This window comes from Pollicipes pollicipes, unplaced genomic scaffold (assembly GCF_011947565.3).
Source record: "Pollicipes pollicipes isolate AB1234 unplaced genomic scaffold, Ppol_2.1 Scaffold_4881;HRSCAF=5763_pilon_pilon_pilon, whole genome shotgun sequence".
Lineage (NCBI taxonomy): Eukaryota > Metazoa > Arthropoda > Thecostraca > Pollicipedomorpha > Pollicipedidae > Pollicipes > Pollicipes pollicipes.
The window spans coordinates 53,947,528-54,019,616 of NW_023596576.1; the positions used below are offsets into that span (position 1 = coordinate 53,947,528).

The following is a 72,089-nucleotide window of genomic DNA, read 5'->3' on the forward strand; positions in this document are numbered from 1 at the left end:
GTCTTGATCGCTGCATGGACAATAAAATGGCGTCATTTGAATGGCGTTATGATGGCTTTATGTATGCCTAGGTGACCTTGAAATAGTCTGCACGAAGCGATCTGAACATCTTCGCGGACGTGTAGCCCAGCGACTAGAGCAAGGTTTAGATCTTCAGAAAGGCAGGACTGTGAACTGCACCGGAAGATTTGCAAGACATCTATTTTGTTTCAAAGCTTCATACACATGTGGAGCACCTTTTTTATATATTATTAACATTGTCAGAAGAACATACACAATTGACAATTTGCCAGTGCTTACCCTAAGCATCAACACATAGTGGGTGATGACCTGTAGACAGGTAGAACAGAACCGAAAGAAAATTGCATTTTTTGACTTTAATATGTTTGAACTGTTATTATTGGCATGTAGGTGATCATATGCGTTGTGATCACGAGGTACCCACCAGAGACCCTCTGCACACCAGAGACGCTCTGCAAAATAAAAGTTCCAATTATGGTTAGACCTAAGGGCATCTAACGCTATTTGGGTTAGACACAATGCACAATTTATGGCAGCCAAGAAAGGGTGAAGCGGGGCACCTTAAATCAAAGAGTGTTGGCATACACATCAAACTCACCTGTGTAGAACTTCCAAGACAAAGTAGAATGCACAAATGGTGCAGAGTCTAAAAAAACAGTTTGTGCTGTTTGTGGGCAACTTTAGGACACAATTCGGGGAACATGATCACATTCACGTCAGGGTAGTGGGTACCTATACACATATATTCACCGGAAATGATGAACAATCAACGTGGTTAAATGCGTACGCTTGCCTGCATACTGCTTGCAGAGCCAGCGCAGTTTTTTATGTTGCCAGATCAGTTTTATGATGTTGCCAGAGCACCGGAACTGTAACATTACACCGCAGATGGCTCAGCGTGCTATTATGTGTCTATGAAATGTCACTTAAGTTGTGTTATTGCTGACATCATTAGTTGAAATTGACGCATAAGATCGCTATGCCGGTACCATTTTTAGATCTGATATGTTTTGGTACAATTCAACCACTCGACCTGAAGATATAGGGCGTTGTCGACCACACTGGACAATAACACAAAGTAGTGGAGGAAAGTGCGGCATCAAAAAACTGCACGCGAGCTCCATGCTCCTGGTCTGACAATGTAATCATTTTCAATATACTGCCCTTTAATATTCCTTTATTTACTCTGACACTGGTCAAACCTGTGGCGATGCTAGAAGGGGAATTTCATGGGCTGATATCGCTATTTCAGACCCGGTCTGGAACATTTCACACTGGACTAACATTTTGATTTGTTCATGAAGATGCAGTTGTCAATACTGGTAATTTTGCAAGCGTGTTCACAGAAAAAAGTGGCAAGAACTAACAACGGGCACATCTGGCTCGCTTTATCTGTTGCAATGTGTATCCCATGAAGCAACCAAAAAAGAGAAAATGGAAGACGCCTTAAATCAGAAACGGGCGAGTGAGAGCGTGTGCGTGCTCCGCGGGTTCAGCATGGCTCAGTTCTCACGGTCTGAGCTGATGGATCGACTCCGGCACGTTTCATGGCGGTGTGAGAGGATCAGTGCTGCCAACAGCCATAGCCGTGGGTGCTAATAGCCGGAGGCGGCCCTGGCGGTCACGCAGCGTCTGTCGAGCACCAGCGCCGAGCACTACCGTCACCGCCACTCGCACAGTATACAACAGCCCGCCACCCGTCTGTAGACATCGGTTCACAGGTCACAGCTCGTGTGCAACAGGGGGCCTCACCCACAGTCATGAGGTGTTTTCTGAGCGTCTGTACACTGCTGGCGACAGCGGCGTCCGCGCCCACCCCCAAGGCGAGTCGTACAGGGCTTAGCCGCCGCTGGACGCCGTCGATGTAGCTGGCCCGGGTCCGCTCGGCCCTCTGGGTGGCCGAGGTCAACTCGGCCTGGGCCGGGCTGGCTACGGCGGCCGTTTGGGCGGCCCTTTGGGAAGTCCTCTGGGAGGACGGCGAGGCGCATTCATCGGGAAGCTGGGCAACCCTCCGCAGCTTCGGCCGGAAGGTCCGCTGGACGGGCCGGGCATGCCCTACAGCTTCAGCTGGGCCGTGGACGAGCCCGACTACGGCAACAACTACGGCCACAGTGAGGAGAGCGACGGCATCGTGACGCAGGGCGAATACCGCGTGCTGCTGCCCGACAGCCGCACCCAGATCGTCACGTACGGGGTGGAGGGTGACAGCGGCTGCCAGGCGCAGGTCACGTACGAGGGCGTGGCGGTGTTCCCGCTGCCGGGCGAGCCGGGCGGATCTGCCGTCCGCCTGCCTGGCCCGCTCGTGCCCCGCCGTTCGCTGGGACGCCGACCTGACGTCCCCGTCTGGAGACGGCGTCCGTCCAGACTCCCCGCTGCCGGAGGTGGCTGACGACGTCCCTATCACCCCCAGCTCCAGCTACGGCTACTAGCATGGTGGTGCACGGCGCTGCCGCACCTGCAGACCGCAATTAATGAAAGCATCGGGTGACACGGCTCTGACCAACGAGCGTGTGTCCGCAGTGCCAAGTGAGTGGTCTGCAATGGTGATGTGTATTAGTTATGAGCTACAATGTTGCTTACTTGTTCATGGCAGAATGCCGGGGATGGTTTGTGTACCTTTTGCAAGTGTTGAAAATATGCTGAGAAACAAATGCATGCTGTTGGTGAGCATGATTTGTGAGGTTACTGCACTGGCATAACCACCAACGTAGGCGGTGCGTTACGGGCCTGGTTACTTTAAGCATGTTAGACTACGTTTTTATATTTGAACGATATGAACTGGCACCAAAACTGAAATAGGCCCTAGTGATATGAAAGCGCGATACACCCATGCATGTGAGCTGTGCGGAATATTCGAAGCAGTAACATGTCTTTCAACACCCGTCATCAGTGAGTCCTAACATTCTCCTGCCTGAAGTAAGACAAGGAATGGTGTTTCCCAAAATGTGCTGGGTGGTCCAGCAGGAAAAGGATAAGCTTGCCACGAAAATAGTCAAAAATTGCATTTCTCGTCATAGGGAAAGGGTGGGGCTGGGTGCGTGCTGGAGCCTATGGATTATTAGCAAGCTGCAGTTCTTCGTAAGACGGAAAAAATAAGAAAAACTAGAACATTTTAAGGGTTGAATACTGATTAAATAATCCGAACTAAACTGAACTTACTTCATCGAGTGCAACTCCTTGCACACTGCCGAATGGCAATCACATTGAACACTGAGCATGCAGTTAACACACCTTTGGTGTGTTATTACTTACTAACACATCCATTGTTGGGACCAAATTGGTGTGCTGTTGTGTTCTTACGCAAACTTGACTTGAAGAGCTCTTGCAAACTTTGCGGGGTTTGTAATAAGATTAAATTATCTTAATGAGCTGTGCCGAGATCCGGGTTTCTGTTGGCGTTGGCTTGCTGCAATTTGTCTTAAATTTGGAGTCCAATCCGACTAAGCTCTCGATCGCACTTGTGACCGAGTTGTACCTGTGCAGACTCTGATCAAAGGTCTCATAGCGTTCTGGGACCGTAAGCAATTATTGGAAAGATGTGCTCCAGGGTATTTGATGAGTTAGAGTGAATCATATCAACAGCGAGCATTTTGTTCGATATTGAAATACCAGCAAGATTTCATCTAATCATTCGCCTAAACTAAGAGGGGTATATCTAGAAAGCTAAAAAAAAGTCGAGGAACACATCTGGAAGCTCACTCTTAATGGTGCATCACTCAGGAGACGACAAGAGAGAGGATACCAACGACAGAGGCACACAGTAGGACACGAAGCACACAATATGGCTGAATAGAGTATGGAAAACAAACATAACAAATGCTGGTAAAAGTGTTGTTTGATATGTGCAACCGGTCGCGTGCAACCAGGGGCAAACGACGGGTATTGTTCATGAGTAAAACCAAAGCATTTTTGCAACGTCGTTAAGACTCTGGGCACCTCAAAGTTCGTCTGGCAACCCCACCGTGACGTCACTGCAGGGTGCCTGGGCTAATCACAACTTTGCAAGCCCATAGGAAATAGTCTTTTTCAGAACATCCTTTATTTTGTTCGGTTCTGCCTTTGGGCAGATTGGTAAGGTACAGACGGCTGAAGCGCTTTCAGTATGAGGCAAAACGGGTGCTTTATCGTATGCCAGATGTGCTTTCAAAGCTCAGTGCCTTAGCTTTGAATTGCGTCATTTTTCACTTTTTTTGTTGTTGCATATTATCTAGAAAAGACACCAGATTTGAATAACTCAGTATCATGTTAACTAGATCCATGTTGCATCAGGCTTTTAAGTGAGATGTCCCGACTATGCCCACCTAGGTACGACTAGCTTGGAACAAGTACGGTTCCACGTTATGACGCTGATAACTCGCTTAGCCCCGCTACGCTTTTTAACCCAACAGGCTTTTCCAAGCCCCGACATGATATGTTTTGTGCTACCTACCCTGTTGCCACATGCACCTCCACAGATACAAACGCACCTGCACCCTTAGTTACGTGCCCGAGCCAGATTGTTCTACTTGTAACCGTTTCTCCAGACAAGTGCATGACTTGTGCGAAGGTCGCATTGCAGTGTTGACGTAATCATCACAGGATGTTTGTTTCAGTGAAGTCGTGTAATGTTGTAGGTGCAAGCGGTGTTAGACGTAGCTTATTATCCACAGCATAGACCACTTTCATGTCGGCTTTGCGCATGCTGATTTTGCTAGCGGAGTAGGTTGTCATAATAGCTATGCATTTGCAGCACGTGCTTGTTATGCAATGCAACCAACAGTTTATGAGGGGCAGACTAGACGGCTTGAGAAATACGCATGGCATCTCAACCTGCAGACTTGCCAACACGGAGGCTGCGGGGCTGGCAGTGTGTACGGGCACGCCACGCCAGACTCCATGGCCGGTGAAGAATGCGGCGCTGCACGCGTGCCGACGCGTCACTCAGGGCGACGGCCGCTTGTAACACTGATTTGCACAGCTCAGCCTAAAACTTACATGAAGGTCACTTAGGCAGGGTAGCGTTCGGAATTCTGCACCCAGGTGGGCGTCTGCAGCGAACTGGTCGGACCATGTGCTGACTTAGTGTTATCAACTGTCACACTTTTCATCCATTTTACATATATACGACCAACGACCAAAGAAGACATATCTCCTTAACCCTCACCTTATAGGCGGCAGTGGGTTGGTGCGACCCCTTATGCTTTTTGAGGATACCTATCTGGCATGCCGTGAAATCACGCCCAGTTTTTTGTGGCTATGGGGCATCCATTGCGCGTATTTTGACACCAACACCGTGTGCCTAGCATTTCTAGTATCAGAGCAGGGGGTGATTTCTCCGGAACACTACAAGGGTGGGGAAAAGTGTAGCTTTTGTCGCAGACCGAATTTTTGCGGACAAAATTGTCGCCAGCAGCGTAACGCGATACCATATAATGTGAAATGGCAATGGTGTCCATACCCAGTAGCGTCATCAGGGATCGGCTTATCTAGGAAAGCCTCTTTCGTTACCGCAACTTGCAGCATCATGTACACAACCGAAACGTCCATTTATACAATGTTATTCAACTAATGTTGAATGACATTGACCAACTGGCCACCGCGGACCCGAACTGTCACGGTGGCCAGCTAAAGCCCGCTTATTCGTAGCAAGGGCCTCTGGGTGGCCAAACGCGACCTAGTGGGTAGGTAGAGGATGGGCTCTACTCATTCAGAACAGCCATTTTTCTTCGCGCTGCACGCAGCAAAAACAGCCCTGCGCACACCTCAGACTTCCAGGCTTTACGTTTTACGGAGTCAGAACAAATGAATGTCCCCTCCTCCCCTTTGCCCTCAAATCGACAGCCTCTGGGGCATTCATTGGGCGTATTTTGACACAGAAAAACGTGTTCTTAATATTTCTGGTTGATCAGACGGTGATAGGTCATCCTCACAGGTGCAAAGAAATTATGCCTATGAATGAGCACTGTAGAAGGCCTCACTTCCATAGCTTTCCTGTTACAATAGAGGTGCTATCATCAGAATGAGTAAGAGTTGTTCGAAATTCAATTTTTATTAAACTGCTTTGACAATAGAACCAAATCGCACAAAACCACATCCTATTTGAAGCTAACCTCTTGGTCAAGGGATAAATAGCAATAGAAACTTCTAACCCCCTCCTCATTTCCTACACTTCCTACGCCACCTTACTCATCACCCCTTGTTGCCTCGTAATAGCCTATATCATTCGCTATCATATCAGTTTCTAGCGGTCAAGATTAACATTGCGGAAATGGCTTACACTGAGAGTGACTGACATTTCAAAGCTAATGAAACAGTATTGAAGTGATGGAACTTTTACTAGAAGCATAGTTTTCAAAGATAACTTGCGTGGGAGGGGTTGGGCAATGAAAAAATGTACAATCTGTTCTCAAAAGCATGCCTTGCCTCCCCAGATATGACACAGTGCTTTACAAGCTTGGGGACTGGGGGAATTAACTGTATAGGAGTTAAGTACAAACAAACCCTATTGGACTGGCAACCGCGCTCAATCAGGAGCAAAGCAACAATCGCATCAGTTGGTACTTCAGAACCGATCTCACCTCCTGTCATTCCCTTCTGACCATCTGACCTTCTGAATCAGACCCCAGCACCGAGCCCACGGGCCTCTTCAAAGGGGATGAAGGCCCCGTGCTTGCGACTGCTACGGTGAGTGTCAACACCATTTTCCGTCGCCTTTCTGTGTCTTGAAAAGGTGATTTGAATATCACGGGTCAAGTTATACTTGTATTAAATAATTTCGCCGAATTCCCTTGAAATGTCAATCAGTGAAATCAACAAGGCCCACAAATTAAACCTAGATAGGCACTAAGGAAACTGCAATGCGAATAACGCTTGCAAAGCCGCAGTGCATTGAAAGTCGCCACCAACCTTAAAGGGAATGTTCGACATTTGAAGATATTGGGGTAGGCATCAAATATGATGGGAAAAGCTTGCTTGTAACTATGGGTAGGCTTTCAAGGTTCAAAAGCGCCGCTAAGTAGCAAAATTTCAAAGTTTGTAGAAATGAGCCCCATTACGTCATTGCTTGATGGCGTCATGGAATGGTTCTGTGACAACCTTGAATACCTTGAAACACGGAGTCCAGTGCCTTACAGGGTCTTCAGTGTCAATAAGGGGTCTGAAGTCGTTCAAGGTAGCATTTGCTGAAAAGAGACGGGGACGTGATCTTGAATGACAGAAGACCACTTACGTTTGGCCGAGGCCCTCTGAAAATTAAAGCAAACATAAGCACTAATGATGAGCGCTCGCATTGAGACAATGGGAGGATCCTGTGCCAGCGCCAAGCCAGGGCACCAAGTACCGAAAGCTGAGCCTTCCAGCCCAATTCCAGCATGGACCTGTTAAGCCCAACTAGAGTTTATGCGTCAATTATTGCGTCACTCACAGCAAACAGACATGTCGTTACATCAAAAGGGGTTTGCCCCGCGTCGCCAGCATGACAGCCGGAAGACGCCCTGCGGTGGAACAGAATGGCTCTTCAGCCCTTGACCGGGAACAACATGTGCCGACTAGTGTCCTACTCAACTGGGCCCCTCACACGGAAAGAAATGGGGGTCTCATTGGTGTTGAAGAGAGTAGGACGAAATGAGTTCAAAAACGAACAAGACCATCCCATGTTTGCCTGAAAGCGCTTATTCGTTTGTAGAGTCGATTAGTGAAGCAAATTAAAGCAAAATATTTGAGCCTGCGCCCGAGGTCTCGGGAGCAAGGACAGCGACGTTCTGAGTTGCAGTTTTGGTGAAACTGAACGGCGTTGGCCACTGCAAGTAACATCACGCGGAGGGTGCTGTGCGCGCGATAACTACCGTCGTGAAATAATGGTTTTGAATGTCTTTCTAAATTAAGTCGTACCGTTCAGAGATTCGACTGGATGTAACATTTTCACAATGTTGAGGTTTTCCTGTGGACAGATAAGCAGTTACAGCAACACAAAAGTGGAAATTTCAACTTTACTCTTCCAGTTGTATCATCAGATCCCAGCAACATCTCGCGGTGCTATAAATACCAGTCCGTCCTTTTCATTCGTCCGTTGGCCACAACTTGTTTTAGCCGCGGGGCCGATGCAGCGCGGTCTACGGAGACTGCAACGTCGGGTTCCGTTTTTCGAAATTTGCGAGTGCGCGTGTGCAAAATTGCGTTACATATTTTGTATCAATGATCGATTCTGACGAAATGCTGATCATTTTCAGAAAAACCACTGGTTTGGCCATATCAGTACATATTGTTGATCCATTTCGATCTTTCGTCTACATTCACAGGGTCCCTGATATCCCTGAAGAACCCAGATCAAAATTTTGTCGAAACGCTTGTGAGTTTTATGTGCTTAGAAGGGGTTCACTGGGTCGTTTTGAAATGGAGAGCCCAACGATTTAGTTTAGGAAAATAACCTGCTTTTTTGCTGTTCTTACTCAGCACGGTCATTTTCATTTATGCTGCACGAGCCGAGGAGAGCCCTCCCACGGAGCCCCTGAACTTCCCTCCCCTAAACACGCACTGCATCCTCGTACTCACACATGTTTGGTCTTCCGGGGATACGGCAATGTCTCGAATTTTGACCCCTGCGAAGCCGCATGTCACGATGTCGGTGGTGCAGAATAATGTGCAGATTTCGCTGTGGTGATACCAGTGCCACCGGTTCTTACCAACTGTTACGTGTGGTATGAACCGCAAGGTATGACACCGACTGCTGCGACAGGGCTTATGAAGTGCTTGCGCCCACGGAATGGAAGGTTTCGAACCTGGATATCCCTTTTCCAAATACATTGCGCTGCTAATTAAGCAACTCCAAGCGTACTGCAACGCGTATCGTGCCGCACACCGGAGAAAGGTAACGCGGTTTACAGGGAGTGTTCCACATTTGTATGGGATTTTGAAACTGTAATAGCTATCTTGAAGATCATTCTCTGCAATTCACAGCCCTGGCTTTCTTAAGATCGAAACCCCTCTAGCTTCTGAGCTCCATGCCCACGAAGGTGTGCAGATTTTTTCGGCGATGCTATTTCAAGGTCACCCAAGTATCATTGACGCCATTATAAAGCCATTAAAATCCTGTCATTCCATTAGCTATGCGGCGATCAAAGCCAAGAAAAACATGAACTGTCAATGTGTTCATATCTGGCGTCCGTGAGCACGATTTGATGTAACGGCCGTCAATTGGCTCTCAAGCCATGTTGTGTTAATTACGATGACGTAGTCAAACACTGGCGTATTGAGAAGCATGTTTACTAAACAGGGAAATTGTGTTGCTTTTAGCAGTCTTTTCCACTTAAAAGGATACCAAGAGTTATGGGTGAGCTAATTTTATCGTGCTTGATGCTAGATTTCATATCTCCAAATGCGGGGCATTCCCTTTGAATGGGGTGTAGTTCATCCAGAATGCGGAGAGCGTGAATGCCATGGCCACCTGGCACGCAATGGTGTTGTTCAGGTCCGGTGTCGGCGGCTGCCGAAGTAGCTCCACAGTACATCGGCTTCATCTGGGACACTGCCTCCTCCTTTGATAACACCACCGGCTGCCTGGTGCCTCTGGTCGCGGCCGCCATGACGCCGAATGTGAGCTGACGGGCCGGCCGCTCGCCCCGGCCGGTGGAAGCCTCTACCCAGCTGCCAGCGCCCGCATAGGACGCCGGAATGTGAGCTGACGGGCCAGCCGCTCACCCCGGGCGGTGGAAGCCTCTACCCAGCTGCCAGCGCCCGCATAGGACGCCGGAGTGGAACACAAAGACGAGGTCAGGTGCAGTGCTTGACTCTGGCATGGACGGCACGCAGACCGAATAACTCAGATCACCTGAATTCGAGAACCGCAAGGTCTTGTTAGTCACCATGGTTTAGAATCACAAAGGACGATCCATCCTGTCCGCATTATGACGATATCAATAACATGAAACGCCTTGCATTGCTACACACAACGACGCGGTATCCGCAGCCCTGAGTAATGTTTTGATACCAATGTTGGACGTGTTGACATTACACATAATACACTTGCCAAGTACGACAGTTATCGCACAATCTGCGGAGTGCCGTAAACTGTATTATTATTTAAAGGGAATGGTTAATTAAAAAACACGAAGGCAAGCATCAAATATGATGACATAAGCTCTCTTGTAGCTATTTGTATGCCAAGTGTAAAAGACCGCTGTAGACAACCAAATTTCACTATAAAGTAAACATGCTCCTCAATAGGTCATCATTTGATTGTGTCATGAAATGATTGTAAGACGTCCGAGTGACTGACGAAGTGGCCGTGCAAAATTGTCACCGTAGCAGACGGGCTGGCTCACTTGTAGTACTTAAACTAGTCAAGAGGTGACGTGCTAATCGGTGCGTTGTTTACGGAGCCCAAATATCATACCGCTATGCATGCGTGTTGGCCTTCCTTGTGATGGTCTTGCAAATTGGTCCAGTACTTCGCATTGCTTATTTGTGTTCACATACTCGCTTATGGCGCTTTTCTCAAGTTATTTGATTCTCAGTCTTCCTTCCGTCCAAACTGTGTCATTGGCCAATTACCTGTGTTATGTAGCACAAAACGAGATTCGTGTTCGAAACTTGCACAACGCACGCTGCATTGGTTGAGAGCCAATTGGAGTCCATTTGTGCCAGAAATCGTGCTGACGTACGGCAGACATACCTCGATAGCGATACAGGGCCAATGAGGTGGCAGCATTCGCGTGACATTTGTCTGGTGTCATCCTTTCCAAGATGGCAATGAAGCGGTCAGCACGAAAAATAGTCTGCACATTTCGCGGGCTCAAGCTCAGAAACCAGAGGTCTTAAAAAAGTCTGAAAAAGCAGGACTGTGAACTGCACTGAATGATCGGCACAAGCATCATCTCAGTTCAGAATACTATACACACAAGCACTCCTTTAAACATATTCAGTCTAAAACCCCTCCTTTATCTCATTTTATCCACATTTTGCAATGATATCCTGGATCAGTTCCCCATTTCTCGATATTGTTTTACCGACTGTCGCGTGCGAGCTTCCAGGTATACGAACTCCTACTTGTTTGGTTCATTTGGGCCCAGTGTCATCAAAAGACATGGACATTGGAACGTTCACAAATCGCGGCGGAACGTAACGTGCCGTGCGATTTGGGTACGTCGATGAACAACTCACAACGAATGCACCGAGTTCCTCCGCCGTATCAATTGTCAGCCGGCTCAGCGACGGCCATGCCGGATCACAGACAACGCGCGACGGCCGTGCCGGAATACAGACAACGCACCATGGCCACGATGACCGTACCAGATCACACACACAACGGAAGACGGCCGTGCCGGAATACAGACACAATGCACGATGGCCGTGCCGGAATACAGACACAATGCACGATGGCCGTGCCGGAATACAGACACAATGCACGATGGCCGTGCCGGAATACACACTGACTGCAAAATCCTAAAAGCAGTACCGTTAGACTCGCAACCAAGGTTGCAGCTTACTCTCAGGGGTAGGGAGGAGACCAACCATGATCTGGGCGACAGGAACAACAGTGCACACGGATCTCTGAATTACGTGCAGGGTACTCTGCAAGAGCGGTGCTTGTTTTTCGCCATGGCTATCGTCCAGATGGTTTTGCACAGCGTCCTCATAGGCTGTTTTTGGAGGTCGGACATACAGCCGTTCGCAAACAGGACAGCCTAAAAGACCTCGTGAAAAGTCAGCACCACCCCAGTACGGTCGTGGATTTGGAAGCGATGAAATAGCGTTGAAAAACATTTTCGAAGACCTTGGTGTTATGCATAATTCACGCAGTGTTATGCTGCTGCTGCTGAATGATAAAGGATCCAATTCTGCTGCTGAAATTACTTCTTCACCAGCATTGTATGTTCCATTCCACACAAGACAGAGACCCAAAGGAGTGTGATAATTTGGAACACAAACAACATGTCAATGGTAGCAAAGCATAAGAAGGTTGCCGTATTCACCTTATTCTTCAACACCATTTCTTTGCACCCCACTTCCCATAACGCCTCCTATTTCCGCACCGCACGAAGCTCCCGCAGTATGGCATCAACAAGCGCACTGGTTTGAAAGCAACATGACCAGTCATTACCAACAAGTGCGTGTTCAGACACCATCTGACGAGTGGCAGACTTCGCGGTCGCTGCTGAGGCCTGTCGGCACCGGTCAGGGGTCGGCCCTGCACCTATTCTGTACTTGAATCATGTCAATGGCTGCATGCAGACGGTACAGACACCGTGCAATGTGCTGACAACACCTGCTGGGAAATGCAGCGCATTGGCTCCCTTGTTAGCTCCACAAAGCACAACCTTTGTAACTCAGTAACTTTGCGAGGGAAAAACCGCGTGGAAGCAAACGTATGGAAAACTTTGCTCACAGTTCTCAGCTCTTGTCAAGATATTCCGCAGCTTTCCGCAGTCAGTATTCAATTCATGGATGCCACTGACGTCGGTTTTCCCACGCGTTGTATGGAATCTGGTTATCAGCGTTTGACCAGCGAGTAACATTTTCGGCGCACACAGACGACTTTGTGCGGCGACGTAACGGCGTACTCTGTGGTATCAACCACAGCAGGCATAGCCCTAGACAGTATATTGTACTCATGCTAGTGAAAAGAGACGGCCCGGATGCCGTATTATATCACAGTTTATGGAGCAGGGAACGGCCAGGGGCACCGCCAGAGTCTTGGTAAGCAGGGGGGGGGGGGGGGGGGGGGGGCAGGAGGCGGCAAGGCACCGGGAACAGCGATCGAACAGTTTTATCGAATGTACGTGGACGTGCACAATTACGTCCCTTCTCATGGTGACAGCCTTCTAAAAGAATACTTAAGATGAGTTAGGATGTCAGGCACAGGGCAAGTAATGCTGTTACGAGGGAGAAAACTGACGCCAACATTATGTGAAACATCAGTGCCGTCATTTTCTGGGATTTCAATAGGATCTTTATGCACAGGCGAAGGACAGCGATAAATGGCGGAGGGGGGGGGGGGGGGCATTATGGACAAAATGTCCTGGATTTGGACTGCAACGGGATTTCAGGAAGTATGATTAGCCTAGAAAGCATAAATCGAAGACTGTGAATCACAGCGAATGATAGTCCAACGATGCTCCGAATTCCGTGTAGGATTAATGGCAACATCGATAGCAGGCATTTTAACAGGAAAAACTACGTGAAATTTAGGAACACGAAACGAACAAAACATGGTAGGAGTAGGAAAAGCGAGTCCAGTACCAGGGGTGAAAAATGCTTCTGATTTGTTCCATATAATGGTCGACAAAAAACGGTTTTGAGAGCAATTTGGTAACAAAATTCGGAACAAAACACAAACAAATTATACCATCTCATCCCAGTTGGTATTGGACTGTACTCATCAATGCTCATAGTGTTAACTTATGCGGATCATGTGTTGAAACGTTAACATTTTATTGTGTGAGCAAGTTGAGCCCCGAAATGCTTCCAAAAAGACAATTTAAACCATAGCAAAAATGATTCCAAACACAGTTAATCAAGATAGCTGTTAGGTAGTGAAAAGTATACTACAAACTATACGATATCAGTGCTGACGTCACAGATCGAGGGTGGTATGGTGCGTTTCCGATGTCCGACAGATTAGTGCTTTTCACAGATTCCGTAGCCAAGATTCACTTCACATACTTTGCGGCATAAATTACCAAATCACTAGGCTTCTACTAGCAGTTAGATTTGTGACTGGCTTCAGCCATTTGCAACGAATGTGATAAGCCTGGTACGTGGCGTTGTCAACAACTCCCGTCTCGCAGTCACAAGAGAAATCTTGCACAACTCGCACTATGAAGATGTGCCATTCATTTAGTTTTTATTTAGTTGCATGCAAACTCCAATCATACAGCACATGAATTGCTACCATGCATACCACACAGATAAATAGCACAGCATCTTATCACTTACATTTAAGGCCATGAGAGAGCCGCTCACTTCAGCATCATGTGCACATGCTCGTTGATCAGAGCCGCGTCAAGCGATGCCTTCATTGACTGCAGTCTCCAGGTTCGGCTACGTGCTAGTAGCCGTAGCTGGAGCTGGGCGTGGCAGGGACGTCGACAGCCACCTCCGGCAGCGGGGAGCCCAGATGGACGGTGTCCACAGACGGGTACGTCAGGCCGGCGCCAAGCGGGCGGCCGGGCACTAGCGGGCCAGGCAGGCGGCCGGCCGCGCCGAGCGCCGCAGGGCCGCCCGGCTCGCCCGGCAGCGGGAACACCGCCTTGCCCTCGTACGTGACCTGCGCCTGGTAACCGCTGTCACCCTCCACCACGTACGTGACGATCTGGGTACGGCTGTCGGGCAGCAGCACGCGGTACTCGCCCTGCGTCACGATGCCGTCGCTCTCCTCGGCGTGGCCGTAGTTGTTGCCGTAGTCGGGCTCGTCCACGGTCCAGCTGAAGCTATAGGGCACGCCCGGCCCATCCAGCAGACCGTCCGGCCGGAGCTGGGACGGGTTGCCCAGGTTTCCGATGAAAGCGCCTCGCTGTCCTCCCAGCGGACCTCCCAGAGGGCTTCCAAGAAGACCACCCAGACGGCCACCGTAGCTAGGCCGGCCCGGGCCGAGTCGACCTCGACCGCGCAGAGGGCCGAGCGGACCCGGGCTAGCTGCATCAACGGCGTCCAGCGGCGGCGGAGCCCCGTACGAGTCGCCTTGGGGGGTGGGCGCGGACGCCGTTGTCGTCAGCAGTGTACAGACGCTCAGAAAACACCTCATGACTGTTGGTGAGGCCGCCTGTTGCACACGGGCTGTGACCTGTGAACTGATGTCTGCAGACGGGTGGCGGGCTGTTTTATACTATGCGAGCGGCGGTGACGGTGGTGCTCGCCGGCGGTGCCCGACAGGCGCTGCGTAACCGCCAGGGCCGCCTCCGGCTATCAGCGACGACGGTTATAGCTGATGGCAGCACCGATCCTCTCACACCGTTATAAAACGTGCCGGGGTCAATCCATCGGTTGAGACCGCGAGAATTGAGCCATTCTGACCCCGCGAGTCACGCATCCGTCCTGGCCCGTACCAAGTTGCAAGAGAGCTTCTGACTTTATTACATGTGCGTTCCCGTTTGCAGTCAAGCCACGCCCAATCCATGGGTTAAGTTTGGCTTTCGACATCTGTATTTTGTTTTTTTCGGATAGTTAATGTTTCCCAGGTATTTGCATGTCCGGATAAAGTTTTCTCCAAGGTAATCTATTGAGTTACACTCCCACGATATCTCAATCTCTGGACAGATGGCATCGACTCGGTTTCGGTGCTGATGTATCCAGACCCCTCACGTCTTTTATCTGTTGAGCGATAGGCCCGACATATCTCGATAAGCATCCAGACATTTAAAACATGCTCTAAAGGATTGATCGGAACCATCCATAATGCTAGCTGCATCATCGGCATACGGTGAAGTCTGTATTTCTGCGTCACCGATGGTAAGCCCGTTAATGTCGCTACAGCACCTGATTTTATGTGCCAGAGGTTCAGCTGAAATCAGGAATAGCAGGTAGCTGAGTGGACATCCTTGACGAAGGCCTTTGGCTATCACGCACGGCTTTGGCAGATGGCCGTTTATCTGCACGCGAGCACTGCTCTGGGTGACTCCAGCCTTATCATATATCAAGTTGATCCACTTCTGGACAGTTGATCCAAAACCTAGAGCCTATACGACACTTTTCAGACAACCCCAGTCCACTGAATCATGCGCCTTACTCCAATCGCAGAACGGTGTCCATCCAGGCGTATTGTGGATCTTTGCGTACCGCATTGTGTCAATAATTAGCCGCACATTTTCGCCTATCAACCTATACCGAAGAAACCGTGTTTGATCTTTGTTGATAATTTCATTCATTGCTGTGCGTAGTTTTCGTACCAAAGCTTTTGTTAATATTTTGTACGCAACGTTCAACAGCCTGATGGGCCGAAGGCCTTCCATTTGTCTCTGATTTTTGTTCTTTTCGGTATTAATACAGCTATGCTGTACTTAATGATATTGAAAATTGTTTCTACATTAAGTATTTCAATCACGGCGGAAGAAATCATGACAAAAAAGCCTTTTTAAGTAATGCCAAAACATTTTGTAAAACGATGCGGTAAATCCATCTGAACCCGGACTCGTTGAGGTATTTATCGAGAGAAGTGCTGCTTCTAATTCGTGCACAGTCAGCTGACCATCGCAGAGCGATGCTCTAAGGTCGTCCAGGTGTGTTGTGCCTTCTAAAAATTGTGCAGGTGCATTTAGGTTTTGGTCGGGGGAATATAGCGGCTCGAATTACGTACGTACGTGCATCACCTGATTCCTTTTCTTACGTGCATACGTGTTGACAAGTTGAATTCGGCCGTTTTTGACGGGTTTTTGCGTTTATCGTTATAGCTCGGCACGCAAAGCAGATAGAGGCCTGAAAATTGTTTCCCAACGTTCACAATGAAGCGGCTACATTTCCAGTGTGTCTTGCGAGTTTCTACAACACACCGTTGCGCTGCAAATTGCAGAACAAATTCCAACGGACCGAGTTATAAAAACCGAAGCTGAATACAAGCCGCTACCGTCATAAAGATGCGTGATCTAGCGTTGAAAACTACATCAGCGTGTTGGCCGACTCGTCCTGTCTCTGATGCACTCTTTTTTATCGTATTTTAAAAATGTTGCTCGCAAGTGAGCCTAGACTAAGGGGTCGCATCACGACTTTTTCGTCGCGACGGCGGTAAGTTGCTGCCCTGGCTTCAAGCGTACGCTCTAGGCGTTAAGGGTTCAAATGGATGTTCGCGTGACTGGCTTTCGACCTTGTTGACATTCTCTACCTTCATGTGCAAGATAATGTTTCACTTTTGTATGGCGTTTTCAACGGAAATATCCATCTTGAGGACATTTTGATGCAATTCACGGGTATGCCCTTTTAAGCCCCAAAACGCTCTGGTTCCTGAGTTACACGCCCGCAAAGCACGAAAAGGCTTACTTACAGCCAACTTCAAAATCGCCTTCTGATTAATGACCCTTTAGAAACGTCATTAGATCCCCGTGGTATTACAGGCTGGTTTTTGTTTGTGGTCAAAACAGCATGGCCGCTGATACATTCGCAAAGGCGACGATGCTGCATATGTGGTACAGTTCGCGTAAGATGATTGGCTGTCAGCGAGAACTTTCTGCTGAATGCGTGTCGCGAACACAAGCGTGAGCAATTACTGGTTGTGCGACACTCGTGGTGAACGGGTCATTTTTCCTTATTTCTAGGCCACAGGTCAATGCCATAAAAAAGAACGCAACTGTCTGCAAAAAAGCGAGGCACCCAAAAATGGGCACACTCCCGAAGTTATAAAAAAGGAGACTCGACGGCAAATCTGCCTTTTTTCTCCTGCTGGCGTTTTTTTTTTCTTCCACTAACGTATTTCTTACAGACAGCTCGATTGGCGCCCTGTGTACCGGAGCACAGAGCCATGCACGGGTTTATGGGTTAGCAAGGCATCATGAAACTAGGGGAACATTACAGTAATGTTAGATATATATTTCTCTAACTATTTCACGAATATGTTACGGCAAATTTAAAGCTTAAACATTAAGTTGTGTTTTACAAGAAGAACCTCGTGAGCCCCATTACCATGAACCCCCGTTGGGACTTTGTTTCGAGGGGTGTGTCACGGTGAAGTCCGGTGTTGTGACTGAAGATCTGTGCGGATGTGGTGAGAAGACCTGCGATTTGATAGTCCCGCGAGCTGTGCAAATGTGAGATCACACTAATCTGACAAAAGAGTGTGAATCGGGGGCTTGAAATGCGTGTGATCACTGGTGGTGTGTGCCAGTGGCTTGTATTGATATTGATGCAATGGGGAGTGCGCGTGCGAGCTTTGTTCTTCTGACAGAAAACGTTGTTGTGGTATTCTTCAGTCTGCTGACTCCAAATAAAACGTGATCTATTGATGCCTGATATATTGATGCCTTTTCATATTGATGCCTGCCTCTACCTTTGTGTTTGCGTTTGAACATGACAAAGGAATGCTAGCAAACTGAGGGAAGCACTACCACTTATGTTGCAGGGGTGTACAAAGGCAAGTACTGGTACTGGTATTTCGTTATGATCTTGCCAACATTTCGAACCTATTGAGGCATTACAGCATGTAATTAATCCATTGCATGTCATTATATCAGCAATTCATTTCGGCGGTAGGGGCTGGCGTGTGCAGTTAATGAATGGACATGCTCAGCATAGGGTCCCATTATATGGCTTTGCAACATTTTCTTTCCCTAAAAAATTCTGAAAATATAGAGCTTTATTATTACTTATGCACATTGTACTGTCTTCACAAATCTTGTATTCAGACGAGCATTACTCCTGAATAATCAGTGTCATAGTCACTGCAATTTGAGTGAGATGCTGGGTGCTGATAAAGGTGGAAAAGTATTGCTGTTGGTGTCTTGAACAGCATTTAATAATATGTTCAGCATGAACCTGGTGTGCACTGGCATCTCAATCACTTCCTTGCATTTTGCCCATCCAACCATAACATCATGCACTCGTCATGTCTCCAGCCTTGCATGTTTGCAGCGTCATTTCACCACATATACAAATTTTCCTCTTGTTTTTGTTTTTATTAAAGCAGCCTGATGGCTGCAGTATGTTGCATGGCCATGGAAGTGAAAGATATGTTTGCATGTTTCTCACCTGTGTTTTCTGGATTGCCGAAGCAGGCTGACCAAGTGATGCCACTTATTGGTTGTCTGCTTTGCTGAAAGTGATTTGTATATTGTGTCATGTGTTTTTGGTTAGTCATATGTCAGATGGAAAGTCAATGCAAGAGTGCATGCTTGACCCATCTTTTCATGCTGGAATTTATTATGAAAGCGGCATGGATTGCAGTCGAAAAGCCGTATTGTTGTTCATTATGTCATGCTACAGTACAGCACCAAGATAATGTCGAAATGAAACTATTGGCCAGTGCTATTACACAATGTACCACATTGGTTGAGTACTCTTTGTCAAGCCTATGAGATAGCAGCTTATAATTTATAAATGACTGGTAAAAATGTATTTAACCATGTCGAAGGACTGTCTACGGCGAGAATGTCGTTGCACCACAATGGTTATATCAGGGTTAACTATTAATTGCATGAACAATCGTAGGCAAAAAAAAGCATTATTGGTAGCCTATCCTTACTATCTTTACCATAGCAATAGCAATGCTTTGACAATCAATGCATTGCAACGTTAGAAATGGATTAATTTCGCATGACGTCACACTTCCAGTTACAAGCAATAAAGAAAATATCACAATTTTTTTCAATTTTGGCACCACATCCCATTTCTAGCTACAAACAAAAAGGACAGTGACTACTGTTCACATGACATTGTATCAATGTCAAGACTACAGCACTGCGCGCAACGATGGGTCGTTAATAACGTACTGACAGAATCAACAGCAAAGCCGCAAGGGCAGCTGCACAGCATATCGTGCTTTGATATTAATAATCTGCCATAGAAGCTGGCGATCGCTACGTTGCGCATGTCAAACAGTTCACGAAACCTTTTCTTGTGGCCGGCACCCAGACAAAAAATCCACAAATAACCCAGCCACCAACGCCTCCCCCCCCCCCCCCCTCCCGCACCCCGACACGGCCCCCGCGACGCGAATGGCCGGTTGGCGTCAGCTTTCGTGTGTTTCGAGGCATTCTTTAGGTCTGGCTGCCAGATGCTGCCAGGCTTTGCTGTCATCACAAACCCATTTCATGACGCCATGAAACAATGACGTTATGAGGCTCATTTTTATCAACTTTGAAATTTTGCTACTTAGCATCTTTTTTGAACTTTGAAAGCTCACCAACAGTTACAAGGAAACATGTCCCATCATATCTGACGCCTATCTCAATATCTTCAAATGTGAAACATTCCCTTTAAGGGTTGCGTCATTCACATGGCATGTCTGGTTCCCCTTCGTTCGCATCTGGGACTGGTTGACCCGACAACGTGATTAGGATATGGGACAAATGTGACATGGAGAATGAAACTTTGAGTGTGTGGCAAATTGTACGAGGCACAGGATGTTAATGCTAGTGGCAGTTCAGACCATAACAAGTATCCACATGACATCAACATACATAACAACATACAAAACAAACATACAAACATAACATACAAACATAACATAATATACATACATACATACATACATACATACACACGCACATACATAATACAACATAACATACATGCATGCATACAAAATACAACATAGCATGCATAACATATCACACAAACATACATAACATGTTTAACAAGTAAGGTTGACACAAACAATTGCTAAATGGCTTAAGGTGAAAGCAGTTCCAGAATTGTTCAAGTACCAAATAACGGGCACAACAACCTGAAAAACAGAAACACGCATAGTCTATGAACGCCTAAAAAGGCGAGTGAGCGGCCTTGCCGGCTAGGGCGCCCTCTGTGATCTCCCTTGGGTGGTGACCCGGGGCAGCCTGCGTCGCCGCTCGGCGGCCGGGCAGTCAGCACTTCCGGCCGCAGGTACGCATACAACGGCACGTGCGCGACCGCCGGGGCGGTGCGCCCGCCAGGCGCACGCGGTCCGCCGTACCCAGCCGCACGGGCGAGCCCAGGCGCCAGACCAACACCCTGCCTAGTACAATACCACACACATTCGCTATGATGGCAACAAGCGATTCATCGGCCCGAGGGGTTCTACACAATTGGCGAGTCAGAAGAGAATATGCAAACTGATAAACAGAACAATGCTTCTCATAACTAAACCCAAGTTCACAACTATGGTTACATGCAGCTGGATGCCGTCCAATTCAGTGCAGTTACATACGTGCACACGAAAAAGATAACGTTGATCACAAAAGTCTCCTCAAATAAGGACGAAGTCGAAGATATTTATTTTGGCCTGCTAGTTACATATCAACAGTCATCGGCTCACGCGGAGCGTCGCCTGCATGAAGAAAATATTCACACATCTTCCAAAACATTTGTATCAATGGTTGTTACGAAAAGGACCTTTGATCTCATCGATGTCGCTGATCAGGACTTTCTGAGCCATCGCACTTGTTTTGTGCCACCGCACTTATTTTGCAGTACACGGACCCGTTGCGGCTAAATACACAGTATAGCCGACCTTCCTTCTTGTGCACCAAAAGTTTGTTGAAAACGTCCCATTTACTCTGTGTCAGACTTTCTTATAAACAGCCCACTGTCCTCCCGCTTACCGTTTGGAAACATTCTGTTCTCATAGAGGTAATGTCTTAGAGAGCCAGGACCTGTGCGGACGAACCCGCAGAGCAGCGCCCTGGAGCCGACACGGCGAACGTCCGCCAGTTCTCCCGGGTCTGCCTCCGCCGGTGGGAACGCGCGCCGCGTGACGTCACAGGCCGCCCGCCTCAGGTCCTCGGGGCGGCCGTCAGTGGCGGAGCCAGGGCGAGGCGCCAGGGGAACCGGCTCCCCTGACAAGATGGGTTCGGGCGACTTCCACTGCATTGCTCTGAGCTATGTTTCAGCTTGCATGCTCCTGGTGACTTGCTCTGGGGCGTTCACTTGGTCGTTGAGTTTTTCCACCAGGTCTTCTCGTTCGGATACGTGCGCTTCTAGGTCCGCTACATTCTGTTCTGGTCTGGGTTTGACAGCTTCTAGCTTCCTTTCCATATTTGTTTATGGCCAGAGAGAATTATTTCCTTATCTCGGTCAGAACTGCTTCGTGACGTGTGTCATTTTCCTGCCGGATTAGGTTTATAACTTCGTCAAATTTAGAGACGAGCAGACTCCCACTGGATGAGCCGTGCGAGTCTCTCGACTTATTCTGGCGCTGTCTCATCTCGCTGGCGTCAGTCTTTATTTGGCATGTCTTAACTGTCTTGTCAGATTGACTTGTCTCATGAGTCGCCTCGTCAAGGTCAACAAACACATCGCTATCTCCATCCTCCGCCATGGTTTGACCCCGCGAGCGACTCACCAGTTGAAGCACTTGGAAAATTCACCGGCTTCTTGCGCCTCGGGCCACAGTCGGCTGATGGGAGTGTGATGAAATCCCTTCGAATCACCACATTATGCTGTTGCAGCCTCTAGCCGGCATAGACCCAGGCTAAGGCACGCGTTACCATCGCGCTCACGTCACTCGAAGAGAAGCCGATCAGAACCGTGCGGCGGAGCGTGCGAGCCAAGTCACGGGCCAAGGTCACGGCCGGAATCATGTCTTGTCTTGCATGCAGACGGTACAGATACCGTGCAATATGCTGACGACACTTGCTGGGAAATACAGCACATTGGCTCCCTTGTTAGCTTTACGAAGCAAAATTATTTATAACATGGTAATTTTGCAAGGACAGCGTGAAAATAAACGTAAGAAAACCTACCTCATAGTCGTCAGTTCTAATCAAGATAATCGGCAGCTAACCACAGTCAGTATTCACTTCAGGCATGCCACTGACATCAGGATTCCCACGCGTTGTCCGGAATCTGGTTATGGCGTTTGACCAGCGCGTGACATTTTCGGCGCACACTGACGACTTTGTGCGGCGATGACACGGCAAACTCTGAGGCATCAACCACAGCAGGCTCGGCCATAGGTAGTCTACTATACTCGCGCTAGTGGGAAGTGTCTTGATAGCCCCGACGCCGTACTACATCACAGTTTATGGAGAAAAGAACAGCCAGGGACACTGCCGAAGACTTGGTAAGACGGGGGAAGGGGGGGGGGGGGGCGGGGTCAATGATGCAGCACTTTGATCGAATGTGAGTGGGCGTGCACAGTTACGTCCATTTTCATCGTAAGAGACTTCTAAAAGAAGACTTAAGATAAGTTAAGATGTCAGGCACAGGACAAGAAAAATTGTTACGAGAAAGAAGACTGACGCTATCATAAAGCGAAACATCAGTGCTGTCATTTCCTGGGATTTCAATAGGATCTTGAATGCACAGGCGAAAAACTGTGATAAACGGGGGGGGGGGACATTATGAATAAAACATTCTGGATTGGGACAGCAACGGGACGTAAAGAAATATGATCGACCTAGAGAGCATAAATCGAAGGCAGTGAATCACGGCAAATGATAGATTGGCAATGCTCCGAATTCCGTGTTGGATTAAGGGCAACATCAACAGCAAGCATTTGAACAGCAAAAACAATGCGAAATTTAAGACCAGGAAATGTATAAGACGTGGTTGAAGTGATGAAAGCAGCTACAGTGCCAAGGATGAAGAAACTCCCGGTTTCTCTCATATAATCGTTGAAAAGACTGAACAGATTATGACTAATTCGGTAAAAGAAATAGAATCAAAACGCAGACAAATTACACCAAACCGTCCCAGTTCGTACTAGTCTGTACTCATTGACGCGTGCAGTGTAAATTTATGCAGATCATGCGTTGAAACGTTGAGTTTGTTGTGTAGGGAAGTTGAAACCCGAAATGCCTTCTACCATAGAAGCTAAAACATAGCAAAACATGGCTATTAACATGGTTTATCAGGAACGTTTTTAGCTGATGAAAAAACATGCTACATCCTATACGATACCAGTGCTGAGGTCACCGATAAAGGGTGGTACGGTGCGTTTCCGATGACCCACACATTATCGCTTTTTAACAGATTGCTTAGCCAAGATTCACGTCACATACTCAGCAGCATAAATCACCAAATCACTGGGCTATTAATGGTAGTAGAATTCGTGGCTGGCTCCAGCCCTTTTGAGACAATCGTGATTGCCCTAGTATGCGGCGTTGCCACTAGATGCCCGCTTCGCAGTTGCAAGAGAAACCTTGTCACAGCTCGCAATATGAAGATATGCGATTCATTTAGTTTTATTTTGCTGCATGCGAACTGCAAACATACCGTACAAGAATTACTACCATGCATAACACACGGATAAATAGCACAGCATCCAATCACTTACATTTCAGGCCATGAAAGGGCCACTGACTTCGGCATCAGGTGTACGCGCTCGTTGATCAGAGCCGCATCACGCGATGCCTTCATTGACTGCAGTCTCCAGGTGCGGCTACGTGCTAGTAGCCGTAGCTGGAGCTAGGTGTGACAGGGGCATCGCCAGCCACCTCCGGCAGCGGGGAGCCCAGATGGACGGTGTCCACAGACGGGTACGTCAGGCTGGCGCCAAGCGGGCGGCCGGGCACGAGCGGGCCAGGCAGGCGGCCGGCCGCGCCGAGCGCCGCAGGGCCGCCCGGCTCGCCCGGCAGCGGGAACACCGCCTCGCCCTCGTACGTGACCTGCGCCTGGTAGCCGCTGTCACCCTCCACCACGTACGTGACGATCTGGGTACGGCTGTCGGGCAGCAGCACGCGGTACTCGCCCTGCGTCACGATGCCGTCGCTCTCCTCACTGTGGCCGTAGTTGTTGCCGTAGTCGGGCTCGTCCACGGTCCAGCTGAAGCTATAGGGCACGCCCGGCCCGTCCAGCAGACCGTCCGGCCGAAGCTGGGGCGGGTTGCCCAGGTTTCCGATGAAAGCGCCTCGCTGTCCTCCCAGCGGACCTCCCAGAGGGCTTCCAAGAAGACCACCCAGACGGCCACCGTAGCTAGGCCGGCCCAGGCCGAGTCGACCTCGACCGCCCAGAGGGCCGAGCGGACCCGGACCCGCTGCATCAACGGCGTCCAGCGGCGACGGAGCCCCGTACGAGTCGCCTTGGGGGGTGGGCGCGGACGCCGCTGTCGCCAGCAGTGTACAGATGCTCAGAAAACACCTCATAACTGTTGGTGAGGCCGCCTGTTGCACACGGGCTGTGACCTGCGAACTGATGTCTACAGACGGGTGGCGGGCTGTTTTATACTGTGCGAGTGGCGGTGACGGTGGCGCCCGCTGGCGGTGCTCGACAGGCGCTGCGTGACCGCCAGGGCGCCTCCGGCTATCAGCGGCGACGGATAGAGCTGCTGGCAGCACCGATCCTCTCACACAGTCAGGAAAGGTCCCGGGGTGAAGCCATCGGTTGGGACCGCGAGAATTGAGCCATTCTGACCCTGCGGGTCACGTGTTTGTTCTGCCCCGAACTAGCAAGACAGTGGGAAAAACGTATACTTCAGCGGTTTAGTTAATTTTATGACAATCAGCTTAGAATTCCGTTTGTCAAAAACTTTAAGTGACTACACGGACTACGGTTACAAGACCTTGGCTAAAAACGTGGCAAACAAGCATGCTGTAAAACTTATCTGGACATCTCTCTGGAGTTTCATCCAACGCTGTGGAAATTTATGGTGTGGAACGTTCCGGTAGATGCGAATATGGAGACTATGGCTTTGGAATGAGCCGTGAATTTTAGCATATTCGTGTTTTACCCCACCTCCGATTCCTTCAGAACGTTGACTGTCAAGGGATCAATGCAGCTCCCTCCCCACCCCTGTGTTTAAAAACAAAAAATATAAAGCTTTGCAGAAATACGTGCGAATTGGTCTCAATGAGATCTTACGATTGGTAATAGCTTTTATCACGGGTATCAATTTACGTTCTTTTGTGAGTGCCCTGCCGCCCATTGCTAAGTTGCTACCCTCTCCCCCCCCCCCCCCACCTCCCACTCCCCACCCCCCCCCCCCCCCAATGTTGGCTTGGATCACCCAGTGTTTTTGGCTGGAATTCTACTAAAAACGTAGGTAAAAGATAGCCATCACACAACTACTCTTCTTTTGATCGTTTTGCTTATTGGCGTCGCCATGGAGGATACAGAGGGGCAACTTGGTTTTCGCAGCCCCAAAATTTCGGCCTCGAGTGATCGGTAACCCCAGATAGCGGGATATAAACCCTTTTACATAGGGCATGTTTTGTCGTCAAAAATAACCGCAGGCACTTATTTCCGTAACCTTAACATGATATTGACGCCACTCGTTCGCTGGTCTCGTGGAGACTTTTACGCCGCGCATCACTTTGTCTGCCACCAAAAAGACGGCTACGGACCTAGCATTCTTTTAGTTGATATTAGTTGGTGCATGACTACATGAGAAAATACAATCGTGTAACAGGATGCTGTTTTGGTGCGGTATCGTTAGGTCAAAATATTGCTTCATCTATGGAATGGAATACACATTACACAGAACAGAAAACAGCAATGGTGCTGGGGCAGATTCGGATCGGATTCCGTGCTGAACAGCGTAACTTCAGCTGGCCTCAGCTCTACTAAAGATGGGCTTCGACAACAACGACTGTGTGTCTTCATGGCAGTATGGTTTTTTGCGAACGTTTTGCGCGTTGCAGCGAACAGGTTTGTAGAAAGGCAATGCCTGTGAACTGCCACGTCACTGTTTTTTCTCTAAATACATTCCATGTGACCTAGAAATCAACCATGAATAAATGAATTCGGATAAATGTGTCCACGATGGCTGTGCCGGAATACAGACACAAATGTACGATGGTCGTACAGGAATACAGATTGACTGCACAGTCCAAAAAACAATATCATAGGACTCGCAATCAAGGTTGCAGCTTTCTTCCGGGAGTAGGGAGGGGACAAACCATTACCTGGGCGACAGAAACAGCAGTAAACACGGAATTCAGAACTGTGTGCATGGCACTCTCCAAGAGTGGTGTTGGTTCTTCGCCATAGCTTTCGGCCAGATGGTCCTACCCACCATCCTCATAGGCTGTCTTTGGATGTCGGACATACAGCCATTCGCCCAACAGGACAGCCTGAAGGACCGCGGGAAAAGTCAACGCCACGCCAATACGGTCGTGGCTTTGGAAGAGATGGCATAGCGGAGTTGTTGCGCGTTGTGTTTGAAAGTATTGCTGCTATATCGCAATCTGAATATATTCTGAAAGATTATCTGGAATACCTTGTTCTTATCCCTAACTGGCGTAGTGTTATGCCGCTACTGCTAAATGATAAGTTATCCAGTTTTGCTGCTGAAATTGCTTCGTCAGCAGCACTGCATTTTCCATACCGCGCAGGACAGAGACCCAAAAGATTGTGACAATTTGGAACACCAACAGCATACCAAAGGTAGCAAAACATAGGAATGTTACCGTAGTGATCTCAGTCTTCAACTTTTTTCTTGCACCCCACTTTCCATAACGTTGTTCTATTTCCACACCGCACGAAGACTCTGCAGTATGGTATGAGCGGGCGCGTTGGTTTGAAAGCTACAGCCATTACCAACAAGTGCGTGTTCAGACACCATCTGGCGACTGGCAGACTTCGCGGTCGCTGCTGAGGCCTATCGACACCCGTCAAGGGTCGGCCCTGCACTGGTGACCTAATTGTAACCCGGTAGTTTTGGAAAAAAATCGGCGTGGAAATAAACGGGCAGAAAATTTAGCTCCTAGCTGTCAAGACGTTCAGCAGCTTTCCACAGTCAGTGTTCCACTGACGTTGAATGCATGCCACTGGCGCCGGTTTTCCCGCGCGTTGTATTGATTCTGGTTATCGTGTACGTGCCGGAGTCAATGATGCAACAGTTTGGTGGAATATGATTGGGCATGCAGAATTACGTCCATTTTCATCGTAAGAGAGCTCTAAGAGACGATTTGAGTTAAAATATCAGACAATGGCAAGTAGCCCTGTTACGGGGGAGAACACTGACGCTATCATCAGGAGAAACATCAGCAATGATTTTTTTCTGGGATATCGCTATAATCTGGAATCCACAGGCAAATGACTGTGATGGAGGGGGGAAACGGCGGACAACATTGCCTGGATTTGAGCAGCAACGGGATTTAGGAAATAATGTTAGCCTAGAGAACATTAATCGAACGCGGTGAATCACGGAAAATGATAGCTTGATGATGCCCCAAATTCGGAACAAGATTAAGGGCGATACCGACAGCAGACATTTAAGCAGCAAATATGAAGTGAAATGTAAGAACACGAAACGAATAAAACATGGTAGGAATAGGAAATGGAGCTGTAGAGCCAGGAGTGAAAAATACTTTTGATTTGTCCCATGTAAGCGTTGACAACAATGACTGCTTTTAGGACTAATTTGGTAACAAAGATAAGAACAAATACGAACAAAAACACCAAACCGTCCCAGTTAGTACTGGCCTGCGCTCATTAACGCTAGTAGTGTGAACTTATGCAGGTCACGTGTTGAAATGTTGACGTTTTGTCGTGTGAGCAAGTTGAGCTCCGAAATGTTTCCAAACATACAAGTTAAAACATAGCAGAACATGGTTCCAAACAGTGAAAAATTATTTGCTTTTAGATAGAATTGGTTTAGCTAGTGGAAAATCATAGCACAAAATATGCGGTATCCGTGCTGACGTCACAGGTTAAGGGTGGTGAGGTGTGTTTCCGATGCCCTACAGATGAGTACTTTTCACAGATTGTTTGGCGAAGATTCACTTCACATACTTTGCAGAATAAATTGCCAAATCATCATGCTATTTATATTACTAAGATTCGTTGCTGGCTTCAACCCTTCGCGACGAATGTGATTAGCCTGGTACGCGGCGTTGTCACTAGGCTCCCGCTTCGCAGCCACAAGGAAAATCCTGTTTTACAACTCGAACTATGAAGATACGCGCTTCATTTGGTTTGTATTTAGCCGCATGCGAACAGTGAGCATACAGGGTATGAATTACTACCATACATAACACACAGATGAATAGCACAGCATCTCATCACTTGTATTTCAGGCCATGAGAGAGCCACTCACTTCGGCACCAGGTGTCACGCGATGCCTTCATTGACTGCAGTCTCCAGATGCGGCTACGTGCTAGTAGCCGTAGCTGGAGCTGGGCGTGACAGGGACGTCGGCAGCCAGTGGCACGAGCGGGCCAGGCAGGCGGCCGGCCGAGCCGGGCGCCGCAGGGCCGCCCGGTTCGCCCGGCAGCGGGAACACCGATTCGCCCTCGTACGTGACCTGCGCCTGGTAGCCGCTGTCACCCTCCACCACGTACGTGACGATCTGGGTACGGCTGTCGGGCAGCAGCACGCGGTACTCGCCCTGCGTCACGATGCCGTCGCTCTCCTCACTGTGGCCGTAGTTGTTGCCGTAGTCGGGCTCGTCCACGGCCCAGCTGAAGCTGTAGGGCATGCCCGGCCCGTCCAGCAGACCATCCGGTCGAAGCTGGGGCGGGTTGCCCAGGTTCCCGATGAATATGATTCGCCGTCCTCCCAGCGGGCCTCCCAGAGGGCTTCCCAGAAGACCACCCAGACGGCTGCCGTAGCTAGCCCGGCCAAGGCCGTGTCGACCTCGGCCACCCAGATGGCCGAGCGGACCCGGACCCACTGCATCGACGGCGTCCAGCGGCGGCGGAGCCCCGTACGAGTCGCCTTGAGGGGTGGGCGAGGACGCCGCTGTCGCCAATAGTGTACAAACGCTCAGAAAACACCTCATGGCTGTTGGTGAGGCCGCCTGTCGCACACAGGCTGGGATCTGTGAACTGATGTCTACAGACGGGTGGCGGGCTGTTTTATACTGTGCGAGTGGCGGTGACGGTGGCGCTCACCGGCGGTGCCCGGCAGACGCTGCGTGACCGTCAGGGCCGCATCCGGCTATCAGCGGCGATGGTTATAGCTGCTGGCAGACCAACCCTCTCACACCGTCAGAAAGTGTACCGGGGTGAAGCCATCAGTTGAGACCGCGACAATTAAGCCATCTTGACCCCGCCAATCACGCATCCGTTCTTGCCCGAGCAAACAAGGCAGTTGGCAAAAAACGTACACTTCAGGGGTCTAGTTCATTTTATGACAAGTGGCTTGGAGTTCCGTTCGTTAGAAACTTGAACGGAAAAATCATCTGAACATCTGTCTGAGGTTTTGTCCAAGGCACTGGAAACAATAATGTAAAACGTTTGGTTATCCGTGAATTTGCGGCCTATGGCTTCGGAAGCAGCCGCAAATTCTGGCATGTTTGTGCTTTGCCCCCCCCCCCCTTTCTCTGATTCCATGTTTTTTTTAGAACGCTGACTGTCAGGGGTTAAACGTAACACCCTTTCCTGGGAGGTGTTCCCAAACAAATAAAGATGAAGCTTAGCGTAAAATAGCTGTGAATTGGTCTTAACGAGACCTCGCGAATGGTGCTAGTTTTATCGCGGGTGTCAATTTGTATTTTTTCTTTGTGAGCGTCTTGTCGTCCAATGTTGAGTCCCCCCCCCCCCCGTCCATCCCCTCAATGTTGGCTTGAGTCATGCAGTGTTTTTGGCTGGAATCCTACAAAAGGCGTAGATAAAGGATGGCCGTCTCACAAAGACTCTTCTTTGATATTTTTGCGCACTGGCGGCGCCATGGAGGTTACAGCAGAGCGACTTGGTTTCCGCAGCCTTAAGATTATTTTCTCGAATGATCGCTAACGTTAGATAACGAGGTTAACCCTTTTATATATGATGTGTTTTTCTGTCAAATATAAGCCCAGGCACTTAGATCGGCGACCTAGACATGATTTTGACGCCACTTATTCGTTGGTCTGGTGTAGACTTGTATGCCAAGCGTAATGTTGTCTGCCACCACAGAAGGCTACGGACCCAGCATTGTTTTGTTTCAAACCCGACATACCTTTTTGTTTGAATTGATGAGGAAATACAATTGGCTAACAGGACGCTATTTTTGATGCGGCGTCCTTACTTCAATATATTGTTTCAGATATGAGATGGAGGATACAGTACACAGAACAGAAAACAGCAATGGTGCTGGGGCAGACATTGGATCGGATTCTGTGCTGAACAGCGCCACTTCAGTTGGCTTCAGCTCTACCAAAGAAATATGTCGGCAAAGAAGACTGTATTCGCGGCAGTTTGTTTTTTACGAGTGTTTCTCGCGTTGCAGTCAACGGGTTTGTGAAAAGACAATGCCTTATAACTGTTATACCGCTATTTTGTCTCCAAAGATATCATCTGTGACCTAGAAATCAGCCATGAATTATTGAACTCGGATAAATGTGTGCAAGATAGCTGTGCCAGAACACAGGCACAATCTACGATGGCCGTGCCGGAATATCGATTGACTGCACAATGCTAAAAATAGTGCTATAGGACACGCAAACAAGACTGAAGCTTAGTCCCAGGAGTAGGGAGAGGAGCAACCATGATCTGGGCGACATGACCGGCAGTAAACACGGAGCTTTGAGTTATGTGCAGGGCACCGCGCAAGGGTGGCGTTGGTTCTTCGCCATCGCTATCGTCTAGATGGTTCTGTTCAGCGTCTTCATAGGCTGTTTTTGGAGGTCGGACATACAACCGTTCGCCCAACAGGACGGTCTGAAGGACCACGTGAAAAGTCAACGCCACAGCAATATGGTCGTGGCTTTGGACGCCGTCGCATAGCGGCCTTTTTACGCGTTGTGTTTGAAAGTATTGCTGTTACATCGCAATCTGAATATATTCTGAAAGATAATCTGGAATACCTTGTCCTTATCCCTACCTGGCGTAGTGTTATGCCGCTACTGCTGAATGATAAATGATCCAATTCTGCTGCTGAAGTTGCTTCTTCAGCAGCATTGCGTATTCCATACCGCACAAGACAGAGACCCAAAAGACTGTGACTGTTCGGCAAACCAACAGCATGTCAAACGTAGCAAAACATAGGAACGTTGCCGTATTGATATCAGTCTTTAACAACCTTTTCTTTGAACCCCAATTCCAATAACGCCGTTCTGTTTCCACACCACACCAAATTCCTGCGATGTGGTATGAATGGGCGCGCTGGTTTGAAAGCTACAGCCGTTGCCAACAAGGGCGTGTTCAGACACCATCTGACCAGTGCCAGACTTCACGGTCGCTGCTGAGGCTTATCGGCAGCCGTGAGGGGTCGGCGCCGCACCCATTCTGTGCTCGAATCATGCCAATGTTTGTTTGTTTTTTCTCGAACACATGTTATAAATTCTCGAGCATCCAACGTTTAAATTTCTACTTGTTTTTAATTCGAACAACCACACAATGATATATGACGACATGCACGCCGCCCTGCGTCGCGACAACGTCGCCTCTCGCCGCGGGCGCCGCCCCGCGAGCCACCGTGGCAACCACCGCAGAGCAACATACGTCGTCCGCCGGTCGCGCGAGCGCGCCAGCCGGCCAGCTGCAGACTCCGCTAGGCGGCAGGGCGGGACAGTCAGCCACACCCCCAGCCGGCAGCCCGGTCCCACGGCACCCTTTGCAGGGCCGAGCGGGACGGCCACGGCGAAGAGTCGGCATCGATTATGACGGCATGCAGAACGACAGCATAGACACTCACTAACACACTTCCTCATGCGCATACGCAATCGAACACCAATGGCAATGTGCCCGGCACCAACGGTAGTTTATCGCCAACTGTCTCATCTACGCGATATATGGGCCCCTCATCTAACGTGCTGCTCAACCAGGTGAGAGCACAGCCAGTCTCTCCAAGATCACAGACTTCGTCTGATCATAAGTGTGGATTGTGTTGGTGCCCACAATCACATGCCTCTCTACATCGGAATACCTTTGAGTAAACCCAAAGAAACCTCGGCTATATGGCTTACACGATACATTGCCATACTGTCATATGTACTGCTTGCCCAGTAGCAAGCACAGTCGAATAGCAGACTCAGTAAGTGTTCCGACCGGATCGACAGGATTCTAGAGACTAGTGATAGCGTTATATATAGCGAATTGTCTGTGGAGTCGCGATCGTGTGCTCAAGTCAGTCGAAAAAGTTAGCGACCCAGGGCAGAATCAGAATATATGTGGTATATCCTCGTTATGGCTCTGGCAGCGCGGACACTGATTCGTATCTTTGATCTGATAGAGGTGTAACATGCAGTGCGTCGGTAGGATTCTGTGGATGATTATAAATTGCAGCCACCTTAGTTTGAAGTCATCTGTTGTGTCGTACAGAGCTTTGTATATTTTTGTCCATTGTTCCGGCTTCATAGGTCGAAGCCTGAGTTCCCATTTCATCTGAGCCTTGTCCGGTAGGCAAACATGAGCCGAGGAGAGGAGCTCACTATATCCCCCTTTCGCTGTTCCCACGCACTTGCTAATCTGCTCATAAGCGCATGGAAGGACTGCACTGGTGGCAGATATGTGCCTGGTTCCTAATATTGGGTCCTGGTTCCCACTGGTTCTTTCGACAAAACAAGATGCTGGACCCTAGTTCTCACTAGCTCTTTTGACAAAACAAGACGCTAGACCCTGGTTCTCACTGGTACTTTCAACAAGACAAGACTCTGGATCCTGGTTGCCACTGTTTTTTCGACAAAACAAGATCTTGGATCTTGGTTCCCACTGGATCTTTCAGAAAAACAAGATGCTGGATCTTTGTTTGCACTGTTTCTTTCAACAACACAAGACCCTGCATCTTGGTTCCCATTAGTTATTTTGTATGCACTAGCTTCTGCTTCTGGTTTTCTTTGTTTTTCTGCCAATACCAGCCCCAGGTTCCCATAATTTCTTTGACAAGCAACACAAATCCCAACATGCAATGAATACTAAAAGCCATGTCTCACAATTGACACTAGTTATTTTGCCAACACTAGACCCCCGAGGTCAGAATATGGAGTACTCTGACAGTCCTGGGTCCTTGGAAAAAATTGCATAAAAAGGTCACCCTGCACAACCCAAATACTTTGCTCTAAAATGCAGATCAGCACATCACAGACAAGCCCAAATAAACAGCCTGCCCTGACTCTGTTACAACAATACAGCTTTTCCATAAGCCCGATCACAAGGCTTAGGCAGATAAATATGCATTATGTGCATGAAAAAGCACTCTCAATGTGGGACTAACTTTGGTCTACAGGTGGGCTGGGCATGTGTAGAAAAATGTTGCTGAGCTTTGTTGGTAATCTGTGATATTGGGATGGTTTTCTGGTGTTATATATATGGTCACTTTAAGCAACCAAGCAACTCGCTTGCCTCTTGGTAATCTACGTTACAAGTACCTATGGATGAGCCAGAGCTGACTCACATTATTTAGCTCCTTTGCCTCCTAATGCCAGGCCCTGGTTCCAATCACTTTTGACACAACCACAGACCCTCATAACATATAGCCCGGTTCCTGGTTCTCGTGGTTTTCCAGGGAGAACGGTTACGACTCTTTTGTTTGCCAAACCTCCACACCATTAGTGCCGTAAGTTCATTTGCCAAAGACGCTCCTGCAGAATATGGTGGTAGCTGGTACATTGGCAGAGAGAACATTCTAAGCTGCTAACACAAAGCATATATTCCGTTAAAATCGGACCCAAGTTCATCTTACCTCTCTCATACCGCAGATTTTACATCTCACACCGGAAGTGCTTCTGGAAGTACTTCTCCTACTTTACATCTGCATACTGGAAGTGCTTCTCCGCTCCACATTGTCATGGAAACTACGCCAGCTGAGCCTTATCTTACAGAAAAACGCATTCGTACCAGCTGATCAATATTAGTCTCGTACCACTACCAGATGTTTTGATGTATATGCACACACACACACACACACACACACACACACACCACACACACACACACACACACACACACACACCACACACACACACACACACACACACACACACACACACACACACACACACACACACACACACACACACACACACACACACACACACACACACACACACACACACACACACACACACACACACACACACACACACACACACACACCACACACACACACACACACACACACACACACACACACACACACACACACACACACACACACACACACACACACACACACACACACACACACACACACACACACACACACACACACACACACATATATATATATATATATATATATATATATATATATATATATATGTATGTATATATAGTTTAATTTGGGTACCCCCTAGCCACCTTCGAAATGCCAAGAGGAATAGACAGAATAAAATGGAATATCTAGAGTAGAATATCTAAAAGAAGCATGGAAAATGCTATAACATTCTTCGAAAAAATCATCCGAAATTTCCATTACTCTCTGTTGCGCTGCGTCTCAAGCTTTGCGGCATATCATGTGCCCAAAGTGTAGTTGTTATCACCAGAAGCTGCATTTCAACACATACAAACTTTGCTTGTGTCTGATATTGTTGTGGACGATTTAAATTTATTATTACACATTGGATGGTGTGTTTTTTTGGTGTGAGCAATAAAAAGTAAATGAAATAGAACTGTTGTTCCGGCATTCTCACACGGAGTAAACTCACCACGAGCAGCCTTAGTTCCTTGACGTCATATTCCCTTTGGGTCTTAGACGAACGAAACATGTGATACTGGCTTCCCTATTTGCGACCTTGATGAGTGACGCGCGGTGACGCCACATTGGTGCGCAAGGTGTTGCGGATGGTTGGTGCGTGTTTCGATTGATTATCACTTTCTGCTATCTTTATGTTAACTTATGTATATATATATATATATATATATATATATATATATATATGTATGTATATATACATACGCATGGAAGAGCGGGCATTTCCTTTCAGGATAACATTAGGCAGCTAACAGCCCAGTTGCAGGTCTAACAGGTCTGCATCATACCTGTGTCGTGGCAAGTTATTGATGTTGTTCTTCTGAATTTGTAGTGTTATTAACATTGAAGAACAGCAAATTTGTTTTATGGTATATGGGGAACAGCCTGAGCAAATAACCAGCAATGTCCATAGACTTCATTTTATTAATTTACATTAGGAACAGCACACATAACTGGCCTTGAAAAAGTGGGGAGTGTGAGCATCAACTGCTGTGAAGAACTCCTGGTAAGATTCTGGTTCTCGCTGGTTCCTTAACAAAATTTGAGAATGAATCTTGATTCGTGCTGAAATTGAATCCCTTTCTTAAGCCTGAGCTGGATCTTAGTTCTTGCTGGATCACTATGCATATTGCAGGCTGGGTCTTGGTTCTTGCTGGATCACTATGCATATTGCAGGCTGGGACTTAGTCCTTGCTGGATCCCTCGACATAATGCCAGGCTGGATGTTGGTTCTTGCTGGATCCCTATGTCCAGTCCAAGCTGGAACTTGGTTCTTGCTTGTTCTTTCAGCTTGGTCAGGCGGGATCCTGGTTCTTGCTGGATCTTTCTACTTATTGCCAGACTGTTTCCTGGATTCCTCCCGGTTCTGAAACCAGGAACCAGAACCGGTTCCCGGGAAGAAGTCTTGGGAACCAGGCACAGGTCTGATTGGTGGGCTTTTCCTGGGCGAGCGCTTCCTTCCAAGAACGGGGTAGTGCAGTATAGACTGGCATGTGAGAAAATGCCCATATCCGAATTGCATTTGCAATTGGTCTGCGTTAACGGGCTTTGGGTCCTGGTGGCTGAAAAGGTCTTTAATTTGAACGACTAAACGGTGGATCAGTTTGTGCTTGTCCAACGATACATTGTGCTCCAGGTTCACGTCAGTGTTATTATTTCTGACTGGCTAGTGTGCTTGCTCCTGGGAGTTTGTCTTGTAATGAGTGTACGATTTGCATCCAAGCAAATCATATTCGGTCATATACCGTGTAACTAATTGTTTGCACCGGCGATTATTTGCTTCACTTTGCCGTATACTTTGCTTGTCTAACTTGGCATCGAAGTAAAAGTTAAAGTCACCTATAATAGTGTGTCCTGTGTTTGGTTCGTCGCAGTGGTCCAGAAAGTTTTCGAATGGGGCAATTGTATCATTATTTGGACCGTGTATACGACCGAGGGTGAGCTCTATCCCGTTAATAAGCACTTGCCGTGCAATGGATCGACCATCGGCGTATTTCTGGGTGTGTTTAACATCCACCGCTAAACGGGGTTTACAAAGAATGGCGACACCTCGGCCCCTGCTGTCACCGTGAGAGAAATACCCATCACCTTCCCATTCATTCAGCCAGATCACTTCATCAGACTGAAATGAATGAGTTTCCTGCAGAAAGAAAATGTCCGCCTGCTGTTTTTTTTTTAACGACGAAAACTTCTTCCGTCTTTTCGGCACACCGCTATTCACGACTCTTAGACTGTTAACGTTTAATGATACGAATTTAAAGGAAATGTTCCACATTTGTATGGCGTATTGAACTGAAATAGCCATCTTGAGGGCGTTTTGATGCAGTTCACGGATATGCCCTTTTTAAGACCCAAAACGCTTTGGTTCCTGAGTTACACGCTCGCAAAGTACGAAAAGGCTTATTTACAGCGAACTTCAAAATGGCCTTCTCATTAATGACGCTATAGAAATCTCATTGGATCCCCGTGATATTACAGGCAATTTTGTATGGTCAAAAGAGCATGGCCGCTGACACATTCGCAAAGGCGATGATGCTGCACATAAGGTACAGCCCGCGGAAGATTATTGGCTGTCAGTAAGATTTTACTGCTCAATGCGTGTCGCGAACACAAGCGTGAGCAATTTTGGGTTGTGCGACACTCGTTGTGAGCGGGCCTTTTTTCTTATTTCTAGGCCACCGGTCAATATTATAAAAAAGAACGCCACTATTTGCAAAAAAGTACGGCACCCCAAAAGTGGGCACTCTCCCGAAGTTATAAAAAAGAAGACGCGACGGTAAATCTGCCTTTTCTCTTCTCTTCAGCTAACGTATCTCTTACAGACAGCTCGGTTGACGCCTCGTGTACCAGAGCACAGAACCTTGCGCGTGTTTATGGGTTAGCAAGGCATTATGAAGTTAGGGAAACATTGCAGTAACTTTAGATATATATTTTTCTAAGCATTTCACACATATGATACGACAAATTTAAATCTTGGACAATACAATGTGTTTTACAAAAAGAAGCTCTTGAGCTGCATCACCATGAACCCCCTTGGGACTTTGTTTCGATGGGAGGTCACGGTGAAGTCCGGTGTTGTGACTGAAGATCTGTGCGGATATTGTGAGAAAACCTGCGATTTGATAGTCCCGCGAGCTGTGCAGATGCGAGATCGCACTTATTTGACACAAGAGCGTGAATCGGGGGCTCGAAATGCGTGTGATCACCGGTGGTGTGTGCCAGTGGATTGTGTTGGTATTGATGTGATGGGTAGTGTGCGTGCGAGGCTTGTTCTTCTGAGAGAGAAGATTGCTTTGGTATTCTTCAGTCTACTGACTCCCAATAAAATGTGATATATTGATGCCTAATATATTGATGCCTGTTGATATTGATGCCTGCCTCTATCTTTATGTTTGTGTTTGAACATGAACAAAGCAATGCTGGCAAACTGAGAGAAACACTAGCACTTATGTCGCAGGAGTGTACAAAGGCGAGTACTGGTACTGGTACTTCATTATGATCTTGCCAACATTGTGAACCTATCGAGGTATTACAGCATGTAATTAATCCATTGCATGCCATTATAACAGCAATTCGTTTTGGCAGTAGGGGCTGGTGTGTGCAGCTCATTAATTGACATGCTCAGTAAAGGCTTGCATTATATGGTTTTGCAAAAGTGTCTTGCCCTAAAGAAGTCTGAAAATATAGAGCTTTATTTTTACTGATGCACATTGTACTGTCTTCACAAATCTTGTATGCAGGCGAGCATTGCTCCTGAGTAATCAATGTCATTGTCACTGCAATTTGAGTGAGATGCTGGGTGCTGATAAAGGTGGAAAAGTATCGCTGTTGGTGTCTTGAACAACACTTAATAATATGTTCAGCATGAACCTGGTGTGCACTGGCAGCTTCATCACTTCCTTGCATTTTGCCCATCCAACCATAACATCATGCACTCGTCATGTCTCCAGCCTTGCATGTTTGCAGCGTCATTTCACCACATGTGCAAATTTTCCTGTTTTTTTTTTACTAAAGCAGCCTGATGGCTGCAGTATGTTGCATGGCCATGGAAGTGAAAGATATGTTTGCATGCTTCTCACCTGTGTTTTCTGGATTGCCGAAGCAGGCTGACCAAGTGATGCCACTTATTGGTTGTCTGCTTTGCTGAAAGTGATTTGTATATTGTGTCATGTGTTTTTGGTTAGTCATATGTCAGATGGAAAGTCAATGCAAGAGTGCATGCTTGACCCATCTTTTCATGCTGGAATTTATTATGAAAGCGGCATGGATTGCAGTCGAAAAGCCGTATTGTTGTTCATTATGTCATGCTACAGTACAGCACCGAGATAGTGTCAAAATGAAGCCATTGGCCAGTCCTATTACACAATGTATCACATTGGTTGAGTACTCTTTGTCAAGCCTATGAGATGGCAGCTTATCATGTATGAATGACTGGTAAAAATGTATTTAAAAATGTCAAAGGACTGTCCACGGCGAATATACCGTTGCACCACAATGGCTATATCAGAGTTTACTATTAATTGCATGAACAATCCTAAGCAAAAAAAAAACACATTTTGGGGGTAAATTCTTGGTAGCCCATCCTTATCATCTTTACCATAGCAATAGCAATGCTCTGACAATAAATGCATTGCAACGTTACAGATTTATTAATTTTGCATGACATCACACTTCCAGTTGCAAGCAATAAAGACAATGTCACAAATTTATTCTTTTTGGCACCACACCCCATTTCCAGCTACAAACAAAGAGGACAGGTGACTACTGTACACATTACATGATACCAATGTCAGGACTACAGCACTGCGCGCAACGATGGGTCGACAATAACGTACTGACAAAATCATCAACAGGAAAGCAGCAACGGCACCAGCACAGCATATCGTACTTTGATATTAATAACCTGCCATAGAAGCTGGCGATCGCTGCGTTGCGCATGTCAAACAGTCCACGAAAGCTTTGGTTACGGCCAGCACCAGGACAAAATAATCCAAAAATTGCCCGCCCACCAAAAATAAAGAAGGAAAGAAAATAAAAAGTATCCAAATAACATAAACATACATAACAACATACAAAACAAACATACACACATAACATGACATAACATACATAGCATACATGCATACATACATACATACATACATACATACATACACGATGTAACATAACATACATACATGCATGCGTAATACAATATAGCATGCATAACATAACACACAAACACACATAACAAATAGAACAAGTAAGGTTGACACAAGCGATTGTTAAATGACTTAAGGTGAAAGCAGGTCCAGAATTGTTCAAACACCAAAGAATGGGCACAACAACCTGAAAAAACCAGAAACACGCATAGTCTATGAACGCCTGAAAAGGCGAGTGAGCGGCCTTGCCGCCCTCTGTGATCTCCCTTGGGTGGTGACCCGGGGCAGCCTGCGTCGCCGCCCGGCGGCCGGGCAGTCAGGACTTCCGGCCGCAGCCACGCATACAACGGCACGTGCGCGACCGCCGGGGCGGTGCGCCCGCTAGGCGCACGCGGTCCGCCATACCCAGCCGTACGGGCGAGCCCAGGCGCCAGACCAACACCCTGCCAGGGTAGTACAATAACACACACATTCGCTATGATGGCAACAAGCGATTCATCGGCCCGAGGGGTTCTACACCATTGGCGAGTCAGAAGAGAATATGCAAACTGATAAACAGAACATTGCTTCTCATAACTAAACCCAAGTTCACAAATATGGTTACATGCAGCTGGATGCCGTCCAATTCAGCGCAGTTACATACGTGCACACGAACAGATAAACTTGATCACGAAAGTCTCCTCAAATAAGGACGAAGTCGAAGATATTTATTTTGGCCTGCTAGTTACATATCAACAGTCATCGGCTCACGCGGAGCGTCGCCTGCATGAAGAAAATATTCACACATCTTCCAAAACATTTGTATCAATGGTTGTTACGAAAAGGACCTTTGATCTCATCGATGTCGCTGATCAGGACTTTCTGAGCCATCGCACTTGTTTTGTGCCACCGCACTTATTTTGCAGTACACGGACCCGTTGCGGCTAAATACACAGTATAGCCGACCTTCCTTCTTGTGCACCAAAAGTTTGTTGAAAACGTCCCATTTACTCTGTGTCAGACTTTCTTATAAACAGCCCACTGTCCTCCCGCTTACCGTTTGGAAACATTCTGTTCTCATAGAGGTAATGTCTTAGAGAGCCAGGACCTGTGCGGACGAACCCGCAGAGCAGCGCCCTGGAGCCGACACGGCGAACGTCCGCCAGTTCTCCCGGGTCTGCCTCCGCCGGTGGGAACGCGCGCCGCGTGACGTCACAGGCCGCCCGCCTCAGGTCCTCGGGGCGGCCGTCAGTGGCGGAGCCAGGGCGAGGCGCCAGGGGAACCGGCTCCCCTGACAAGATGGGTTAGGGCGACTTCCACTGCATTGCTCTGAGCTATGCTTCAGCTTGCATGCTCCTGATGACTTGCTCTGAGGCGTTCACTTGGTCGTTGAGTTTTTCCACCAGGTCTTCTCGTTCGGATACGTGCGCTTCTAGGTCCGCTACATTCTGTTCTGGTCTGGGTTTGACAGCTTCTAGTTTCCTTTCCATATTTGTTTATGGCCAGAGAGAATTATTTCCTTATCTCGGTCAGAACTGCTTCGTGACGTGTGTCATTTTCCTGCCGGATTAGGTTTATAACTTCGTCAAATTTAGAGACGAGCAGACTCCCACTGGATGAGCCGTGCGGGTCTCTCAACTTATTCTGGCGCTGTCTCATCTCGCTGGCGTCAGTCTTTATTTGGCATGTCTTAACTGTCTTGTGAGATTGACTTGTCTTATGAGTCGCCTCGTCAGGGTCAACAAACACATCGCGATCTCCATCCTCCGCCATGGTTTGACCCCGCGAGCGACTCACCAGCTGAAGCGCTTGGAAAATTCACCAGCTTCTGGCGCCTCGGGCCACAGTCGGCTGTTGGGAGTGTGATGAAATCCCTTCGAATCACCACATTATGCGGTTGCAGCCTCTAGCCGGCATAGACCCAGGCTAAGGCACGCGTTACCATCGCGCTCACGTCACTCGAAGAGAAGCCGATCAGAACCGTGCGGCGGAGCGTGCGAGCCAAGTCACGGGCCAAGGTCACGGCCGGAATCATGTCTTGTCTTGCATGCAGACGGTACAGATACCGTGCAATATGCTGACGACACTTGCTGGGAAATACAGCACATTGGCTCCCTTGTTAGCTTTACGAAGCAAAACAATTTATAACATGGTAATTTTGCAAGGACAGCGTGAAAATAAACGTAAGAAAACCTACCTCATAGTCGTCAGTTCTAATCAAGATAATCGGCAGCTAACCGCAGTCAGTATTCACTTCAGGTATGCCACTGACATCAGGATTCCCACGCGTTGTCCGGAATCTGGTTATGGCGTTTGACCAGCGCGTGACATTTTCGGCGCACACTGACGACTTTGTGCGGCGATGACACGGCAAACTCTGAGGCATCAACCACAGCAGGCTCGGCCATAGGCAGTCTACTATACTCGCGCTAGTGGGAAGTGTCTTGATAGCCCCGACGCCGTACTACATCACAATTTATGGAACCAAGAACAGCCAGGGGCATTGCCGGAGTCTTGGTAAGACGGGGGAAAGGGGGGGGGGGGGGGCGTGGTCAATGATGCAACACTTTGATCGAATGTGAGTGGGCGTGCACAGTTACGTCCATTTTCATCGTAAGAGACTTCTAAACGAAGACTTAAGATAAGTTAAGATGTCAGGCACAGGGCAAGTAACATTGTTACGAGATAGAAGACTGACGCTATCATAAAGTGAAACATCAGTGCTGTCATTTCCTGGGATTTCAATAGGATCTTGAATGCACAGGCGAAAGACTGTGATAAAGAGGGGGGGACATTGTGAATGAAACATTCTGGATTGGGACAGCAACGGGACGTAAAGAAATATGATCGACCTAGAGAGCATAAATCGAAGGCAGTGAATCACGGCAAATGATAGGCTAGCAATGCTCTGAATTCCGTGTAGGATTAAGGGCAACATCAACAGCAAGCATTTGAACAGCAAAAACAAGGTGAAATTTAAGAACAGGAAATGTACAAGACGTGGTTGAGGTGGTAAAAGCAGCTACAGTGCCAAGGATGAAAAAACTCCCGGTTTGTTTCATATAATCGTTAACAGCATTATTATGCATCATGACTAATTTGGTGAAAGAATTGCGAACAAATCATAAAAAATTACACCAAACCGTCCCAGTAATTACTAGCCTGTACTCATTGACGCTTGCAGTGTAAACGTATGCAGATCATGTGTTGAAGCGTTGACAGTTTGTTGTGTGGGGAAGTTAAACCCCGAAATGCCTTCAAACATACAAGCTAAAACATAGCAAAACATGGCTATTAACATGGTTTATCAGGAACGTTTTTAGCTGGTGAAAAAACATGCTACATCCTATACGATACCAGTGCTGAGGTCACCGATAAAGGGTGGTACGGTGCGTTTCCGATGACCCACACATTATCGCTTTTTAACAGATTGCTTAGCCAAGATTCACGTCACATACTCAGCAGCATAAATCACCAAATCACTGGGCTATTAATAGTAGTAGAATTCGTGGCTGGCTCCAGCCCTTTTGCGACAAACGTGATTACCCTAGTATGCGGGGTTGTCACTAGATGCCCGCTTCGCAGTTGCAAGAGAAACCTTGTTTCATTTAATTCATTTAGTTTTATTTAGCTGCATGCGAACTGCAAACATACCGTACAAGAATTACTACCATGCATAACACACGGATAAATAGCACAACATCTAATCACTTACATTTCAGGCCAGAGAGCCACTCACTTCGGCACCAGGTGTACACGCTCGTTGATCAGAGCCGCATCACGCGATGCCTTCATTGACTGCAGTCTCTAGGTGCGGCTACGTGCTAGTAGCCGTAGCTGGAGCTAGGTGTGACAGGGGCATCGCCAGCCACCTCCGGCAGCGGGGAGCCCAGATGGACGGTGTCCACAGACGGGTACGTCAGGCCGGCGCCAAGCGGGCGGCCGGGCACTAGCGGGCCAGGCAGGCGGCCGGCCGCGCCGAGCGCCGCAGGGCCGCCCGGCTCGCCCGGCAGCGGGAACACCGCCTCGCCCTCGTACGTGACCTGCGCCTGGTAGCCGCTGTCACCCTCCACCACGTACGTGACGATCTGGGTACGGCTGTCGGGCAGCAGCACGCGGTACTCGCCCTGCGTCACGATGCCGTCGCTCTCCTCACTGTGGCCGTAGTTGTTGCCGTAGTCGGGCTCGTCCACGACCCAGCTGAAGCTGTAGGTCACGCCCGGCCCATCCAGCAGACCGTCCGGCCGGAGCTGGGGCGGGTTGCCCAGGTTTCCGATGAAAGCGCCTCGCTGTCCTCCCAGCGGACCTCTCAGAGGACTTCCCAAAGGGCCGCCCAGACGGCCGCCGTAGCTAGCCCGGCCCAGGCCGACTCGACCTCGGCCACCCAGAGGACCGAGCGGACCCGGGCCCGCTGCATCAACGGCGTCCAGCGGCGGCGGAGCCCCGTACGAGTCATCTTGGGGGACGGGCGCAGACGCCGCTGTCGCCAGCAGTGTACAGACGCTCAGAAAACACCTCATGACTGTCGGTGAGGCGGCCTGTTGCACACGGGCTGTGACCTGTGAACTGATGTCTACAGATGGGCGGCGGGCCGTTTTATACTGTGCGAGCGGTGGTGACGGTGGTGCTCGCCGGCGGTGCTCGACAGGCGCTGCGTGACCGCCAGGGCCGCCTCCGGCTATTAGCACCCACGGTTATGTCTGCTGGCAGACCAACCCTCTCACACCGTTATAAAACGTACCGGGGTCAATCCATTGGTTGAGACCGCGATAATTGAGCCATTCTGACCCTGCGGGTCACGTATTTGTTATTGCCCGAACTAGCAAGACAGTGAGAAAAAACGTATACTTCAGGGGTTTCGTTAATTTTACGACAATCAGCTTAGAATTTCATTCGTAAAAAAACTTTAAGTGACTAAACGGACTAGTTACAAGACGTTGGCTAAAAACGTGGCGAACAGGCATGTTGTAAAAATTATCTGAATATCTGTCTGGAGTTTCATCGAACGCTGTGGAAATAATAGTGTGGAACGTTGCGGTCTATGTGAATATGGAGACTATGGCTTTGGAATGAGCTGTGAATTTTTCGTGCTTTTCTCCACCTCTGATTCCTTCAGAACGCTGACTGTCAGGGGATCAATGCAGTACCCTCCCCTCCCGGGTGTTTCTAAACAAATAAAGATAAAGCTTAGCAGAAATACCTGCGAATTGGTCTCAACGACATCTCGCGATTGGAACAGCTTTCATCACGGATATCAATTTACGCTCTTTTGTGAGCGACCTGCCGCCCAATGCTGAGTTGCTACCTTCTCCCCCTCCCCCCCTCCTCCTTCTCCCCTAATGTTGGCTTGGATTACCCAATGTTTTTGGCTGGAATGCTACTAAAAACGTAGGTAAAAGATAGCCATCACACAGTTACTCTTCTTTGATCTTTTTGCGTAGTGGCGTCGCCATGGAGGATACAGCGGGGCAACTTGGTTTCCGGAGCCTCAAAATTTCAGCCTCGAATGATCGGTAACCTCAGATAACGGGAGTTAAACCCTTTTACATAGGACACGTTTTGTCGTCGAAAATAACCGCAGGCATTTATTTACGAAACCATAACATGATATTAACGCCACTTATTCGCTGGTCGTGTGGAGACTTTTATACCGTTGTTCGCTGTTAATAACGTTGTTCTATTTCCACACCGCACGAAGACGCTGCAGCATGGTATGAACGGGCGCATTGGTTTGAAAGCTAGTCATTACCAACAAGTGCGTGTTCAGACACCATTTGGCGACTGGCAGAATTCACGGTCGCTGCTGAGGCCTATCGGCACCGGTCAAGTGTCTGCCCTGCACCTATTCTGTACTTGAATCATGTCAATGTCTTACATGCAGACGGTACAAGCACCGTGCGATATGCTGACAACAACTCCTGGGACATACAGCGCACTGGCTCCCTTGTTAGCTCCACGAAGCAAAACCATTTGTAACACGGTAGTTTTGGAAAAAAACGGCGTGGAAATAAACGTGCAGAAAATTTAGCTCCTAGTTCTCAGCTCCTGTCAAGACGTTCAGCAGCTTTCCGCAGTCAGTGTTCCACTGACGTTGAATGGATGCCACTGGTGTTAGTTGATATTATTTGGTGCATGACTACATGAGAAAATACAATCGTATAACAGGATGCTGTTTTGGTGCGGTATCGTTAGGTCAAAATATTGCTTCATCTATGGAATGGAAGATACAATACACAGAACAGAAATCAGCAATGGTGCTGGGACAGATTCAGATCGGATTCTGTGCTGAACAACGTAACTTCAGCTGGCCTCAGCTTTACTAAAGATGGGCTTCGACAACGACGACTGTGTGTCTTCGGGTCAGTATGCTTTTTTGCGAGCGTTTTGCGCGTTGCAGCGAACAGGTTTGTAGAAAGGCAATGCCTGTTAACTGCCACGTCACTGTTTTTCTCCAAAGATATTCCATGTGACCTAGAAATCAACCATGAATAAATGAATCCGGATAAATGTGTCCACGATGGCTGTGCCGGAATACAGACACAAATGTACGATGGTCGTGCAGAAATACAGATTGACTGCACTTTCCTAAAAGCAATATCATAGGACTAGCAATCAAGGTTGTAGGTTACTTCCAGGAGTACGGAAGGGACCAACCACTACCTGGGCGACAGGAACAGCAGTAAACACGGAACTCAGAACTGTGTGCATGGCACTCTGCAAGAGTGGTGCTGGTTCATCGCCATTGCTATCGGCCAGATGGTCCTGCCCACCATCCTCATAGACTTTCTTTGGATGTCGGACATACTGCCATTCGCCTGAATTCGCAACAGGACAGCCTGAAGGACCGCGGAAAAGTCAACGCCACGCCAATACGGTCGTGGCTTTGGAAGAGATGGCATAGCGGCGTTGTTACGCGATGTGTTTGAAAGAATATATTCTGAAAGATAATCTGGAATCCTTGTTCTTATCCCTAACTGGCGTAGTGTTATGCCGCTACTGCTAAATGATAAGTTATCCAGTTTTGCTGCTGAAATTGCTTCGTCAGCAGTGCTGCGTTTTCCATACCGCACAAGACAGAGACCCAAAAGATTGTGATAATTTGGAACACCAACAGCATACCAAAGGTAGCAAAACATAGGAATGTTACCGTAGTGATCTCAGCCTTCAACTTTTTTTCTTGCACCCCACTTCCCATAACGTTGTTCTATTTCCACATCGCACGAAGACTCTGCAGTATGGTATGAGCGGGCGCGTTGGTTTGAAAGCTACAGCCATTCCCAACAAGTGCGTGTTCAGACACCATCTGGCGACTGGCAGACTTCGCGGCCGCTGCTGAGGCCTATCGGCACCCGTGAGGGGTCGGCCCTGCACCTATTCTGTACTTGAATCATGTCAATGTCTTACATGCAGACGGTACAGACACCGTGCGATATGCTGACAACACCTCCTGGGAAATACAGCACGTTGGCTCCCTTGTTAGCTCCACAAAGCAAAACCATTTGTAACACGGTAGTTTTGGAAAAAAAACGGCGTGGAAATAAACGTGCAGAAAATTTAGCTCCTAGTTCTCAGCTCCTGTCAAGACGATCAGCATCTCTCCGCAGTCAGTGTTCCACTGACGTTGAATGGATGCCACTGATGCCGGTTTTCCCACGCGTTGTATTGATTCTGGTTATCGTGTACGTGCCGGGGTCAATGACGCAACAGTTTGGTGGAATGTGATTGGGCATGCAGAATTACGTCCATTTTCATCGTAAGAGACCTCTAAAAGACGATTTCAGTTAAGATGTCAGACATGGCAAGTACCCCTGTTACGGGGGAGAGCACTGACGCTATCATTAGGAGAAGCATCAGCAATGCTATCTTCTGAGATATCGCTATAATTTGGAATCCACAGGCGAATGACTGTGATGGAGGGGGGAACCGGCGGATAACATTGCCTGGATTTGAGCAGCAACGGGATCTAAGAAATAATGTTAGCCTAGAGAGCATAAATCGAATGCGGTGAATCACGGGAAATGATTGTTTGACGACGCCCCAAATTCGGTATAAGATTGAGGGCGATACCGACAGCAAACATTTAAGCAGCAAATATGAGGTTAGATGTAAGAACACCAAACGAATAAAACATGGTAGGAATAGGAAAAGGAGCTGTAGAGCCAGGAGCGAAAAATACTTCCGATTTGTCCCATATAAGCGTTGACAAAAATGACTGTTTTTAGGACTAATTTGGTAACAAAGATAAGAACACATATGAACAAAAGCACCAAACCGTCCCAGTTAGTACTGGCCTCCGCTCATTAACCCTAGTAGTGTAAACTTATGCAGGTCACGTGTTGAAATGTTGACGTTTTGTCGTGTGAGCAAGTTGAGCTCCGAAATGTTTCCAAACATACAAGTTAAAGCATAGCAGAACATGGTTCCAAACAGTGAAAAATTAGTTTCTTTTAGATAGAATTTGTTTAGCTAGTGAAAAATCATAGCGCAAAATATGCGGTATCCGTGCTGACGTCACAGGTTAAGGGTGGTGAGGTGTGTTTCCGATGCCCTACAGATGAGTACTTTTCACAGATTGTTTGGCGAAGATTCACTTCACATACTTTGCAGAATAAATTGCCAAATCATCAGGCTATCAATATTACTAAGATTCGTTGCTGGCTACAACCCTTCGCGACGAATGTGATTAGCCTGGTACGCGGCGCTGCCACTGGCCTCCCGCTTCGCAGCCACAAGGGAAATCCTGTTTTACAACTCGAACTATGAAGATACGCGGTTCATTTGGTTTGTATTTCGCCGCATGCGAACAGTAAGCATACAGGGTATGAATTACTACCATACATAACACACAGATAAATAGCACAGCATCTTATTACTTGCATTTCAGGCCATGAGAGAGCCACTCACTTCGGCACCAGGTGTACACGCTCGTTGATGAGAACACGTCACGCGATGCCTTCATTGACTGCAGTCTCCAGATCCGGCTACCTACTAGTAGCCGTAGCTGGAGCTGGGCGTGACAGGAACGTTGCCAGCCAGAGGCACGAGCGGGCCAGGCAGGCGGCCGGCCGAGCCGGGTACCGCAGGGCCGCCCGGTTCGCCCGGCAGCGGGAACACCGCCTCGCCCTCGTATGTGACCTGCGCCTGGTAGCCGCTGTCACCCTCCACCACGTACGTGACGATCTGGGTACGGCTGTCGGGCAGCAGCACGCGGTACTCGCCCTCCGTCACGATGCCGTCACTCTCCTCATTGTGGCCATAGTTGTTGCCGTAGTCGGGCTCGTCCACGGCCCAGCTGAAGCTGTAGGGCATGCCCGGCCCGTCCAGCAGACCATCCGGTCGAAGCTGGGGCGGGTTGCCCAGATTCCCGATGAATGCGCCTCGCCGTCCTCCCAGCGGGCCTCCCAGAGGGCTTCCCGGAACACCACCCAGACGGCTGCCGTAGCTAGCCCGGCCAAGGCCGAGTCGACCTCGGCCACCCAGAGGGCCGAGCGGACCCGGGCTAGCTGCATCAACGGCGTCCAGCGGTGTTGGAGCCCCGTACGAGTCACCCTGAGGGAGAGGTGAGGCAATCGCCGCCGTCAACAGTGTACAGACGCTCAGAAAACACCTCATGGCTGTTGGTGAGGCCGCCTGTTGCACACGAGCTGTGACCTGTGAACTGATGTCTACAGACGGATGGCGGGCTGTTTTATACTGTGCGAGTGGCGGTGCCGGTGGCGCCTACTGGCGGTGCCCGGCAGACGCTGCGTGACCGCCAGGGCCGCCTCCGGCTATCAGCGGCGACGGTTATAGCTGCTGGCAGACCAACCCTCTCACACCGTCATGAAAGGTGCCGGGGTCAGTCCATCAGTTGAGACCGCGGGAATTGAGCCATTCTGACCCCGCGAGTCACGCATCCGTTCTTGCCGGTGCAAACAAGACCGTTGGCAAAAACGTATCCTTAAGGGGTCTTAGTTACTTTTATGATAATCAGCTTAGAGTTCCGTTCGTGGACAAAACTTTAAGTGGCTATAAGGACTGCCGTTACAAGAATTTGGCTGAGAACGTGGCGAACAAACATGTTGGAAAAATTAACTGGACATCTGTGTGGAGTTTCATCCAAAGCTGTGGGAACAATAGTGTGGAATATTCCGGTATCTGTGAATGTGGAGACTATGGCTTTGGAAGGAGCTGCAAATTTGAGCATATTCGTGTTTTACCCCGCCTCTGATTCGCCGTTTTTCCAGAACGCTGACTGTCAGGGATCAATGCAGCACCCTCCCCTTACGGTGTTTCCAAACAAAAAAAGATGAAGCTTAGCAGATAGTACCTGCGAATTGGTCTGAACGGGATCTTGCGATTGGTACTAGTTTTTATCACGGGAATTAATTTATGTTCTTTCGTGAGCGCCCTGTCGCCCAGTGCTTAGTTGGCTCCCCCCCCCCCCCCCCCTCCTCCCCTAAAGCTGGGTTGGGTCACCCAATGTTTTTGGCTGAAATGCTATTAGAAGCGTAGGTAAACGATGGCCATCACGAAAATACTCTTCTTTGAACTTTTTGCGCAGTGGCGTCGCTATGGTTGATACATAGGGGCAACATAGATTCCGCATCACCACAATTATGTCCTCAAATGATCGGTAACTTAAGATAAATGGGGGCTAGGCCCTCCTATGTATGACGTGTTTTGGCCATCCAACATAACCCCGATGCTTATTTCCGCAACCTAAGCATAGTATTGACGCCACTTATTCGCTGGTCTCGTGTGGACTCGTCTGGACTTGTGGGGGCCGAGCGTCATGGATCTGCCACCACATCAGGCTACGGACCCAACATTGCTCTACTTGAAACCCAACGTCCCTTACTGTGTGACCTCATGATAAGATACAGTCGGGTAACAAGATGCTATTTTGGACGCGGCATCGTTGCTTCAAAATAGTGGTTCAGCTACGGAATGGAATCTGCAATGCACAAAACAGAAAACAGCAATGGTGCTGGGGCAGATTTCGAATCGGACCTCGTGCTGAGCAGCGTAACTCCAGCTGACAACAGCTCTAACGAAGATGGGCGTCGGCAACGACGACCGTGCGTCTTCGCGGCAATAGTTTTTTTTTTTGCGAGCGTTGTGCGCGCTGCAGACAGCGGGTTCGTAGAAAGAAAATGCCTGTTAACTGCCACATCACCATTTATCTCTCCAAAGGTATCACCTGTGACCTAGAAGACAATACCGCTCGTAATGTTTTTTGTACATCTTTACACCTACACTTGTCCTACACTTTTTGCGGCCAGACTACAGAAAAGTGTGGACTCCATTTAGGATGCTGTGGTCGAAATGCTTTAAAATGTTTAGCCGTATTTCTATACAATTTCTAAGAATTCACCGATTTCGGTTGAAATGAAAATTTCAGACCGCCGGGGAAAAGTGCATCGCCGTACTACTCACTGTTTTTTTTTCAAACTCAGCATACGGGTTGTTAGCTCTGATAAGTGTCTCACAAACACCTAATCCTCGTTTCTCGTTTCCGTTAACTCGCTCACAAATTGCTTCGTTCCGAATCTTGTTGTCACTGGGCCATTCCATCCCCTGGCTCCGGGTACCACTTCATAACATCTTGCCAATTAAATGATGTCTTGAATCAAAGGCATCTTGCATATGCTCTGTAATGTTTACATGCGCACAATGTACAACGTGAGTTCAGCAAGATAAAGAGTGATTTCTAACAATCCTTTGAGTTAAGATCCTGATTTTCACAGGTGCCTCTGACCTCATGCTTCATATTGGTTATTGCTAGATCCCTGTCACATTTTTAGGCTAGCTCTGGATTCTTGCGCGATCTCTTGTTACATTTCCAGGCTAGCTCTGGATTCTTGCGGGATCTCTTTCTATATTTCAGGCTAGACATTCACTGCTGCTGGGCCTGTTGGCATATTTTGTTCCCCAAACTCAGTCCAATGCTGTGAAAAGGTTCGACAGCACACATAATGATATTTAATGCTTGATGGAAAAGGGAATCCAAGACTAACTCACCCAGTCTTTTTTCACTAAGTGGCAAAGCATCAACAGCTGGTGGTCAGGAACGCGGGCATATCATTCTGCTCACAACAATGAATGGGTTGATATGTAAGAACGTATCATAGGTGCGTTCAATCTACGTTCAGTGTTCAAAGTGAGGGCCATTCAACAGTGAACATAATTTATGGTGGCGCAGTTGACTTGCGCTTGTCTTGCAGTTCCCTACCGCTCTCATTTTGCTTCAGCCAGGAGGGCGTTAGGACTCACTGACGACGGGCGTTGGCAGACATATTGCTTTTTCAAGGATAGCATACCGCTCGCTCACATTGATGGGTGGTACCACGTTTTGACAGCCCCTGGAGTACATTTCTGTTTGGTGCCATTGAATATTGTTAACAACAACATCATCTGTTCAAAAGCTGCAAGGAGCCGGAAACCTCCGACTCCACTGGCAGCTATGTCCAGGCCCAAACCTCGCAGATACCCCAAAAATAATGCAAGTTGTTGTTGATTGAGTTGATTTTTTTTCAGTCATTTGTGTGAAACCTAAACTCTCATGTTTTGCTATTTTGTGTGTGTGTGTGTGTGTGTGTGTGTGTGCGTGCGTGCGTGCGTGCGTGCGTGCGTGCGTGCGTGCGTGCGTGCGTTCGTGCGCGTGCGCGTGCGCGTGCGCATGCGCGTGCGCGTGTGCGTGTGCGCGCGCGCGCGCGCGTGTGTGTGTGTGTGTGTGTGTGTGTGTGTGTGTGTGTGTGTGTGTGTGTGTGTGTGTGTGTGTGTGTGTGTGTGTGTGTGTGTGTGTGTGTGTGTGTGTGTGTGTGACATTGTGCGTCATGTGAGAACTGTGTGTGTCTCCATAGCTTTGATGCACTGTTTATGTTGGGTAATTATATGAGTGATACCACAGAACGATTGCTAGTATAGCTATTGTTTGGCCGCTAATGACATATTGCACACCATAACTAGGCAGATGTTTGCTGCTGTCAAGTGGTGTACACAAACCGAGCCATGTCGATGATACACACAAAAGAAGGTTCGCGTCGACCCATACGGTGGCCTTATACCCGTCTGGCAAGACCTTAGCTAGTGGTTTGTTCCTTTCACGGCCCTCAGACAAGGAGTCCTCATTTCGCATCGTTGTCGTCGCTTTTCTGATCGCACTTCCTCCAAACACACTTTTTCACCTAATTTTTGTTATTCTCTTTCCGCTCCCCCAGTATGGGAAAGCGAAGCAAGCGCAGAAGAACGACACTGACACGGACTCGGTCTCTGACCTTGATAATGCCCTGGATATAGAAGACGGAAGTGCCGCTAGCCCCGCTTTGGCTACCACTTCGCCTAATGACCTTCGCGCGCCCCAGGCCCCTTCCATTGGTTCATGCACATCCGCTGTGGTGTCTGGACAGCACCCGTCTCCACGTAACACCCCTGGTTCCGACCCTCGCTCATATTCGACCACCCCGGTGCCTGCTCGCCCCGATGCTGACTCTCGCTCGACAGCGACCAGTGTTCGCCTGCTCTCTGGACCAATTCTGGATCATCTCGGCTCTTACGTTGTTGTTCAGCCTTGTGATGGGAACATGTCATTCCGGAAGACCAACGTTTTCTGGCGATCAAAACAAATCAAGGCTATCTGGGTTCATGCGAACTCAAAACTGGAGCACCGGCAAACGGATCACTTACCATTAAAACAAACACTCCCGCACAGACCAAGGCCTTCTCAAAATAATTGAATTTTGTGGCCAACAAATAAAAGGCTCCTGCACCATGCCAGGAACACCAGTAAAAGCGCCATCTTCGCGCCTGAGCTCTGTTTCAAGACGGAGGACGAGATCCTGGCGGAGTTTGGAGACGAGCAAGTTTGCCATGCCTGACGGCTGACGACTTTCAGAGATGGTCAGCGTCACGGCACCAGCCTGTTCTTCATCACATTTGCTACCACCCCACTTCCAGACACGCTCACCGCTGGTTACCTTCGTTATAAAGCAAGAGTATTCATTCCAAATCTACTCAGATGTTTCAAATGTCAACGGTTCGGACACGGCAGCAAGCACTGCAAACGGAGTGCCATATGCTTGAAGTGCGGCGAGACTCCTCACGAAGGGTCTGCCTGCACATTATCCCAGAAATGCCTGAGCTGTGGAAGTGCTGATCATGCCGCCAACTCTCTTCAGTGTCCCACATGCAAAGAAAACAACAACTTTGTACTGAAAAGGCAAAGACAGGTGTGTCGCACCCCGAGGCAGCGCGCAATATTGAATCCAAAATGTCGTCGCAGTCTAGCAAAACATATGCCTAAGTAGCAAACGCCATGATGGCCACATGTGTAACACAGACCGACTCCATTACCCATCTGCCTCCCCTGAAGCTGCTCACCCCCTCCCCTTGGTTTCAGCTGAGTCAACTACACAGACCCAGACAAAAAATGCCGTTGAGTCGCCCCTGCCGGGTGAGTCGCCCCCGTCGCTCAGATGCGCAGGCGCCCGTGCATCCCCGTCCGCAGGTTGGCCGGCGTTCTAGCCCGCCGGCTGTGCGTGATACACGTGCGGCTCAGGCCGTCCGGCGTTCTAGCCCTCGGGCTGTGAACAGTCGGCGGCCCGGTCCCTCTGGCCGCCACACGAACGTCAGTTCCCCTCCCCCCCCCCCCCACCAAAACACCTGTCGAAACACGCCCGAACGAAGACCGCCGGTTCCGTCCATCGGTGAGGGTGGCGGTGAGACGGCCTCGATCTGTTTCGTTCGGGCGATTCTCATCAACCGGTGGGAATGGGTCCCTTCATCATTAAATGTCTTTCATCTTACAGTGGAATTGTCCCGGTCTCATTTCAAAATGGTCTGAAATGAAAGCACTCTTTGTCGTATTAGCTCCAGTCATCATTGCCGTACAGGAAACGCTGTATCGCTGTTATACCACGGACGGTGAGCGTCGCCAAGGTGGTGTGGCGCTGTACATTAGTCAAGAATTAACACACAAGCCACTCACTCTTATCACACCTCTTCAGGTTGTTGCATGTTCAGTCCGGCTGCATGGCCGTACAATCGATATATGCCTAATATACATTACACCAAATTATAACAATACGGAGTTCTTACGGCAACTTGACCAGCTTGTTGCTCAATTCCAAAACCATTTTCTCATCCTCGGCGATCTCAACGTTCATAGTCTAACGTGGAGTAAGGCATCCAAGCCGGTAATCGCCGAGGACATTTGGTTGAAGATTTTATTGATACACGCAACTTAGTCCTGCTAAACAAAGGCAATAATACTTATCACCACCTGCCCACTAGAACGGAAACAGCCATTGACTTGTCATTATGCTTTCCCTCAATAGGAACTTTCTTTGGTTGGACTATTGAGGGAGATGTCCACGCCAGCGACCATTTTCCAGTTAAAATTTGTACCACTTTTGATATTGCTGCTGATACAGTTCCTCGATGTACACCCCGTTGGAATCTGCGAAAGGCAGACCGAACCAAATTTCAGCAACTTTGTATTATCCTGTATCATTGCTATGATTCACCAGAGCAAGGAGTTGATCTTATCACACATGTTCTGCATTGTGCAGCAACCGTAACAATGCCATTCACTGAACCTCCACCACGACGCCCTCCTGTGTCATGGTGCACAGATGATGTTAAGAAGGCCATTGCTAGGCGTAAACGTGCTTTTTGAAGTTAGCAACGCAGTCACAATATTTCACATCTACTCGCCGCCACTCTTGAACGCGCTCGAGCCAGGAGAATCAAAAGAGTCGCCGAACGTTGTTCCTGGTTAACCTGCCTACAAGTTACATCAGCTACTTCGTTAAGAGAAATTTGGGGATTAGTTCGTACACTTTCTGGTAGCAGCCGCCCATTTCTCATCCAGCTCTCCGAATCAACAATGCTTTTAGTTGCATCACCACCACAGGTCATGGAGGCTCCTGCCCAAAGTCTAGAACATTGTAGTTCTTCCGACAGTTACAAACCAAGTTTCATAGATCGAGCGGGAACCCGATTTCATTTACATCCCCATTGCTTTCTTTCCGACAATACAGAGGATTACAATGTACTATTTTCTTTCTCAGAGCTCTGCGATGCGATTAAATCCACCGGTAACACTTCAGTAGACCAGGATGAGCTACTTTACGCTTTCTTCCGTCTCTTACCTGACATCATGCTTCAATTTATTTGGAAAGTTTTCAATGATTTGTGGTCTTCTCATATTTTCCGGAAGCATGGAAAGAACCAATAAAAATTCCTATACCAAAACCAGGCAAGGACTCACACGACCCAGTTAACTACCGTCCAGTTGCGCCCACCAGCTGCTTGGTAAATTTATGGAACGCATAGCTGGCAAGAGCCCTGCCTGGATAATATATTGTAAAAAACTCATATCGGATCACCGACGTGTATTTCGACGCAACCGTGCCACCTGTGATCATATCATTCGTCTCGAAACATATATTCGTCGCGCGTTTCGCCAAAAACGCCAAGCCACTGCTGTGTTTCTGGATATTACCCGCGCTTATGATATGGTATATCAACCAGCTTTACTTTTAAAACTAAAAAAGTTAGGATTTAAAGGACATTTGGCACACTTTCTTGTGGGATTTCTCCCAGAAACGCGGCCGTTCCGTGTAAGATGCCGATCGGCGGTCTCTAATGTTCACATTCAAGAGAACGGTCTTCCACATTGTAGCTGTGTATCTCCAATGCTCTTTAACCCAATGATAGATGATTTATTTGATGATCTCCCGTCAGGCATATCCTCGTCACTTTTTGGGGCTGACAGCGCGATTTGGTGCTCAGAAGAAGAATATGATCACTCATTGCCACGCCTTCAAGATGCCCTTTACAAGTTACAACAATGGCCAATACGTTATGATCTCTATAATTTCCGCTAAAAAATTAGCCATTATCATTTTCAGTAAAAGGCGATGAAATACACCGACATATTCTCTCCAACTAGACGGGCGTAATATTCCTTTCGCTTCATCGTTCAAATTTCTAGGCATCGTTCTCGGCCCGACGTTGCCCATGTCGAAGCACGTTGAGCATGTCCGCACCAAACGCGTCACACGTTGGAATTTGTTTAGGTGCATCTCGGGATCAAGGTACGGTGCTGACCGGCATACGTTATTATTGCTATATAAATATTTGGTTGTTCCTGCTATTGGATATGGATCAGTGGTGTATGCAGGTGGCACGGAAGGCAGTCTGACGTCCCTAACTGCTGCACAAAACATGTTCTTGCTCCTTGCATAAGGAGCACTGCGCACATCTCCAATTTCGGCACTAAAGGTAGATGCATTCGTTATGCATTTAGCCCTCCGACGTTTTGAGCACACTATAAGGTATGCCACAAAAATAAGACAAAATCTAAGTCACCCAACATTTGCCTCCATACATATGTTGTCAGGAATTTACCATACATACATACGTCACGTATCACTATTTTTAGCCATAGTTTAAATTACGTCCTTTCGCGAGCCTCCGTACTACCTGACTTAGTATCATTTGCAACTGGCACCTCGCAAAGTTATGTTTCTTTTTACTGATTTTAAACGCACCGTCAGAACAGCTTATGTTCAACACAAATCCAATCATATGATCAAAGTAACCACACTGTAGCTTTATATATACAGATGGCTCCATATATATACCGGGCCAGGCCCATAGTACTTGGCTCGGATTCTAGGGCGGCCCTTTTGTCACTTATTAACCCTGACCTCACTCACCACCTCGTTTTTCGTATCATAAACATTAATCATCCTTTACGCACACAGAACACTGACATTAGATTTTTGTGGGTGCCAGGCCATCCGGGTATCACAGGAAATGAGAAGGTGCTAAGGAATTGCCTAAGGAAGCATTGGCGTCCCCTGACATGACACCAGTACCCGTTGACCACACTTCAGTGAAAACAACGGTCATTTACAATTTAGCACAAGTTTAGCAACGACAATGGACGGAATCCGTCAGGACCCAGCTCGAGACACAAAACCAGACATTGCACGTTGGCTGTCGGTAAACCGTCCAGACCGTTTGTTTGAAGAAAGAAAACCTTTGGAAGACAAAGTATTAGCACGACTTCGAATCGGACTCACAAAGCTTACACGTAGTTTTTATATTTAAAACACCCTCGTCCCCTATGTCATCAATGTGATCGTCCCCTTTCGGTTAAGAATATTTTGCTTCAATGCGACGAATTTCAACGCCAGCGGAAGACACTGGAAACGTACTGTTGTCACCATAGCGTTGCAGTAATGTTAGAAGTACACCTAGGTATTAACCATCCACATCTTTTCTACCTTCTATTCAATTTTCTTAGACGTACCGAAATGCTTCAAATATTGTGAAAGGGTAAGTTGTAGCGTTTTTTCTTCTTTCTTCAAAACACAGATTCAAGCTTGAGCTGAAATAGACCCTTTAAAGGCGTGGAATGGGCCGAACGGGCCGCAATGCCTCAAACCAAATAAACTAAACAAACAAATGTCGATGATACACAATCCACACCAGGCAATGCTCTTATCGACCCATTCGGTGGCCATATACCCGTCTGGCAAGACCTCAGCAAGTGGTTTGCTTCTTTTGCGGCCCTCAGACAAGGATTCCTTGTTTCGCATCGTCGTTGTCGTCGCTTTTGTGATCGCACTAGCTCCAAACACACTTCTTCACCTAATTTTTGTTGTTCTCTTTCCGCTCCCCCAGTACGCGAAAGCGAATCAAGCGTAAGAAGAACGACACTAACACAGACTCGAGCTCGGCCTCTGACATTGATAATGCCCTGGACATATACGACGGAAGTGCCGCTAGCCCCGCTTTGGCTACCACTTCGCCTAATGACCTTCGCGCGCCACAGGCCCATTCGATTGGTTTATGCACTCCCGCCGCGGGGTCTGGACAGCACCCGTCTACACCTAACGCCCCTGGTTCCGACCCTCGCTCGTCTTCGACCACCCCGGTGCCTGCTTGCCCTGATGCTGACCCTCGCTCGACAACGACCAGTGTTTCCCTGCCCTGAATAGCTCACTGTACTTCATCAGATAATTACAAACCAGGATTCATCGATCATGCACGGCTCAGTTTTCATCTTCCTTCGACATGTTTCCTTTCTGATAATACAGAGACTTACAGTGTACCATTTTCCTTGCTAGAACTTCGCAATGCAATTAAATCCACCGGTAATACTTCAGTAGGTCTGGATGACTTGCACTATTCTTTCTTTCGTCATTTATCCGACATCGTACTCCAGCTTATTCTGAATATTTTCAACGACCAGTTAGCCAGTTTCTCAAAACAGAACTTCGTATATTTTTGGCGTAAACTGCACATTTTTGGCGTATAATCGTATAGTCCAGTTTCTTGAAGCAAACATACAACTTACAACTACAATCTACGACACTATAAAGATACACAGAAAATGTACAATCTACGACACAAATATACACAAAAACATTGCATGAGCTTCTCGAAGCAAAGAGCAAATGTGCGACAGAGCTTAATTTTGATAGGTACTTGATGAATTTGGCAATGCAATCAATGCAAGCATTTGTGTCGTAGATTATAACACTGACCTTAGGACTATTACTTATTAAAAGACAAATTCCTACGGCGGCAAGCCTAAACAACATGCAACAGCTGCTAAAGGCATAACAGAGCATAAGGCTTGAGTGCGAGCAAGTAATAGTGAGTGTTCCGGTCTTTCAGGCAAGAAGCCTTGGGTGGGGCATGACAAGACCAAAAGATAGGGCAAAACTGCCTGGTCAAGGAGCTTCCTTTGCAGGAACATCAAAATACGTCACACTTGAGAGACATTTGTGTGGCTGCCACAATACTTGCTATGGATACCATAGGTTCTATGTTCATGCCAGTTGTATTCCAGACACTTTCAAAAAGTGAGATATGGGCAGCATCATTGCCTGTAGTGCCTGCTCTGGTTGAAAACATGACGTGCAATAAATGCTAATAAAATAACTTAGCATGACACAAGAATTATACCCTAAAACTTATTTTATTTGGATAACACAGCTGCATACACTTTGTGCAGCACTATGCCAGACGGCAGCAGCTAGCCTGCATAAAATCATACCATGGAAACATACTCTCAGTGAGCAACCATATAGGGAGAGCCTGTTCCCAATGAAAAGTATAGCAGGCTGCTTATGATTGGATCCACGAATGGCCCTTTCCAGTGCTCAATGACAGCTCGTGTTTACTTCACATATTCCCTTAAGCTCTGAAGACCAAGGTCTGAAAGTCCATTCTTCAATGCCCAGGATATGCTTAGTAAGCACAGGCATTACGCACTTACTATTCACATGATCTCGTCCACATTCGCTATGCAAAATGAAGCCTCCTACGGACAACATTGCCACCAGGCCTGGTTCGGCACGCATCTCCACAGGGCCACACACTTCCACAAAACGTGTTGCCCTGCTTATTACGTAGCGCGGATATTTCAAAACATAGGGCGTCGATGGCAAAAAACGCGCAGCGGTCGACGCAACTAAATGGTGTTGCTGAAAAGTGGGTGCGCACCACCATGGGCGAGTCGACGGGCAATGATGTCACATAAATTTCTTGCGGACGAAGAGCTATCTCCACTTTCTCTCTCTGTCCTTGAACACTGCCAACCGTACTCTTCCTTCGTTCATGCTCGTCATCGGGGATTTAGGACGCACTCAGCTGCTTCGGATAGATGACGTCACTGCTTCTCATCCTGGCGGAAACGCGGACACCGCGGGCAATCAAACCCCGCAGCCAGACGCGTCAACCACTGCACCACCGGCACTTGTCCCTTTGCTTTCATATCCTGATAAGCGTTGCTTTTCAACCAAAGCGTCATAACTGTAGTTGGCGATAACATCCCCAAAGTCGTAAGCTAATGTGGCTGGTTTTATGCCGAGCCAGGCAACTGGAAACTTATATAATATTTTGTCTTAATCGATGGCGGTTCGAGTTAAAGTAAGACGTATGTTATGGCTGCTAGAATTATCCCAAGTTTGGTGGTTGTTGTCCTAGCAACGGGACGCACAAGTCTGTGCCACTGCCAAATCTACAAACTACGACAAAGGTCACGAGACGGCTTTGAGAAACTGGCTTAATATGCAGTTTGTAAAATCGAAGGTGCACATTAGTACTAGGTGTAAGATTGTACTTTCGCTTTGAGAAGCTGGCTTCTGTGGTCTTCCCATGTTTTTCCAGACACATGGACCGACACCGTAATCATCCCACTTCCAAAATCAGGCAAGAACACCCACAACCCAGCCAGCTATCGTCCCGTTGCACTGATTTCACACTCACTAGATCCCTTGGAAAACTCATGGAACGCATGGTTGGAAAGCGCCCTGCATGGTTAACAAATGACGATAAGCTGATATCGGACCAGCAATGTGAACTTAGACGCAGCCGTACCACCCGCGACCATATAATACGCCCAGAAAAGGACATCCGTCACGCATTCGGTCAAAAACGCCAAGTCGCAGCTGTATTCCTAGATATTACTCGCGCTTACGATATGGTATTCAAACCGACACTGATTTTCAGACTTTAACGTCATGGAATTTCTTCCTCCACTCCACTTCCCTTTCTCCACTTTCCACTTTCCACTCTCTTCCTTTCCACTCTCCACTTTCTTCCTTCCACTCTTTGCTGATGACAGCGCAATCTTGTGTTCAGACACAATACGATCACTCACTGCTACGTCTCCAAAATGCATTAGACAAAATGCAACAATAGTGGAGACATTATGGTTTCCAGTCTTCTTCTAAAAAATCGGGCGTTATGATTTTCAGTAAAAGGCGACGAGCTACACCGGCATATTCTCTTAATCTCGACGGTCACCATATTGCTTTTACCTCCTCATTCAAATTTACAGGTATCGATTATCGATGCACAAACATGTCGAATATTTCCGCACCAAGTGAATGAAACGCTTGCATTTGTCCAGATGCATTTCGAGATCAAGAGACAGGGCTGACCGGCATACGCTATTGGTATTATATAAATCCTTGGTTTTCCTGACCATCAAATATGGCTCCGTTGGTTATGCAGGTGGTAGTGAAAATAGCCTAAAACCCTAACCGTCATTGAAAATATGTTTTTGCGGCTCGCACAGAGGGCACTGAGGACGTCCCCAATTTCTGCACTTGAGGTGGATGCATACATTATGCCTCCAGCCCACCAACGCATTGAATACACCTTAAGGTACATCACACAGATTCGACGAAATCCCAACCATCCAAGTTTTGCATCTATACACACCTTGCCCAGAATTCATCACACATATACAGGACCCTCAGAACGCCGCTCGGGACTGACGTCTGACGATCGCGTCTCGTGTAACCGTCTTCTGCCAAAACATAAATTACATAATACAGCATGTCTTCGCGCCTCCAGGTTTCATAAAGCCCCTCTGGCAGTTGGCACCACGAAAACTTTTGTTTGTTTTTAAAAATCTTAAAAGCTCTTTGGCAGCAACTCATGCACAACAGAAGTTCAACCGCATAGTTACAAAATATCCACCTTGTCACTCTATTTGTACCGACGGTTCCAGGATCGGAAACCGAGCCGGATGCGCAGTACACTGTCGCACACATTCTAAAAAAAATATAGATTACCGGATGGTACATTTGTTTATCTTGCGGAATCATTAAACATATTTGCTTCCTTACAACACATAGAAAGTCAAAACCATAGGACCAGAGCTCACTCACTGTCATTTATATTTGCAACAGCCTCGCCCTCGTTGTTACTCATATGGCTGTCCCCGTACAGTCAAGCACTTTCTTCTCCAATGTGGTGAATACCAACAACACATTCTTCTTCTTCTCTTCACAGTCAAACACATTCTTTTCCAATGTGGTGAATACCAACAACGGACTATTCTGCAAACCTATTGCCGTCAACATACTTAAGACCAGCAGAGCGTCGCACGGGCCTTACAACTGCGCTCATATCATTGTTTTATTTAGGTAGGCATCATATATGATGGGAAAAGCTTACTTGTAACTATGGGTAAACTTTCAAGGTTCAAAAAACGACGCAAGTGGCAAAATTTCAATGTTTGTAAACATGGACACCATTACGTCATTGTTTGATGGCGACATGGAGCAATTTTGTGACGACAGCAATACCTGACAGCATCTGGCAGCCAGACCTAAAGAATGCCTCGAAACACACGAAAGCTGGCGCCAACCGGCCACTCTCGTCGCGGGGGCTGTGTCGAGTGACGGACAAGTGGGTGGTTTGTTTATGATTTTTTTGTCTTGGTGCTGGCCGCAAGAAAAGCTTTAATGGACTGTTTGAAATACGCAGCGTAACGATCCACAGCCTTTGTGGCAGATTATTGATATCATGGCACCATAAGCTGTGCTGTTGCTGTTACTACTATGCTGTTGATGATTTTATCAATACTTTATTGTCGACCCATCGTTACCTGCAGTGCTGTAGTCATGACATTGATATCATGTCATGTGCACAGTAGTTTTTTATTGTTTTTAACTAGAAATGCGGTATCATGCGAAAATCAATAAATTTGTAACGTTGCTATGAATTGATTGCCAAAGCATTGCTATTGCTATGGTAAAGATGGCAAGGTGGGCTGCCAATGTTTTGTTTTTGCTGAGGAATATTCATGCAATTGATGTGCATCAGTAATAATACAGCTTTATATTTTCAGAATTCTTTAGGGAAAGACAATTTTTGCAAAGCTGCATAATGTGAGCCTATACTGAGCATGTGCATTAATGTGCTGCACGCAGCAGCTACTGCTGCCAAAATGAATTGCTGATATAATGACGTGCAATGGATTAATTACATGCTGCAATACCTCAATAGATTCGAAACGCTGGCAAGAACATAATGCAGTACCAGCTTGCCTTTGCACACCCCCGCAACATAAGTGCTAGTGCTTCTCTAAGTGTGCCAGTGTTCCTTTGTCATGTTCAAACACAAACATAAAGGTAGAGGCAGTATCAATATACCACATTTGATTCGGAGTCAGCGGACTTAAATGATACCAAAACGATGTTCTCTCTCAGAAGTATAAAACTCGCACACGCGCTCCTCATGACAACAAGATCAATATGAGCCATTGCACACACCACCAGTGATCACACACATTTCAGGTAGCGGAGCTCCTTGGCGAGGTGCCGCTCCAGGATCTGCTCCCGAAGCGTCTTGGCCAGCTGGCCGGCACTGTTGCCCAGGCCGCGCTGGTGCAGCATCCGGATCACCCGCTTGTTGCACGCAAGCATGGCGATTGTGAAGCTATATTTGCAGAGCTATGAATGATCATCTGTTATAAACATTAAATTGTGGATAAAACTAAAAGCGTGAATCCTGGATTTATAAAGCGAATGGTGGTCTACATGGAATGCAAAGCTTTCGCACCAAATCGGCCTACCCATATGAAAGGGCTATCAAGAAAAACAGTGCTTCAGTGACTAACGAAGAGTAGGCTTAACGTACACCTAGTGCTTGTAGGTTCCTAGAATGCAATGCATGACAATAGTTAAGCAGCAACTCACGCGAATACACGAACATTTACCGATGCTTCTACCCAACCTAATACGAGTGTATAATGAAGAGCGCAGAAGTAGTGAATAGAAGAGCATTTAATAATTGCATCAAGTTACATCTGTGGCGGTAAAGGGCTTTCCAACTTGTACACAGCTCAGGTCTGGAAACTTCGGACGCGTACCAACAGCTAGCTGTGCTGGCTGTAGATCTCCTCACGACATTGATCCAGCATCTTCTGTGATTTTCAACATGGTTTTGGGTTAGCACGGCTTGAAACATCTGCTGGCGGGCTTCATCAAGCTGCTGGACGATGACGCTGGACCACGGCACCACCCTCCGCTTGCAACTGTTGCATGACAGCACCTCCGTAGCCATCCAATACCAGCATTCTACGTCGAGGACTCGGCGCAGTTCCGTATGCAGCCCCGACGCTATCAGAAGGCAGTACTGGCAGTTTTCCTCTGGACATCGCAGCCTCGCCTTCAGGACCCGATAAGGCATCAACAAGAACAGTTTGCTGGTGAAGTAGCGGCCCGGCCCGGCGGGTAGGTTGTTGCACACCAGCAAAGGCGCTGGCGGGTGCACCATCATGTCTTGCAATGCCTTCAGCTTAACTCGTCCCTATCGCCCCGTTGCGGGTAGAAATAGTTCTGCTACCCAGATGCGATCTTGTGGAGGCAGGGACTCGTACCATCCGGAAGGCAGCAGGCCCCTCTGGAACAGTCGTTTTCGAGTGACGCGTTGGAAATACGATGGTCTTACTTGTTTTATGGAGAACACGCATCGAGTATGAAGTTTCAAAGCACGGTCTTTGCTGTTGCCGCATGCTATGTGCTCTGCTCAGCCATAGTCAGCCCACCTTGGACCACGAGAGCTGACCGAGTGCTATCAAACCCTGAACGGTCCCTCGGGGAGCAGAGAGGGAAGGGGCAGTGTCATATGTACATATGATGAAATGAAAATGTACATATGATTCCGTGAAAAGCAGCATGGTTGATGATGTACTTATTGTTGACAATCTTGCCTTATGTTAAGCCGCCTCGCCTGCAGTGGTAAAGCCAGTCCCAACCGTAGCCATCGCCGGTGCGGAATCTATTCATGGCGCTCTAATAAGGGATGTTTTAACATTTGGTGTTATGATTGGAGCCAAGCTACAGACATGAACAATGCTTAACAAGCAGTATTAATCGATGTCAGACGTTGGAAGGTTTGCTGCATAGCCTCTGGTACGTGTTGTGAGCTCAATGTACGGCCGTCTCCATAAACATGCATCTCGGAGCGTGTTACGTGCTCCACGCCAACGTTTAATGTGACCGTACCTACCCACGTTCCCCGCCCTCTCCCCGATCCGATGACCGGTCCCCAGGTCACTCGGCTGGTCAGACCGAGGCGTTGAGTCCTGACATTTCTCCAGGGCGAGACAGAACGGACTGGCTCCGTGCCAGAGCCACAGCAACCGTTAGTACTCAGGGATCCTTGACCGGTCCGTGCCGCGTGTGGCTCCCCCTCCGTACGACAACACCCAGCAGAGCAGGCCTTTTCACGTTTCAATGGATATATGCTGAATCAATTCTTAGCGTAAAAGTATCTGTGTTGTCGCTAAACCTATAACGAGCATACAATTCTAATGAATACGGACAGCAGGGCCAGCGAAACGTTATGTGATGAGAACCAAAAAATGGGAGCTTTCTAAACAGATTTCAGAGATCTGTACGAGGAACGATGTTGAAGGGATACTTGATTTCTTCATGATATGCACTTTTATGGCATGAGTGTACTATGAGTGTTTTGGGCAGCGAACTCAGCTTTACAAGATCTGTATCTACAAAACGTGCATATACAAATGGGAAAAACGTCAGCAATGGGTGCTGATGTGCAATCATGTGATCATACTAGGCCCTGAAATGTTGATGAAAATACATAAAATATTAGGGCATAATAAAGGCAAACACAAAATAATGTACTACGTCCGAAGAAGACGGGGAAAGGCATGACAACGGCAGCTGACCTGATCGGGCGGGCCAATAAGAAGTCTATCACTGTTGTTCAATCTCAGGTTACATATCTATAGTATAGAGGCAATTTGCGAGAAACGACTTGAGTTCTGTACAATGAAAGTTGCCAAAGGGAAAGGGGCAAGCCATACACCTGTGTAGATTTGTCAATGCATTTAGATCCCGCATGCCGGCGTGACCGTGGCCGTTGTTAATGCAGGGTGTTTTGCAGTCGTTCAGTAAGATGCCCTTCAGGCCTGGTGCCCTTGTTTAACAAGGGAACAACATCTTGAAACGATCGAGCACCGCGTGTCGATATCAACATGCGTCATTTAATGCATATCATGTTCAATTACATCGCTCGCCATATGTAAGAAAAGTGGGGTTTTGCCGCGTCTGCAATGACTCGCTGAAACCGTTTCAGCCCTTCACCGGTAGCTTGGAAGTATGACAGCCAGCAGTCGTTTGTGGAAACAAGACGTTCAGAACAAAAAACACATGGAACATACCGTAGCATTTAATGCTGCATCCACCGGTACTGCGGGTGGCGGCATCGCTGAGGCCGAGGTCTCAGAGGCAGCGGCCACGGCTGGCACCCCGCCTGTCCTCGCCGGCTCCTCGCCAACGTCTCCAGGAGCGTTTGTAGCCTAGGAAACAGCGATTTGACTGCATTAAAAAGAGTGTTCCATATTCATATGAGGTTTTGAACTGAAATAAACATCTTGAGGACCTTTCAGTGCTGTCCATAACCTTGCCCTTCGTAAGACCTAAATCCCTCTAGTTCCCGAGCTACATACTCGTGAAAATGGGTGGAGAGTATTTCAGGGAGAGTGTTTCAAAGTCACCTCGGATTTTTGACGTCATAATAACATCATTCAAATCGACTACGCTGTACGTCCACTACATCCTCATCTTTTCAAAAGGAAATATCCGTTCTTCAACGCGGCCTAGGCATCATGCAAATTCGCTCATTACTGTTTGCCAGTCCTTACCGTTGTCGATGTCAAAGTCGGCGTCTGGGGCGGACCTCTGGCGATGCCCGGCACTGTTGCCAGCACCAGGTTAGCCACGGTGGATGGAGGACCCTGGGCAGCCGGCTGCGCGGAGCTGTCGACCTGGACAAAATAAGAATCGCTGGGAACTGTTGTCAATACCACCTCATTACGCGGCCTTTTTGCACGGAGGAAATAAAGCTGCATTAAATTCAAAATGCAAACAATGCGCAAATCATGCAAAACACTATGACGCCATAGGAAGATAATCAGATTGCAAAGAACTTGCAAAATGTCTATTTTCTAAAACCATCCATTTTAGTGAACCGCACCATTTCTGCTTGGTGGTGTCCGCAAACGCAGCGTCGCATTGCTGCCGCCCTGCCAAAGGAGAGAAGCGCTTGGCTGCTTCTACCTTGTGCACCATGGCGAGGGCAGCATCTGCAAGAGCACACACGGTCCGCTTATCTGCGTCACGCAGCACAGCTTTCTGCAAATCATTTCCTCTTTTTCTTTCCATCCCTCCCCTTCCGCATTTACCCAATTTCCCTGTCTTGCTATCTCTCTATCCGTCGATCGAGATATGGATTGTCTTTATCTCATTCTGTCGTAATCGCGGTAGCCGTGATCCCTTTGAAGCGCTGAAATTGTTGTTCTGTAGCACTAATAACAAGCAGATAATCGATTTGCAACTGTTTGCTGCAACGGAACATTCCCTTTTGCAGATGGTTGAATCCAGCTTAGATAGGAAAATCGTGGGGTGCTTCAGTCGTTTGTGTTGCAAGAAACATGAACTAACAGCAGCATTTTACGGGCTCTGGACGTTATTTGTTTCGGAATTGTCATTATCCCATCTCCGATGTAATCAGTAGTGAATAATAACTTTTCTTTACAGGCTATTTAGGTTTCCTCTAACATCTGAACAAAAGAAAAAGCAAACCTATGACCAGTACACCATGCTTGGTCGCATGATGCCGTTTGCCGCATAACCGCTCAAGGTGGACCGTTCACTCACCGAGGAGATGTTTTCGAAGGTCATGTATGTAGCGCTCAAAGCATTCGCCCTCTCATCTACACATTTAGAGCTTACACGAGGACGCGATGGGCTTGCATCTCTTTACTATCACACAGGGTGCAGCCATGATAATCTTAGGGCGGTGGACGTGGGCAGGGAGTGGGAAAGTGGGGAGTGGAAGGAGTTCAGCGAGGACGCGTCACACTCATTTAAGCTGTGTGATTGATGATACCAATATGTGCATCTAGAGGGCAGCCCCTTGGCTGCGTCTGTGCCACGGCATGCGTGCCTTGATGTACAATGCAAACCATTTCGGTTGTCTCGCTCGGCTGGGTCGCTGACGGCTGGTCCAGCGGCCCGTCGCAGCGAAGTCCTTCATTCTCTGCTTCCAGGCGTAGTGGGGCATCGACTTGTGCGACTTCGACATCTGCAACCACCAGGCGTTTATAAACGCAGCCGCGTGCGCACAAAGCAAGAGTTCCAGTGTCGTGACACCACTGGCCGGATGGCCGGGTCACCTCCCACCCCAGCCGACGGTTTCGATAACTATAAATGCCAGACACACACAATGTACAGGATGGGTGGTGGTTGTGACAACTATCTACTATGTTCTTGCTATCCACTCCTGTGTTGATGCGGTGTTCCAATGTCATATATATCAGGTGGGGACTGGGAATGGGTTGGGGGGTGGGGCTGGCGGTGGGGTGGGGGGTGGCATCAGGTCTAGTTTGCCGAGACTTTGTGTTTGAAGTTTTCTGGCAATATTACGCTGATGCAGCACAGACATGGCACATATAATTAGCAGCAAACAAAACCAATGACCGCAGTGTAAGGAAGACTTCGGAAAAGGGATGCACTTCAGTAAGTCCTGATACATTTCATGCAAGCGGCTCATTGGATTCATTTGTTTACAAATCACGTATTCTCAGTTGTAGTGCGATATTATTTGGTGATGATGCCGATATTTTGGCGTTTTGGGGAAGCATTATCTGTGTGGCCATATCACGCCCGAAAATGGCCAACTGCATGCTTTTTTATCAGAAGTGTGTTCTTTAGATATTGTTCTGCACTTTGACTTGTGACGTTCACGGTTAACTAACTGTTAGAAACCCTCCACTCATTGTGGGCTTAGAAAGCAACAAATGAGTAATATCACAGCAAGAAGACGACAAAGGGTCGCTGGAACAGAGTAAAGCACACATTCCGTGGCATAATGATGACACAAGGTCAGTATAGATGCAGCATCCAGACTAAGTCACGTACCTCGTACTGTAGCTTGTCCTGAATCAGTAGGCAAAAACAAAACTTTCGTCTGATTACAAAAGACGCCGAGCGAATCAGTAGAAAAGTAATACTTCGTGCGATGTTGTATATATTGCGACGCCCTTAAAATTGCGTTATTCGAAGACGGTCTGGCAAGCACAATACTAACCGACTAGCTATGGAACTGGTGCGCGGCCTTCATTCAATGTGCTGTATTTATCACGATTTTTACAGTTTATCTAACCGCAATGTGATGTTAGGCATTTTGTGTTGGGTATGTTTATGCTGAAATCAATCGACCTCTATGATCCCTAGAGGCTTGGTTAACCGAGACTATAAAGCAAGGAATGGTATTGCGAAATATCGGTGTTTCGGAACTGTCATCTTGGCAACGAGGCGCCACAATAACCCTTTCTTGATTGCGAGCATAACTTTGAGGCGTCCAGTTTTCACAATGATGCTGTGTGTCTGTCCAGTGATTGCCATTTCGCTTCGGGGCAGCCTTCACTTTTAGTCGTTGGCGGTACGCAGCAGATACCCGGTGGCCAGGTGAAAGCGAATGAGCTGGACATCTGTCGCTGTGCAGAGTCTAGCCGTTTTAAGGCAGCTCAGACACCGTCGTGAAGTACGGCTGAGCAATGTCGCGAAGGAACAACACGGTACTGGACACACCCGACGTCCTCGATGGTAAAAGGCTAAAAAAAAGTGTGCAAAAAGTGTGTTAAAGTGTGCACAATTGGGAATCGATGCACGTTGAGGCGCACTTGTGCCCGTACGGAAACCGTGCGCAAATTATTCAACGAGATCTGATTTCTCTCGTTCAGAGCTTGGTTAAAGCAGATGTCAGGGTTCAATGATATATTCGATTTATAGGCACGCGTCATCTTTTGGTACGCACACGGTTGCATTTATTCACACTTCCGTCATATCCTCATTTTTGAACGTGTTAGCAGTACAAAGACACTTGGCGACAATGATCGGTTAATTGGCTGGTGCGCGATCCAAGCCCGTTCCATGGTTCAATTGTGACGGGCTTTGGACAAGCGCAGACAGCGCGGTGAACGCTGCAAAGGCCCCAGTCAGACCCACACTGCAACCGCACTCGATGCTTGTGGCATTAGTCCCGTTTATGTCAAACATCACATCAAGCTCTTTTTGGGTAGGGCGGCCATATTTGCCTGTGTCTGGTGCACATGAGAAGATTTTAAAGTTGTAACTCGATCAAAGGTGCAGGGAGGGGGAGGCACAGCATTCACGTGCCGACAATCAAAGGGCCAGGTGGAGGTCACAAGCTTGCATCGGTACTGAAACGTCGCATGAAGTATCTTGAAAATATCGGGAGAATGTATTTTCTGGTGGCCTCTGTTTCAGTTGCGGATTATACACATACAGTTAAACACCGAGCCACCCGAAATACATTAATCGACTTTTTTCTCAAGGCGGAGGAGGGGACTTTTCTAGGCTACGTGGTACACATCACGCCCAGCCGACTCGTAGGTACCGGCTAGGCTGCGGTCTGACTAAATACGTGGAGTGTATGTCACACCCGGCCGACTCGAAGGTACCGGCTAGGATGCGGTCTGACTAAATACGTGGAGTGTATGTCACACCCGGCCGACTCGGAGGTACCGGCTACGATGTGGTCTGACGAAATACATGGATTGTGTGTCACACCCGGTCGACTCCAAGGTACCGGCTAGGCTGCGGTCTGACTAAATACACGGATTGTGTGTCACACCCGGCCGACCCGAAGGTACCGGCTAGGCTGCGGTCTGACTAAATACGTGGATTGTGTGTCACACCCGGTCGACTCCAAGGTACCGGCTAGGCTGCGGCCTGGCTAAACACATGGAGTGTATGTCCAGAGCCGACAATCGTAACTGAACGGCCGAATGTTCTTATGAGTGTTCATTATGACCACAATGAAGTGATGAGGAGAGAGAGAGAGAGAGAGAGAGAGAGAGAGAGAGAGAAGGAGAGAGAGAGAGAGAGAGAGAGAGAGAGAGAGAGAGAGAGAGAGAGAGAGAGAGAATAGAGAGAAGAGAAGGAGAGAGAGAGGGAGAAGAGAGAGAGAGAGAGAGAGAGAGAGAGCGAGAGAGGAGAGAGAGAAGAGAGAGAGAGGAGGAGAGAGAGCGAGGAGAGAGAGAGAGAGAGAGAGAGAGAGAGAGAGAGAGAGAGAGAGAGAGAGAGAGAGAGAGAGAGAGAGAGAGAGAGAGAGAGAGAGAGAGAGAGAGAGAGAGAGAGAGAGAGAGAGAGAGAGAGAGAGAGAGAGATAGAGAGAGAGAGAGAGAGAAGAGAGAGAGGAGAGAGAGAGAGAGAGAGAGAGAGAGAGAGAGAGAGAGAGAGAGAGAGGAGAGAGAGAGAGAGAGAGAGAGAGAGAGAGAGAGAGAGAGAGAGAGAGAGAGAGAGAGAGAGAGAGAGAGAGAGAGAGAGAGAGAGAGAGAGAGAGAGAGAGAGAGAGAGAGAGAGAGAGAGAGAGAGAGAGAGAGAGAGAGAGAGAGAGAGAGAGAGAGAGAGAGAGAGAGAGAGAGAGCACATTCTGTAACCTTAGGGGCAGTGCTGTCAGGGTGGATGCAGGGATGGCCCGCCCTTACGAGGGTAATGAGTC

General features: G+C 48.0%; 3 protein-coding genes across 3 annotated transcripts; all 3 read right to left on the reverse strand.

The window, feature by feature from the left end:
* Window positions 1–12,111: 12,111 nt before the first annotated feature.
* On the reverse strand, window positions 12,112–14,740 carry LOC119100602 (pro-resilin-like). Its single transcript, XM_037223681.1, has 2 exons — window positions 14,227–14,740; window positions 12,112–12,158 (listed from the first exon to the last, which is right to left on the reverse strand). The coding sequence occupies exons 1-2, from the start codon at window positions 14,738–14,740 to the stop codon at window positions 12,112–12,114; spliced, it is 561 nt and encodes a 186-aa protein (XP_037079576.1).
* Window positions 14,741–24,002: 9,262 nt separating this feature from the next.
* Window positions 24,003–24,698, reverse strand: LOC119100603 (pro-resilin-like). Its single transcript, XM_037223682.1, has 2 exons — window positions 24,217–24,698; window positions 24,003–24,102 (listed from the first exon to the last, which is right to left on the reverse strand). Exons 1-2 carry the CDS (start codon window positions 24,696–24,698, stop codon window positions 24,003–24,005), a joined length of 582 nt encoding a protein of 193 aa, XP_037079577.1.
* A 3,953-nt stretch (window positions 24,699–28,651) lies between these two features.
* On the reverse strand, window positions 28,652–44,245 carry LOC119100604 (pro-resilin-like). Its single transcript, XM_037223683.1, has 2 exons — window positions 43,756–44,245; window positions 28,652–29,235 (listed from the first exon to the last, which is right to left on the reverse strand). The coding sequence occupies exons 1-2, from the start codon at window positions 44,243–44,245 to the stop codon at window positions 28,652–28,654; spliced, it is 1,074 nt and encodes a 357-aa protein (XP_037079578.1).
* Between the last annotated feature and the right edge of the window lie 27,844 nt (window positions 44,246–72,089).

What these genes read in the sequence shown, in the direction of transcription:
- LOC119100604 (XM_037223683.1), bottom strand. Translation starts at nt 44,245, where the DNA reads ATGAGGTGTTTTCTGAGCGTCTGTACACTGCTGGCGACAGCGGCGTCT. An exon ending in GGCGCAGGTCACGTACGAGG is followed by an intron (nt 29,236 to 43,755) that starts GCGAGGCGGTGT and finishes TATTGGCGACAG; the next exon opens with CGGCGTCCTCGCCCACCCCT.
- LOC119100603 (XM_037223682.1), bottom strand. Translation starts at nt 24,698, where the DNA reads ATGAGGTGTTTTCTGAGCATCTGTACACTGCTGGCGACAGCGGCGTCC. An exon ending in GGCTACCAGGCGCAGGTCAC is followed by an intron (nt 24,103 to 24,216) that starts GTACGAGGGCGA and finishes GCTTGGCGCCAG; the next exon opens with CCTGACGTACCCGTCTGTGG.
- LOC119100602 (XM_037223681.1), bottom strand. Translation starts at nt 14,740, where the DNA reads ATGAGGTGTTTTCTGAGCGTCTGTACACTGCTGACGACAACGGCGTCC. An exon ending in GGCGGTGTTCCCGCTGCCGG is followed by an intron (nt 12,159 to 14,226) that starts GCGAGCCGGGCG and finishes CGGTGCCGACAG; the next exon opens with GCCTCAGCAGCGACCGCGAA.